This window comes from Cnephaeus nilssonii (assembly GCF_951640355.1).
Source record: "Cnephaeus nilssonii genome assembly, chromosome: 2".
NCBI classification, from domain to species: Eukaryota; Metazoa; Chordata; class Mammalia; order Chiroptera; family Vespertilionidae; genus Cnephaeus; species Cnephaeus nilssonii.
Window position 1 is genome coordinate 11,480,590 of NC_137073.1, and position 68,059 is coordinate 11,548,648.

Genomic DNA, 68,059 nt, shown 5'->3' on the forward strand with positions numbered 1-68,059 from the left:
GAATTCCTCACATATTCCTGATGGGAATGTAAAATGGTATAGCCACTCAGTATGACAGTTTCTAACAAAACTGAACATGACCTTACTGGAACACCAAGCTTTAAACTGCAAGGTCTCGGCTCAAAAGTCACCTCCTCAGCGAGGCCTTCCCTGACCACCCCATCCAAAATAGCCATCCCCAATCACCTGTTAACCATTGGATTGCATTAGAGACTTCTCACCACCTGAAATTATTTATTGGTTAACTTGTTTATTACCTGCCCCCTCTACCCTTCTGTGGCCCCAAAACTTGAATCAAAGCTCCAGGAGATCAGGAACCTTGTCTTTCTTGTCCCCGCTCTTTCCCCAGCACCTAGCACAGTGCCTGAGAAGTAAACATCCGGGGAAATCAATGAATGAACACTCTCCTTACGGATCTCTCTGGTCTCCCTCCAATTCCCCTCCGCACTGCAGCCAGGGGGTGTTTTTAGAAAGTGCAAACCTGGCCAGGTCAATGCCTGGCTTATAAATCCCCAACAGCTCACTGCCCTCAGCAGCTTCTTGTCCTCAGGACTCCGTGTGTGTGTGTGTGTGTGTGTGTGTGTGTGTGTGTGTGTGTGTGTGTGTGGCACGGTTCCTTGGGACGGGGGTGAAATGATGACTATAAATAAAGCTCCAGTCAGCTATCAGGCTGGGGGTTTATCCTGAGGCCCTTGGAGTCCCTGAAGTCCATTGAGCAGGGGAAGCACACGACTAAGACGAAGGAAGCTCTCTCCATGGCGCGTAGGTGGGAAGCAAAGAGATAGAGGACCCCTGCCTCCCCCCCACACACACACACACAAAAGAAGGCCATTGAAATGGTTCTATTGGGAAGGGAAGAGTCCAAAAAGGGGAGAGAGTTGGTTCTGGAAATAGCTAGGCTAGAAGATGACGCGTTGGTAACCGTGCATGGCGGGAAGAGAAAAGGGAGTTTTCTTTCACGCTTCCTGACTTCCTTCCTTTATACAACAACACTTACCAAACACCTTCTGGATGTCAGTGAACAAGACAGTAAAGATCCCTGACGTGGAAGAGGGGCATGCCGGGGCAGGAGGCCGTGAGAAGACGAACAAGCACACTTTGGGATGGGGGTGAATGCCGGGAAGGAAACACACAGGGTCAGGGTCAGCCTCTCAGAGAAAGCCACACTTGAACTGAGACTGAATGATGGGAAGGAGCTGTTCAGAGGGGCAGAGGGTGGAGGTGGGGTGGAAGTGGAGGTGGTGGGGGTGGAGGTGGGGGGAGTGGAGGTGGGGGGGAGTGGAGGTGGGGGAAGTGGGGGTGGGGGGAGTGAGGGTGGGGGGAGTGGAGGTGGGGTGGAAGTGAAGGTGGGGGGGAAGCAGAGGTGGGGTGGAAGTGGGGTGGAAGTGGGGGGGAGTGGAGGTGGGGGAGTGGAGGTGGGGTGGGAGTGGAGGTGGGGGAGTGGAGGTGGGGGGAGTGGAGGTGGGGGGAGTGGAGGTGGGGGGAAGCGGAGGTGGGGGAAGCGGAGGTGGGGGGAGCGGAGGTGGGGGGAGCGGAGGTGGGGGGGAGCGGAGGTGGGGGAGTGGAGGTGGGGGGAGGGAGGTGGGGGGAGTGGAGGTGGGGGGAGTGGAGGTGGGGGGAAGGGGAGGTGGGGTAGAAGTGGAGGTGGGGGGAGCGGAGGTGGGGGGAGCGGAGGTGGGGGGAGTGGAGGTGGGGGGAGCGGAGGTGGGGGGGAGCGAAGGTGGGGGGAGGAGGTGGGGGAGTGGAGGTGGGATGGGAGTGGAGGTGGGGGAGTGGAGGTGGGATGGGAGTGGAGGTTGGGGGGAGTGGAGGTGGGGGAGTGGAGGTGGGGGGGAGTGGAGGTGGGGGGAGTGGAGGTGGGGGGAGTGGAGGTGGGGGAGTGGAGGTGGGGGGGAGTGGAGGTGGGGGAGTGGAGGTGGGGGGAGTGGAGGTGGGGGGAGTGGAGGTGGGGGGAGTGGAGGTGGGGGAGTGGAGGTGGGGTGGGAGTGGAGGTGGGGGAGTGGAGGTGGGGGAGTGGAGGTGGGGGGAGTGGAGGTGGGGTGGGAGTGGAGGTGGGGGGAGTGGAGGTGGGGGGAGTGAAGGTGGGGGGGGAGTGGAGGTGGGGGGGAGTGGAGGTAGGGGGGAGTGGAGGTGGGGGGGAGTGGAGGTGGGGGGAGGAGGTGGGATGGGAGTGGAGGTGGGGGGAGTGGAGGTGGGGGCAGTGGAGGTGGGATGGGAGTGGAGGTGGGATGGGAGTGGAGGTGGGGGGAGGAGGTGGGATGGGAGTGGAGGTGGGGGGAGTGGAGGTGGGGGGAGTGGAGGTGGGGGGAGTGGAGGTGGGGGGGAGTGGAGGTGGGGGGGAGTGGAGGTGGGGGGAGTGAAGGTGGGGGGGGAGTGGAGGTGGGGGGAGTGAAGGTGGGGGGGGGAGTGGAGGTGGGGGGGAGTGGAGGTGGGGGGAGTGGAGGTAGGGGGGAGTGGAGGTGGGGGCAGTGGAGGTGGGGGGAGGAGGTGGGATGGGAGTGGAGGTGGGGGGAGTGGAGGTGGGGGCAGTGGAGGTGGGATGGGAGTGGAGGTGGGATGGGAGTGGAGGTGGGGGGAGTGGAGGTGGGGGGAGTGGAGGTGGGGGGAGGAGGTGGGGGGAGGAGGTGGGATGGGAGTGGAGGTGGGGGGAGTGGAGGTGGGGGGAGTGGAGGTGGGGGGGAGTGGAGGTGGGGGGAGTGGAGGTGGGGGGAGTGAAGGTGGGGGGGGAGTGGAGGTGGGGGGGAGTGGAGGTAGGGGGGAGTGGAGGTGGGGGCAGTGGAGGTGGGGGGAGGAGGTGGGATGGGAGTGGAGATGGGGGGAGTGGAGGTGGGGGGAGTGGAGGTGGGATGGGAGTGGAGGTGGGGGGGAGTGGAGGTGGGGGAGTGGAGGTGGGGTGGGAGTGGAGGTGGGGGGGAGTGGAGGTGGGGGGAGTGGAGGTGGGGGGAGCGGAGGTGGGGTAGAAGGGGAGGTGGGGGGGAGTGGAGGTGGGGGGAGTGGTGGTGGGGCAGCCTCGCTCAGTCCTTCGGGGGCATGATTCCAGTGTTTTTTAGGTCGAGAGAAGCCACTGCGAGGTTCTAAGCAGAGGACTGTTATGCTCTAGCAAGACTCTGCCCCTGAGGCAGCTGGGAAGCTAATGGCAGGATTAGAGAGATTCTGTTGAATGAAAGGCAAAAACACACACACAAAAAAGCCATAAAAACAACAAAAGTCCTGCCTCCTCACCCTCTTCATTCCCCAATGCCCACTCTTCCCCCTGCCAGCCACCAAAGGGAAGTGGGGGCCCGGACAGATGGGGGGTCCCCTGGGGTTTGCCCTAGGCAAACAGGAAGCCACAGCCCAGTGAGGCGGCTCTGGGAACCGGCCGCTGAGAAAGCAGGTCTCCTGGGTCCCCAGCCTCTTTCCCTGAGTGACTGCAGCCGTGCAGACACCGATAGGCATTCACACGCACACCTGGGGGGGGGGGGTAACACCTACCCTTCTGTGGGCCTCAGTGTCCTCATTTCTAAATGGGTGCCTTCCGTAACTGAAGCAGGGGCTTCGTAGGAAAGCACTGGGGGAGCATGGGGGTTGATCACTGGTCGCTGCGCAGGCCCGGTGCAGGGAGCCACGGTGGCAGCCTGGCTTGAGCTCAGCCGTTAGCTGATGCTGTCCCCCATTAGCCGGGTGCTGGGCTGAAGATGCCATGTGTCTGTTGTCCTGCTTAACCTTCATAAACCACACTTTAATAGTACTATCATTACCTCCGGTTTACAGAGAAAGAAAGAGGCTTAGACAGACGAAGAAATTTAACCAAGTAGTAGAGGCGGAGGATTCAAACTCAGGCCTGCCAGATCCCAAATATCTGTGACAGGCTGGTGGTATAGAAGTGACGGTGGCCCAAGAAGTATTGGTTGAGTGAGTAAATGAGGTGTGTGTGTGTGTGTGGGGGGGGTGGTGGGAGGGGAGGGAAATGGATTTAGAGCCTGAGGTTGAAGGAGGGAGGAGTGGAAGAAGGAGGGACCCCTAAGACTGGGTCCACTCATTCGACAAACACTCACTGGGCACCTTCAGTGTGCCAAGCCCTGCTCAGGGCACCATGCTGCCGTCTGTGCTGCAATGGGCTTCCTCTCGTCGGGGGAACAGAAAGTGAGCAAATGGACTCCAGATCACTTCACTTCACTGGTGGTAAGTGCTGGGATGGAAATAAGCCAGGGTAGCCGGGAGGAGGGGACTTTTGTGGGTCTGGAGAGGTGCACGGAGAAGGGGGCCTGAGGCGTGACCACCCCTTCCTCCCCGGAGGGGAGGGGAGGGGAGGGGAGGGGAGGGGACTGCCCACCCGCCCCCGCAAACACCTATGGTTCAGTGCCCCGCAGCCCCCCACTTGCCCCAGCATCCCCTGCGCGGGGAAGCTGGGTGCCTCGGAGAGTCTGGCCACCATGCCACCTCCTCTCCTCCTCTTCTTCCTCCTCTTCCTTACCCCGGTGGGAGTCAGGCCGCAGAAATCACAGCTGGTGGAGGCTACAGGTATGACCGAAGGGCACAGATGGAGGGGCCAGGGCTGGACACCTGGGTTCAGGCTGGATGCCCTTGGCCAAGTAACTTACCCTCTCTGAGCCTCCATTTCCTTAATTGTAAAATTCAGGCCAGGGCTGAAGGATGCTGAAGGCTCAGGGCTCCCAGTCGGTGGGGAATGGGGTCATTGGGCTTGTAACCCAGTGTGAGGCGTGAAGGGGGCTAGCTGCTCCCCGCGACCCCCCCCCCCAACCCCCGCTCTCTCTCCGCAGAGGGAGGCAGTGCTGTGCTGCCGTGCCTTTCCTCCGATAATCCCCCCGATCAGCTGGCCTGGTATCAGGCGTGCCACTCACAGCGGAACCAGAGCCGAGGGCTGCCAGGCCTGGGCATCCAGGTGGGGCCCCTGGGCATCCTGCTGCTCATCTCCAACATCTCTGACGAGATGGGGGGCTTCTACCTGTGCCAACAGGGGCCCCCTTCCGAGCAGGCCTGGCAGCCTGGCTGGGCAGTCAGCGTGAACGGCAGCGGTGAGGTCTGGGGTGGGGCAGGGAGGGCTGGATGAGAAGAGGGCAGCCCGGCGTGGAAGGAGGAGGATCTGGAGGGGTGGGGCTGGAAGGCCTAGGGTCAAGCAGGAAGCCAGTCGTAGGTGCTCCTGAAAATGCCTCCCGCTTTGGACTTCCACACTGAACTGCTCCGCGTCTCTCTGTCCCATTTCTCTCGGAGACGCTGCTTCTCTGCCTCCCTCTGGGCCTTTGTTTCTGTTTACTTGTGTCCTTCTGGGTCTCGGGTCTCGGTGCCTCTCCTGGATGTCTCTGTATCTGGTTCCGGGTCTCTTCCCAGGGGAGCTGTTCCGTTGGAAGGCTTCAAACCTGGATGACCCAGGCTGTGACCCGGGGAACAGGTCCGCACCGGACCCCGGGCCCTCTTCTGATGGCCTCACCAGCTCCCAGCTATACGTATGGGCCAAAGGTCACCCTGAGATTTGGGAGGAAGGCCCTGCATGTGCCCCACCTGACGGCAGTTCAAACCAAGGTGAGGTGCTAGGGAAAGGCCAGGAAGTGAGGGGGCCAGGGATGGAGGATGGCGATTGGGAACTGGAGGGTTGGTTTGTGGGGGAGGAGACTCTAAGGCCTCCACCGGCCTCGCCTCTCCTTGCCCCAGACCTCACAGTGAGCCCTGGCTCCACGCTCTGCCTGCCCTGTGGGGTGCCTTCTGCTTCTGTGGCCAGAGGACCCGTCTCCTGGATCCACGTGCACCCCGGAAAGCCCAACATCTCATTGCTGAGCCTGAACCTGAGCGAGGAGGCTCCCGTCAGAGAGATGTGGGTCCCGGGCACCCTCAGGGGAGGGGCTGTTCTGTGGCTGCATCAGGCCACAGCTCGAGATGCTGGCACCTATCATTGTTACCATGGCAACACGACGGTCGTCGCGATGCAGCTGAAAGTCACTGCCCGGTCAGGTAGGGTTTCTCCCAGTTGTGGGGCCTGTGTGCAGAGCTACTGGGAAGAACTGGAAGCCAGCCCACCTTGGCTCCTCTTGGCTAGGACAGCCGCGCCCGAGACCCAACCCCTACGCTGAACGCTGGCGCCACCTCTCTCCTCCTTGCTTCCAAGATACTGCTTTTCTGGGGCTCCTCCTGCCCTGGCTGCTCCTTCCCATCAGCGTTGGTAGAGCCTTCCTCCCCCACTCCTCACCTTTGGAGTCCTGAGCCCCCTTCTCATCCCTGTTTACACTCTCTCCTTCTTGTCTACACACTCTTCCTGTTGGACCCCCCTTACTCTCTGGGCTCCTCAGACCACCAGGCCTTGGTGACTGGCTTCTAGGCTCCATACGCCTACACCCAGCCGTCTCCTGGAGTTGCCATTGGATGTCCCGCGGGCACTGTTGCTCAACATGTACAAGAAAATGAAACTCAGTGTGTTCCCCAAGCAGAGTCTCCTGGGCAGCCCTGTGGAAGTGAAGAATTTACCACTTGCCCACATGCCCAAGCCAGGAATGCGGGCACCCACATTTGCCTTACCTCACCCATCAAATTTGTCACAATGTTCTGCCCATGTTCTTCCCTACTACAATCCGACCATGCTACCCTAAACCATTCTCAAACTCAATCCCAACTTCCACTCCAAATTTACCTCAGCCCCTGCTGCCTCCCACCTTCCACTTTGTGAACTCAACTCTGCCTCCACTTTGCCTGTGGCTGTTCTGACCTGCGGCAGGAAGCTGGTCATCGTCACCTTGAGCCTAACATTTCAGGGTTTGCTTCCTCGCTGCTTCTCCAGGCCCTGTGCCAGGCTCCGAGGCCCCGTCCCGGGCTTCAGAGGGAAGGAGGAGAGCCCTCCTTGTAGCTTGGGACGTCGAGGGTCGGCGTCTTGCCCTGTCCCCCAGGTTTATGGCCTTCTGGGGTCTTGAGGCCGGGAAACAAGATGCCAGCCCTGGTCCTGGTCTCACAGCTCCTTCCCCCGGCAGCGCGGCAGTGGTTGCTGGAGGCTGGAGGCTGGAGAGTCCCTGTTGCCGCTTTGGTTTACCTGATCTTCTGCATGGGCTCGGTGGCGGGCTTCCTCTATCTGCGAAGAGGTGAGCCATGCCCCCCAAAGGATCTGCCAGCCCTCACGCCACCTCCCGCAGGGGAGCCCACACTGGCCAGTCTTACACCGGCTCTCTCCTCCCCACCGTTACAGTCCTGCCCCCACTCCTTCTCTAAGTGCCCTCCAGACTTCCCCAGCCCCTTGGAATTTGAACTCCCAGCTCCTCCCTTGACCCAAATGACCTCCCCAGCACCCCCAAAACCTTCACCCAGCCAAGGAGCTCTTCCTCTGACCATTCCCATGAACTCCCACCAGCCCTGACCCTGAGGAGGAAAAGAAAGCGAATGACCGACCCCACCAGAAGGTAAGAATGCGGGTACCCCCGCCCCCCAGAATCCCACTCCTGCGCTTCCATTGAATGCTTCGCTTGCTGTTTGCTCTGCGGAGGGCGCCGTTATCTCTGCTGCCCCACCTCCCAAGCCCAGCTCCAACGCTACCCCTCCTGGGAAGACCGCCTTGGAGCGACCCCAGAGCCCTCCCTGCAGGCTGTGCTGGGACCACCTTCTAATCTCTGAGGGCCTGGCCTGCACCCTGAGTGTCTCCCGGGCCCCTCCAGGCCAGGCCCAGCGCACCCCCCCCCTTCCTCCTCCAGGTTCTTCAAAGTGACGCCTCCCGCGGGCAACGGGGCCCACAGCCAGTACGGGAACGTGCTCTCCCTTTCCTCGCCCGCGGCGGGCACGGGTAGGAGGCCGGGCAGGGTCACCCGGCTAGGGCCCCCTTCCCCACCCCGCAGTCCCTGGAGCTCCCACCCGCCCCAGCTCCGAGCCCCGCCGGCAGGACAGAGCCCGCCCCGGGGGCGGCGTCCCGGCCAGAGGTGAGCCCCGCCCTGAGGACCAAGGCCCGCCCCCAGGACTCGGACCGAAGTTCGGTTCCGAGAACAGACGCGCACCGGGAACGGGAGGCCACGCCCCTGGTTCGGAGCCGGTGCAGCCTTGGAGCCCTCCCGCCAATCCTGAGCATCCTCTCCCGCCGCCCCGCCCGCAGACCTTAGCCCTGACGCCCACGTCTCTCCACCCCCCCCCCCGCCCCGCACCCCACACCGCCCCTCTCGCAGGACGCTCCCACCGGTGGGCTGCAGGCCTGGCCGCCGCCGTCCAGTCCTACGGAGGAAACCCGTACAACGAGGTCCAGGAGGCCGGAGCCGCGGGGGCCCGGAGCCCGACGCGGGCAGCTGGTGATGGTGCAGGGTCTTTACTCATATGTGGGGGTGTCGGAGTCCTCTGTGGCAGGAATAGTTAACTGGGGCCCGGGAGAAAGGGGGCCGTGACTCGCTCCCACCCCTACCCCCAAATCCCAGGCCCAGACGAAGAAGAAGGGGAGGCCTATGAGGAGCCGGACAGTGAGGGGGGCTCCCAGTTCTACGAGAATGACTCCAACCTGGAGCAGGACCAGCTCTCCCAGGGTAAGACTGCCCGCCCCCCTCTGCCTCCCCCACCTCCTCAGCGGGGGCTGTGGACCCTCGCTGGACCCTTCTCCCTCTCCACCAGATGGCAGTGGCTACGAGAACCCTGAGGACGGGGCCCTGGGTCCTGAGGAAGAAGACTCCTTCTCCAATGGTAATTTGAGGTCCTCCTGGAGCCTCCCAAACCTCCATGGAGCTCCTACAGGCCAGGAGTGGTCCCTGAAATTCTCTTTTTTCCTGCAGCATCTGAGTTGTATGAGAACGAGGAGGAAGAGCTGGCCCAGCCAGTGGCCAGGACAAAAGGTGTGTGTGTGAGGATGGTCACATTCCTGAGAGCGTGAGTGGTGGTGGTGGTGATGGTGTGTGTGGCTTGGAGGCCAGAAGCAATAGTGACTCCCGTCTCCCTTCTTCAGACTTCCTGAGCCCCCCTGGGACTGCCTGGGACCCCAGCCGGGAGGCAACATCCCTTGGTGAGAAATGCTTAGGACCTGCCCAGATTGGGTTGGCCTGGTCTCAGCTCTAATTCCAGGCAGAACCTTGACTTTGCTTTGACCCCAAACCCAAGCCCAATCCTGACCTTAGATTTGACTCTTACCTATAACCTCAACACCTCCCCCAGCCCTAATCTCCACTCCAGTATTTGCCCCATCCCTAACCATGAACATCAACCCTGATCCCAAGCCAAGCCCAGCCTGGACTTTGACCTCCACCTCACCTCAGCCCCAATGCAGACCTTCGCTTTGACCCCAGTTCTCTCTATAACCTCCTCATAACTCTAACTTGGACTCTTTCCAATTCTGTTCTTTTTTTTTTAAAATATGTATAATTTTTTTTTCATAACGACTTAAAAGTGGGTTCTTTTGTTTTTGTTTTTATTTCAGAGAGGAAGGGAGAGGGAGAGAGAGAGAGAAACATCAATGATGAGAGAGAATCATTGATCAGCTGCCTCCTGTACGCCCCACAATGGGGATTGAGCCCGCAACCTGGGCATGTGCCCTTGGCCGGAATTGAACCTGGGACCCTTCAGTCCTCAGACCAACGCTCTATCCACTGAGCCAAACCAGCTAGGGCTCTAATTCTGTTCTTAACTATTTCTCTGACCATGACCATAATCTAACCCATACCTGACTGAACCCTAAAATTAGCAAGGACCCCGAACCTGATGCTGCCCCTAATCACTCCTTCCTAGTACAACATGGGTCAAGCCTTCCACCTCTCCCTGCCCCGCAAGCCCCCTCATTATCTTGGGCTGCACTTCCCTTCCCCAAACCCCCAGCATGGCTCCCAGACCTCCAGCTCCCCGTCTCCTGCCCACACAGGGTCCCAGTCCTATGAGGATATGAGAGGGATCGTGTATGCAGCCCCCCAGCTCCGCTCCCTTCGGGCCCAGCCTGGTCCCAATCATGAGGAAGGTGGGTACTTCTCCTGCTGTCCCCTGGTGTCCTCTGAGGCCGACTCTCTCCCAGCCTCCTCCCAGCTCTGTGCTTCCCTCCTTCCTGGTCCTGACCAGATGCAGATTCTTATGAGAACATGGACAATCCCGATGGGCCAGAACCAGCATGCGGAGGAGGGAGCCACAGGGGCGCCTGGAGCACCCGTTGATTCCCTTCAGGTAAGCTGGGAACTGCCCTCTATGGGAGGAGGGAGATGATGACAGGGATGGAAGTGGGGGTCTGGCACTCAGGGAGGGAGAGGAGAAAGGGTTCCCAAGGCCTGGGGGGAAAGGGGAGGGCTCCTGGCCTCTTCCCCATCACAGTTTCTTCTGCATATCCTGGGCCTCCTCAGGTTCCTGAGACCCACACCTGACGGAAATCTGGGGACCCAAAGCAGATGATGTCAACCTCGAGCGACGCTGCTCAGGATATGTGTACCTGTGTGTGTGTGTGTGTGTGTGTGTGTGTGTGTGTGTGTACACAAGTGAAACGTCAGTCCCGTTTGCACTGCCCCAATAAACTCCACGAGCTGTTCCAATCCTGTGATGTAGTGCCCTTGTGTGGGAGGGGAAGGGCAGGTGAGGACAGTGTATTCCCATCCTCTCTCAAATCCAGTAGCAGAGGGAGAGCTGCATCTTGGGCACAACAGGGCCTTTTCCTTCCTGTGTCTTGGCCTACACCATCTCCCCTACTTGCCTGCCATTCCCACCATCAGTTGTTCAATCATTGTTCATTCAGCAGTTGTATGCTGGGTGTGCAGTGAAAAGGAAGCAATCCAGGAATTGGCAGCCATCACTGGCGTTTATTGAACATCTACTATGTTCTCACATCAATTATTTAATCTTTACAGTAACCTCCCCAAGTTATTGAGCACTTATGTGCCAGGATTGTATTAAAGTATTTCACGTATTTTACGTATGTATTAGGTATACGTGTGTTTATGTATATTAGCTAATTTTATCTTCACAAACATCCCTATTTCCTAGATGAGGAAACTGAGGCAGAGAAGCTAAATAACATGCTCAAGGCTTGCCTAGTTAGTAAGTGCCAGGGCCTGGACCTGAACTCTGGCAGTCTGATTCCAGAGCCTAGACTTAGTCTTTTTAAAAATATATTTTTACTGATTCCAGAGAGGAAGGGAGATGGGGAGAGAGATAGAAACATCAATGATGACAGAGAATCATTGATCGGCTGCCTCTTGCACGCCCCACACTGGGGCTTGAACCCACAACCCAGGCATGTGCCCTGAGTGGGAATCAAACCGTGACCTCCTGGTTCATAGGTCGACGCTCAACCACTGAGCTATGCCAGCTGGGTGAGCCCATACTCAATCTTGACATTCTCCCCTCCTAGGTGCAATTCTGCAGATGGGAAACTGAGTGCCAAGGGTCAACTAACATGTCTAAGGTCACACAACTAGCACTCCACAGAGCTGGGTCCGAGTCCAGAAATCTAGCCGCCATTCTAGCCACTGTGCCCACCACCTGATCAACTGCCTACTTCTGATACAAACCACGAGCAAAAAGACTTCCAGAACTAAAAGTCTCCGGGCCCTGACACCATTATGTAGCAAGCTCCGCCACACCCCAATTCTCTTCTCAGGCGAGGGTGGAATCAGCCGTCTCCTGCCTGTCTCCCCAGCTCCAGTGCTCTTCCGAAGCCCAGGCCCTCGTCCGCTTAGGAAGTGTCGATGTCTTCGCAAGACTGACTAGACTTTTCAGTATCTACAGTTTTAATTCCAGAACTACTTTTCCTAATGTACCAGTTCTTTCTTCCTAATATCCTATTTTTGTTTAAGAGACTCTATTCCTTCTTTGCCTCTGACCCTTTAAAACTTACTTTAACATTATTATTATGCGCCGGGCATTATTCTAAGAAGTGCTTTATGGGAGCATCTCGTTTCATCTCTATAACCTCTTAGGTCCACAGCGGTTCTCAACCTTTCTAATGCCGCGACCCTTTCATGCAGTTCCTCATGTTGTGGTGACCCCCAACCATCAAATTATTTTCGTTGCTACTTCATAACTGTAATTTTGCTACTGTTATGAATCGTAATGCAAATATCTGTGTTTCCCGATGGTCTTAGGCGACCCTGCTAGCGGTTCTCAGCCTGTGAGGAAGGCACGCTAAAATTATTGTCAATATACAGCTAAGAAGATTGAGGTACAGAGAAAGTAATCAGTTGCTAACTGACCTTAGGCAATATACCTCAACGCAATGGCCCTCAGTTTCCCCAATTATGAACAGTGGTAGGGAAGGGGCGTGGCCTGGCTATCCGCACACGGGGTGAACGCTCCCAGGGCAGTGTCACGGTGGAAGGCTTCTTTGACTTCTGTGCTTCCTGTCGGCAGGAGCCCCGTGAGTTCCCTGCGCCCCACTGCCACCCTGGGGCCAGCTTGCGTTGGCTTCTGCCACAGTCTTACAGGCTACACAGGTTTGACCATTTTATTCATGAGCTTCTCAGAGCCGGTTTTTGCACCCGAGGTTTGGTCTGAATCCAGGTTCATACTCTGATTTTCTGCCGTGACTGTTCCCATCCACGGGGCTTGCTCCCATGTTGCACCCCGAGGCAGGTGCACGGACTTTTTTCTCTGTCTTCTGTGCCTGGAAGAGACAGCCTCTTCTCAGTTCTCAGCCTGTGCAGTGCACTCACCCTCAGCCCTCTGCTGTCCCAGGCCTCCACCTTGACCTCTGTTCCCATGTGAGTGGAAAACTCCATCCTAGGGATCCCAGCTTCCCCAGGGCTGCTGGACTTCATCCCCCCTCACCATTGTGGCTTTGCTTTCCTTCTTTATTTTTAGCATCAGGAAGATTCTGTCTTGCTTTTGAGCTCAACTATCTTTTATATATATATATATATATATATATATATATATATATATATATATATATATATATGTATATATAAATAAGTGGAACAGTTTGGCTCAGTGGATAGAGCGTCAACCTTCGGACTGAAGAGTTCCCAGGTTCAATTCTGGTCAAGGGCACATTCTCAGGTTGCAGGCTCCATTCCCACTGGGGGGCGTGCAGGAGGCAGCAGATCAATGATTCTCTCTCATCATTGATGTTTCTATCTCTCTCCCTTTCCCTTCCTCTGCAAAATCAACAAAAATATATTTTTACTTATTTTTTTTAATTTTTTCATTCTTTTTATTTTTTATTTTTTTTAAATATATTTTATTGATTTTTTACAGAGAGGAAGAGAGAGGGATAGAGAGTTAGAAACATCGATCAGCTGCCTCTTGCACACCCCCTACTGGGGATGTGCCCGCAACCAAGGTACATGCCCTTGACCGGAATCGAACCTGGGACCCCTGAGTCCACAGGCTGACGCTCTATCCACTGAGCCAAACCGGTTTCGGCTCTTTTTATTTTTTTAAATATATTTTTATTGATTTCAGAGAGGAAGGGAGAGGGAGAGAAAGAGAAACATCAATGATGAGAGAGAATCATTGATCAGCTGCCTCCTGCATGCCCCCCACTGGGGATGGAGCCCACCACCCAGACATGTGCCCTGATGGGGAATTGAACCTCAACTTCCAGGTTCATAGGTCCACTCAGCCACACCGTCCGGGCAGAGCTCAACTATCTTTAAAAACAAAGCACGACTCCTCCTTATGTTTTGTGTAGTGTATGTTTGGAGTGTGGGTGGTGGCACATGAACCTCTTGAACACAGTCCCCATGGCAAAAAGTAAAAAATAAAAAAATCCAAATCTTAGATCTAGCTTAGCAGTCACACCCTTACCTTCCCCTTCAGCTAAAATAAGCTCTGCCACATTGCCATAATCCTTGCCATTCCCTATTACCTATCATCCGGGCTGCTTCGTTCCTTAAGTTTCCTGCCTGTGCCTGATACATTTGAGCACGTGACTCCTGGTGAAAACATCCTGCCTTCTTTTTTTAAAAAATATATTTTTAGCCGAAACCGGTTTGGCTCAGTGGATAGAGCGTCGGCCTTCGGACTCAAGGGTCCCAGGTTCGATTCCGGTCAAGGGCATGTACCTTGGTTGTGGGCACATCCCCAGTAGGGGGTGTGCAAGAGGCAGCTGATCGATGTTTCTAACTCTCTATTCCTCTCTCTTCCTCTCTGTAAAAAGTCAATAAAATATATTTTAAAAAAATATATATTTTTATTGATTTCAGAGAGAAAGGGAGAGGGAGAGAGAGATAGAAACATCAATAATGAGAGAGAATCATTGATGAGCTGTCTCCTGCACTCCCCCTACTGGGGATCGAGCCTGCAACCCGGGCATGTGCCCTTGACTGGAATCGAACCTGGGACCCTTCAGTCCACAGTCCGACGCTCTATCCACTGAGCCAAACCATCCGGGGCCATCCTGCCTTCTTGAGAGTGAATCCGTGTCTTCTCTGTGTCCCGGCTACCCAGCCAGGGGATGGCAAAGATCAGAAGCTCAGGAAATGAGGGAGGGAGGAGTGGGTGAAGGTCTGTGGAAAGTCCTGAGATTCGGGGTGCGGAGGATGGAGACACTCGGAGGGCTCCACCACCCAGGGAAGTCTCGGGGCAGCTGAGGAACAGAGACGTGCCCACTCCAGCCTGGGTGCTGGAATCAGACTTTGAGTTCAAAGCCCCTTTCTAGCTGTGTGACCCAAGCTCTTCGTGCTGCAGTTTCCTGGTCTGTAAAATAGGGGTGATCATTACAGCTACCTTAGTGAGCCTCTGCTGTAAAGCACACGGCAGCGGCACAGTAAGTGCTCAGACAGTAACCATTATTTACTTACTTATTTATAGGAAGGGAGAGAGATTGAGAGAGAGAAACATCAACTTACTGTTCCACTTATTTATGCATTCATTGGTTGGTTCTTTCTGTGCCCTGACCAGGAACTGTACCCACAGCCGTGGCATATTGGGACGATGCGCTAACCCGGCCCAGGGCTTAACCATCATTATTATTATTTGGCATTTATTAAGGGCCTACTGTGTGCCAGGAGCCAGAGGGCACGTACACCATTCAGACTGGGGCTTCCTTCCAGGCAGGTCTCTACCCAGGAGGAAGCCATACCCAGAGCTCCTCAACTTCCCGTGCGAAGTAAGACCTGGTTTTACAACAGGGGCTGGGCCACTTCCAGCAAGGTTTAGGGAGGTGACCTGGGGAAGCTGCAGGCACTTAGGGTGATGCCCAGCTTCCCTCGTTTGCAGTGGCTCCCAGAAGGGCCCAAGGCTGGCAGAAGGGCTTAGGTGCCATCCCTATTTTCTGGCCTGGCTGCAAAGAGTGGCTGACGGTTTCCTGGGAGTGGGAGGTCCTTGGTGTCCCCTCTGCCAGAGCCTGGAACCTTCATTTCCTGGGAAACAGTCCTACCTGCTGGGATGTGTGCCTTTAGCCTGGGCCTGGGCGAATCTGCATAGAGGATTTGAGGTGTAGGCTGACCAAGTTGGGGTATCTGAGTGGGAGATATCAGTGTGGCGAATCAGGTGGATGGGATAGGATGTGAGTGGTGGTTGCGTCCTGGATGGGTGTGCGGAGTACATGTTCTGTGAAGAGTATGTGTGGGAGAGGCAGGTAGTATTGAGTGTATGCTGTGTGGGTATCATTTATGAAGTGTAGTGTGGGATGTGTGGTGTGAGGTATCAGGGGTCATGCAATCGGAGGTGATATTGGAGATGTGACGTGTTGAAGGCGTGTGTGTGCTGTGTTTGGGATGCATGTGGTGCAGGAATTGTGAGTAAGGTAGATACGTGGAGGACATATAGCCTCTAGGGTGTCAATGTTGTTGGTGGGTTCTGGGGAAATACAATGAGAAAACAAAATCTTCTCCCAACCCAGAAACCCTCTCTGCAGATGTAGTAGAGACAGAAAACATTAAAAAATAAATAAATAAGCATTAAATCAGAATGGATGCACATCACAGGCAACCCACTAAGAAAGAGATTGCAAAGGCAGAAAGACATTCACCTTTTGCATAGCCAAACAGGTACAACCCATCATCCTGTTTTTGTTGTTTTTTTCCAACATGAGGCTTTTATTGCATCTTTAAAATCTTGCAAATGAGTGTGACAAGTCATTCGGCACCTGGGTGTTCCTGTAGCTGGACAGCTTAGAACTCATTCATAGCCTGCTGAACTGTTCCTTTTTCAGAAACATAGATGCCAGCCAAAATTCTTCTGATATCCTTGTTTTTAACTTTGTGGCTGGCTGAATCAAAGCAGCTGAATTTGATACAAGTTCAATGTCATTTCCTTCGAGAATCAACTCATCTTTCTGGGCCTGAGATACTGAACGAGCAACACCTGACCTCATCCGAACCTTGTATTTTTCACCCAAGAAATTTCTGATTTCAACAAAAGAATCATTCTCCTGAATAACGGCATTGATGGGGAAGTGAGAGTACACGGAGCTCATTCTGTAACGGAAGCTCAGGGTAACACCTTGATCATGTTCTGTACGTGACTGCAGGTAGTGTGAACGGTAGCCAGTTCCCTTCCATTTCCCCACCATTTGTCAACATGGAGCCGCTTCTTTTTCTTTCCGGGGAGACTGAGCTCTATACCGATGTGACTGAAGTCCTCCGCAGGGTGCCTGTGAGGCCCTGCACAGTCACTGTGCGTCCCTGCAGGGTGACATCCACATTTTCTGGGGTGTCGACAGTCTGATTGCTGAGAATGGTCTTCATCCTCGCAGTAGATGCGGCGAAGAGCCATCATCCTGTTTTTAAAATTTTTATTTATTAATTTTAGAGAGTGAGAGGCTCCACTTATTTATGCATCCATTGGTTGATTCTTGTATGTGCCCTGACCAGGGATTGAACCCGCAACCTTGGTGTATCCAGACGTAACCAATTGAGCTACCGTCAGGGCCAAGATAAAATTTCAAAATCTATATCTTGTTTTCCAAATAAGCAATGAATATGCCTCAAGTAAGCGGACTTGACAACACCTTTAGTTGCACACAGTTCATCCTCACTTTATAACGGTAGTTGGAAGGGAGAAACAAACTTCTCGTGTGGGGAGGCAGTTGTGTACACTGCAAGGCCCTGAGCAGTTATTCTCCCCCAGGAACTGAGGGATAGAGAGGGATCTTCCTTGATGTTGTACTTCAAAAGGATGGCTCCCAATCCTTGAGGTCCTGTTTGAGGCTGGCAAGAGACTCATTTAGCAGTTATAAAGATTTACATGCACTTGAAAAGTTCTGAAAGAAAAGGGGGGGGCAGGTGGAGAAGAAACCCAGGTTCCCCAAGATATGTGATCAGTGCTGGGGCCCTGCCAGCAGGTGAGGGAATCCCAAGGCAGGTGCTGGGCGTGGAGGCCACGGGGACATAGGGTGCCAAGGAGACAGAACTGAACCTCACGCCACCCTGCTTGGCCCCGGAGGATGGCTGGTTAGCCAGAGACGGGTAAGATTCCTCAGGGAAGGAACAACCTAAGACAGGCACAGTCGCAGAGGGGCCATCAGGAGAGAACTTGGGGGTCAACAGAGGTGGGGCACAGACCCTCACCCCCCTAACTTTGCAAGGGCCTGAACCCTCACCCCTACTGAAGGAAGTCTCCTGCCCCCATGGCTGCTTAACGTTCCATGCCCAGCTCAAATCGGGACCCGGGTAACAGACAGAGACTTGGCCGACAGCAGCTGCCCTCTCACTGCAACAAGAATTGTTTGAGTTGTCTTGAACCCATGGTGTGGGGAAGTGGGTTTTTGATATCTAAATCCAGCCTACCACCAGGAATGCTCAGGGCCTACTCAAGAAGGCAAATAATCCTTTCCACTAATATTTACAGGGTAAAATAAGATTGTTGTTAGAGTAATAAATTTGACAGTAAAATAGTAGTCAAGTTTTCAGGCTAATTTAAATTGGCTAATTGAAACAAGCGAATATTCTAGAAAAATTAATAGTATTGGACAAAAAGCAGTTCCTAAAGTGTTAACTAAAATTTTTAGTGGTAGTTCATTTCATGATAAAATTGCATAACATGTAATGAACCTAAAGTAGTCATATTATAGTGCAAAAAATTAAAATTTAAAAGCTATCAAGACTACATTAAAAAATTTTCAAAAGGCTCCTAATATTTAAATCAAAAAAGGGGGGTATAGTAGAAGAATATCATGTAAGGAAAAATATCCTGTAAGTAAATTACATCTAGAAAATTTGTACTTTAGAAAATTAATTGTAATGCTAAAAGCAAGACACCCATGAAAAACACACATGGTGTCAAGACAAGCCAGAGGAAAATCATTTGGGCAAAAAATAAAATAGGATCCAAGTCAAATTTATAGGAAATATTCCTTTATTAACTTTTGTTTGAGAATATGTTTGTATATTTTCAGAAAACAACTCCGAGACCATGTAGATTCCGGCAACAAAGAGGAGTCGACAGGACTACTCCAGCCATGAAGACAGAAGAGAAGCAGTCCAGAGATGGAAGACGCTGACGTCGCCTTGCCATACTAGCAGTCAGCAACTGTGCGTCGCTGCAGATTGCTCAGGACCAAAGCAGAGAGGGTCGGACCTGCATTACCACCATTTGTCCACCATCCAGAACTGTAATGTCAGTGCTGACATGTACACATAAGGAACTGTTGGACATTGAAATTGGGTCTCAAAAGAACTGTTGGCCCAGAAAGAAACTCACTACACACTGATTCATTTGCCTGTCACCATAACCATTATTGCTTGTCTCATTTTCGGTTCTTATAAGTGTATTTCTAATAGCACATGATCTCACTCATCTAGGGAAAATAATGAACAACATAGACTGATGAACAAGAACAGACCCAGAAACAAGGAGGCATGGATCAGACTGTCAGGCCTCAGAGGGAGGGGAGGGGAGGATGGGGATATAGGGGAGAGATCAACCAAAGGACTTGTATGCATGCATATGAGCCTAACCAGTGGTTAAAGACAACAGGGGGGTGGGGGCATGTGTAGGGAGGGGTGTGGGATGGGAATGGGGGGATGAGGACAAATATGTGATACCTTAATCAATAAAGAAATTAATAAAATAAAATAAAATAAAATAAAAAAGCTAAAAAAAAAGAAAAAAGAAAAGGGAGCAGGGAGGAGTCATATTCCTTATTTTCAAGAAGGAGAATTAGCCATAGCTGGTTTGGTTCAGTGGATAGAGCATTGGCCTGCGGACCGTAGGGTCCCGGGTTCGATTCTGGTCAAGAGCATGCACCTCGGTTGTAGGCTCCTCTCCTGCCTGGGACCTGGTAGGAGCTAGTGCAGGAGGCAACCAATCAATGTGTTTCTCTCACATCAATATTTCTCTCTGTCTTTCCCTCTCTATTCCACGGTCTCTAAAAAAATCAACCGAAAAATATCCTTGGGTGAAGATTTAAAAAAAAAAAAAAAGGAGAATTGAGGCTCTTATTTTTCATTTGTATTGTTCTGGGAGGGTACTGCGTGGGTGTGTTATGGATAGAAGTGGAGTTCTTGGGGTGCTGCCAGGAAGAGTTTCCTGAGACCCCATGGGAGGGTGAGGTTTCGTGGAAGGTTTTATTGATAATGTAAAATTAAGGGGGTTCCCCTCCAAGGTCCCATCTCTGTCCACCTCACCATGGAAGAAGCCCATTCTTGTCTTTAGCAGGGCCAGAATTAAGGCCACTGCCCAGAATTTCTGTTCCATATTAAAGTACAGTGCAGCCCCACCCCGTTTTGCTCAGTGGTTAGAGCATAGTTTGGGCCGTGTGCAGGAGGTAACCAATTGAGGTGTCTCTCTCATGTCAATGTTTCTTTCTGTCTCTAACCCTCCCTTCCACTAAACAAATATCCTTGGGTGAGGATTAACACACACACACACACACACACACACACACACACACACACTCACAATACAGCCCAGTCCAGCGTTTGGCTAGCTTAGCTTGTGTTCCCAGCTGCAGTCCATTGCATGTGGAGTCTGTTCGGCCACGGCCTTGCGGCTGCTTAATGCCACATGGCTATGGAGGGAGAACACGTGAGCCCATGGGCAAGTGTGGGGCGCAGAGCAAGAGAGAGAAAGCACAAGAAAGAGAGAGGGGACTCTTTTTGTCTGGAGATTTTACTTTATTTTAAAAATATGTTTTTATTGATTTTTTCAGAGAGCGAGGAAGGGAGAGGGAGAGAGAGAGAAACATCAATGTGAGAAAGAAACATCTATCGGCTGCCGGATGGGGGGCAAAACCTGGGCATGTGCCATGACCAGGAATTGAACCTACGACCTTTCGGTGCACAGGGCCATGCTCAACCAAATGAGCCACACCGGCCAGGGATTTTAACCCTCCAAGATTTTGCATGCTTCTGAGGGAGTGCACCCCCCTAGCCAATCCATTGTTCCCCAGGCTAGACGGACAGGTAGCACCTTCCCTAAGTCACCTTGACTTCACTTTGCATGTGCCCATCTTCCCCTTTGTTTGTTTCCTTCCCCCAGTAATACGTAGGGAATGGACTGGTGGTTCCCTGGGGAGCCTGAAGCTGTAGCTTCCTAGTGACGCTGCCCAGATGACCATTCTTACAATGTTTGGCCTCCCTTTTGCTTTCTTTCTTTCTTTTATTATTATTATTTAAACATTTTTTAAAATTGATTTTTTTAGAGAGAGGAAGGAGATCGGAGAGAAAAAGTGTGTGTGTCTGGGGATTGAACCCATAACCTGAAAATGTGTCCTGATCAGAAATCAAACCGGCCACCTTTTGGTATACTGGACGATGCACCAACCAACTGAGCCACACTGGTGAGGGTTCTTTCTTTATTAATATTAACCAGCTAATTACAAGAATAACAGGTATATGCAGTTGACATGGTGTGTGGAATGTATCTGTCAGGATGTCTGGTGTGAGGGAGGGTTTGTATGACTTTGGAGGCAATTCGGAGAACTGAGTGGTATTAAAGTGTTAGTCCGGGTGTTTACTGTGTAGATTCTGCATGTGAGGAGGGGATGTGTGAGAGAGTGGGTGACACATGGAATTAGTTCAGAACATGATTGGGAGAAACACTAATGGGGACATCCTGAAGTCTGGGGCCTAACTCTGTGATTTCATTTTCCCCCAAAACCAGTAGAGAATTTTTATGAGTTTATTTGAGCCAAACTGACCACATATACTGGGGGAGCAAGATCTCAAATATTCCTCTAGGCTCTGGCTTGATAGCTCAGTTGGTTAGAGCTTTGTCCTGATAAGCCAAGATTGCAGGTTTCATTTCCCGTCAGGGCACATGTGGGGCTTGCAGGCTCAATCCCCAGTAGGGGGCGTGCAGGAGGCAGCCAATAGATGTTTCTCTCTCCTGGATGGTTCTATTTCTCCCTCTCCCTTCCTCTTTATGAAATCAAGAAAAACATTAAAAAAAAATCCACATAAAAATTTTAAAAAAGAGTTAACCAATGAATGCATAAATAAGTGGAACAACAAATTGATGTTTCTTTCTTTCACTCTCTAAAATCAATAAATAAAAATTAAAATTAAAAATATTTAAGATCCTTCCCTTTCCTAATTACACTGAACCTTTTTTCTGACAAAGGCCATTTGGATATTTATAACATCACTAGAGGCCCGGTGCATGAAATTCGTGCATGGGTGTGTGTGTGTGTGTGTGTGTGTGTGTGTGTCCCACAGCCCAGCCTGCACCCTCTCCAATCTGGGACCCCTTGAGGGATGTCTGACTGCCCGGGATCGGGCCTAAATGGGAAGTCGGACATCCCTCTCACAATCCAGGACTGCTGGCTCCCAACCGCTCGCCTGCCTGCCTGCCTGCCTGATTGCCCCTAACTGCTTCTGCCTGCCAGCCTGATCGACGCCTAACTGCTCCCTGCTGGCCCGATTGCCCCTAACTGTCCTCCCCTGCAGGCCTGGTTGCCCCCAACTGCCCTCCCCTGCTGGCCTGGTAACCCCTAACTGCCCTCCCTTGCCAGCCTGGTCGCCCCCAACTGCTCTTCCCTGCAGGCCTGGTCCACCCCAACTGCCCTCCCCTGAAGGCCTGATTGCCCACAACTGCCCTCCCCTGCAGGCCATCTTGTGGTGGCCATCTTGTGTCCACATGGGGGCAGCCATCTTTGACCACATGGGGGCAGCCACCTTGTGTGTTGTAATGATGGTCAATTTGCATATTACTCTTTTATTAGATAGGAGGATTCCAGGGCCATACAAAATTAACAATCTAAAAAGTAGCTTGATATATGTGATCATTTAATTAACTCACCCCTAATGCCTCGGCAGGGCCCGACCAAATGATTTCCCCAGTCTTCTACGGGGAGGGGTGGTGTGTGTGTGTGTGTGTGTGTGTGTGTGTGTGTGTGTGTGTGTGTGTGTGTGTGTGTGTATACATTCCCCACGCCTAGTAGTGCTTGAAGACTACAGTTCCCAGGATGCCTGGTTCCACCAAACAGGAAAACGGAAGTCTTTAATGGGCGGGACTGGGAGAGGTTTGAAAGAGAGGCAGCCCAGCCAATGGGTGATCCCGGTAGAATTGAAGCCTACACTAATTACCTCAAGGCTCATTGGAATCTTTGGCGCCTTGGTTTCAGTGGTGGCTGTGTGATGGACGGGTGAAGGGACCACTGAAAGGGCAGGAAGGCGGATCTAGAGAGTGTGGGCGGGAGGAGTGATGACTAGCAGGCGGTTCCGCCAATGAACGGCGGACGTCGCGGGAGGGGGCCGGGCGAATAACCTAGGGGTGGGCGACTTTAGCGGTGGGGTCAGTGCCATGGCGGAGCCGGTGAGGAAACGGGGCCGGCGCTCCAGAGGCGGCGGTGTCGGCCGAGGAACTCGGGGGGCCCGGGGCCGGCGACCTGGCGCCCAGCGGTGTCCAGCCCGGCGCTCCGTGGAGACGGTGCTTGTGGACTTGGTCAGCGACAGTGATGAGGAAATCTTGGAGGTTTCCACGGCGCGTGGCTCCGCGGACCCGGTCGAAGTCCCGCTCCCGGAGTCCCCCGTGCCGGTCGCGCCCCCCGACAACCGGGACGACAGCGACAGTGACAGCGAAGGGGCGGACGCACGGCCGGCTGGAGCCCCTCCGACCCTGGTCCGGCGGCGGCGGCGGCTGCTGCTGGATCCGGGGGAGGCACCGGCGGTTCCGGTGTACTCCGAGAAGGTGTAGCGGTTCCCGGGGGGCTGGCGCAGGAGGGCTGGGTTGGAGTACTGAGGGTAGGTTTGGGGGGTGTTCTCGGAGGCAGCGAGATGCAGGGTTCCTGGGGTTTCTGCAGCCCGGGGAGGTGAAGGGGTTGGAAGTGTGCAGGGAGCTTGGGATTCCCGTCGGGGGCGTAGAGAGGCTATGGGGCTGGCATCCCCGAGGAGGGTCTGGGGCTGGAATTTGGGGCATGTTCGATTTTGAGGCTGGAGCCCATTGCTAAGGATCTAGGAAGCTGGGGTGTTGGGGGCTGGAAGTTATAGAAGTTCGGAGAGAACTAGGGGCTCCAGGAGCCTGGGGTCCCCGGGTGGTCGCTGAGCTAGGGGGCTGGGATTCCTAGGATTCTAAGATAGCGGATGGCTGGCAACCTAGGACAAAGGTAGAACTAAACCTGCACCCTCAGAGGGCCCCGGGAAAGGACGTGTGGGGGTCAGGGCATAGCAATTGTGGATCCTGGGAAAGCCCCGAGGCCCGCAAGAAGGCTGTGGTGTCTGTATCCTTAGGGAGGACTTGGGAGCTGAAGGAGGCCTGGGGGTGAGGGAAGAATTACCCCTTTTTCCCTTTCAGCGGAGGGAGGGCTTGGGGCTGATCCACGTTTGTCTTCGCAGGTGAAGAGCAGCCTCCAGCTCATCCCAGATCACCTGCCCCTCCTGAAACTCTGTCCCCCAGGGGCTGAGGAAGGTAAGGAAGGGCTTCCGGGGAGAGGCCAGGGGAGTTGCCTGAGGCTCAGGGGACGGAGTAGGAGAGATGGCTCCTGCATCCCAGCCAGAAAAACGCTCCAGTCTGGGAAGGAGCTGGCTTGTTCATCAGAAGGCACAGGAAGTGCTGTCTAACCGCCCTTCTTCCAACTCCAATAGGTATGGAGTGTGCCGACACACAGATTTCCAGGCATCCTCCCTGGAGATACTGGTGCTGCCGTCTTGGGGACAAGGGAGGGGGAGGGGATGAGAATCGGTAACCTTGTTACATCTGCACAAAGTTCCTTGGGAACACTCTGGAGCGAGCAGGATGTTCCTTGAGTCTTATCGGGGCCGCCCAGCCTTCGTCCTCCCCCAGTGATGCGATTTTTGCAACCCATCCAAGGGCAATGACTGGGAATCACGTTTAATAAGGGAGCGATCCAGTGGGCAATTTCAGATCTAGGGCCAAGACTTCTATACTGTGAAGGGAGTATGGTAGGGTGAAGAGCTGATTTAGGAACTAGCTGGTCTGGGCTTGTAATTTTTTTTTTTTTTTTTTTGGGATGGGGGTCTGGTTTTGAATCCCAGCTCTACTCATTAGCTGAGTGGCCTTGGGCAAGTCCATCTCTCAACGCTTTAATTTCCTCCTCAGGAAAATGGAGATAATAGTGGGCCTATGTCAAAGGATGTTAGGGGGAATTAACTAAAGAGAACATCTCGGAAGCCCTCTCTTGGGCTTTATGTACAGTTCAGGACAGTATCTGGTGTGTAGAAATGCTATGTAAATGTACCTTCTTCCTTGCTCCTCAAAATGTGGGCCCAGCTCGAGCCCCAGTGCATGGGAAGCACACCAGCCCCATACTCAAAATGTGGGCCCGAGGATGTTGGCCACCTCCTGAGAGCTTGTCGGAAATGCAGACTCTCAGGCCGCTGGCAGCTGCCACATTTAGCTCGGACAAGGTTTCTTAGCAGCAGCACTACTGACACGGGCTGGGTGATTCTCGGTTGTGGGGCTGCTCTGTGCATTGCGGGGTATTTAGCAGCACCCTGATCTCCTACCCAGGAGATACCAGTGTCGCAGCCCAAACCCTCCCCCTTGCATTGTGGCAACCAAAATCTTCTCTAGATAATTGCCACATATCCTCTGGGAGGCAAAATTGCCTCTGATTGAGAACCACTGATCTCGGATCTATCATCATTGGTTTGTTTTCAGAGTATTAGTCTTTACAGTTAATGATGGCCTTTTATTGGTGGCAAGCAGGTAGAAAAGAGCTCTATTCTAGAATAATACCTGGTTTCTGATCATTTCACAATGCATACAAATACTGAATTATGTTCTACATCCGAAACTAATGTTATCTGTCAATTATACCTAAATAACAAAGGGAAAAATACCTAGTTCACTTTTACAAGGAATTAAGTGATTGAAAGACAGTTACTAAAATAACAATGCAAAGAGATATGGCAAAATGTGATGACACTCATGGATAACATTTGAGAAACATGGGCTTAGAGGGTCTGTACTCCTTTTTTCTTTACCTCATTCCCTGCTTGCCCCAATGCCCTACTCACATAGTCTCTCTGCCCACCAAATTGAGAGCAGGAAGAAAATGGAAACATTTTAAAATATCATACTGTGACAACATCTATTTTAATGTACGTGTTACAATATACATAGTAGTATGTGTACTAATAGTATACTCATAGCATTAAGTAGTATAATAGCAGTACTAAATGTATACTTTCTGGGTTGTGTGCTTGGTGTTCCTTACATGTGGGGTACGTGTGATCACAAGGGGAGAACACTGCTGCAGCGGCAGTGGGCCACGCCTGCCACGGTGTCTCACGCCTCATGTCGCACGCACGAGGCTCGGACACGCTCCTGCTCTGATCTTTCAGACTCCAGCTCCTGCTTTTCTGAGTTAAGCGTTTCCTTTTTGACCCACGCCCCCTGAGCACTTCCACAGGATTGTGATGGAGTCCTGGAGTCCTGTGGTGCTCCCTCAGTCTGCTCCTTCCTGAGGACTTCCTGAAGCCCCTGACCTGTGTCTCCTCTCCTTGGCCTCTTGCTGCCCTCTCTGGGCTAACCCTTTATACTCTCTCCTCTGTCCCCAGAGGGGGAGATGGCGGACTCTAGCAGTCCCCATGCTGAGGATCTCCCAGGCCCAGACTCTCCCTGGAAGAAGAAGCTGAGGAGCAAGGCTGAGGAAGAAGAAGAGAGGACGGTGTCTCTGTGAGTGAGGCTGGGCGCTGAGCCTTAGGAGCGGGAAGGGATGGGAGGGGTAGGCTGAGCCAAGCAGGGCCCTTGGGTGGCTCCAGAAGGGTAAGGAGAAGGGATGGAAGGAGTCTGAGGCTCGGGAGGAGTGAAGCTCTTGGGGGAAGAGGTGGGCCCACGAGAGATGGCAGTGAACCTTCAGGGCCGCATATGGGAGTGGAGTGCTTTTTCTTTGTGTCTGCGACCGTGGTAACGCAGGGGTGAAGGGTGCGGCCCTGTGGCTCACACCCAGCCAGCTGCCTCTTAACTGTCCTCCCACTGCTTGCTGCCCTTTCCTCTGCTGTAAAGTGGGGAGAACAGTGGTGCCTGTCAGGGTTTTTCCGTAGAGTAATACTTGGCGCCCTGGCTGGTTGGCTTAGTTAGTTGGGCATCGTCCCATGCACCAAGAAGTCACAGGTTGATTCCTGGTCAAGGCACGTGTCTGGGTTGTAGGCTTGATCCCCACTAGGGGGCGTGCAAAAAGCAGCTGATCAGTGGCTCCCTCTCATTGACGTTTCTCTCTCTCCTCTCCATCTCTCTCTAAAATCAATAAAAACATATTTTTTAAAATAAATCTTTATTGTTCAGGTTATTACAATTGTTTCTCCTTTTGCCCCCCCCCATATCTCCCCACCACCCGGTTCCTACCCGCCCTCTGTCCTTACCTCCCCCCCCCCGTTGTCCTTATCCATAGGTGTATGATTTTTGTCCAGTCTCTTCCCGTACCCCCCACACAGACACCCCTTTCCCCCTGAGAATTATCAATCCACTCCCATTTTATGCCTCTGATTCTATTATGTTCACCAGTTTATTCTGTTCCTTAGATTTTTAATTCACTTGATTTTTAGAATCACTTGTTGATAGATATGTATTTGTTGTTCATAATTTTTATCTTTACTTTTTTCTTCTTTTTCCTCTTTTTAAAGAATACCTTTCAGCATTTCATATAATACTGGTTTGGTGGTGATGAACTCCTTTGGCTTTTTCTTATCTGTGAAGCTCTTTATCTGCCCTTCAATTCTGAATGATAACTTTGCTGGGTAGAGTACCCTTGGTTGTAGGTTCTTGCTATTCATCACTTTGACTATTTCTTGCCATTCCCATCTGGCCTGCGTAGTTTCTGTTGAGAAATTAGCTGACAGTCATATGGGTGCTTTCTTGTAGGTAACTAACTGTTTTTCTCTTGCTGCTTTCAAGATTCTCTCTTTGTCTTTTGCCCTTGGCATTTTAATTATGATGTGTCTTGGTGTGGTCCTCTTTGGATTCCTCTTGTTTGGGGTTCTGTGCGCTTCCTGAACTTGTAAGTCTATTTCTTTCACCAGGTGGGGGAAGTTTTCTGTCATTATTTCTTCAAATAGGTTTTCGGTATCTTGCTCTCTCTCTTCTTCTGGCACCCCCATAATTCGGATATTGGTATGCTTAAAGCCGTCCCAGAGGCTCCTTACGCTATCCTCACACTTTTGGATTCTTCTTTTTTTCCGCCTCTCTGGTTGGGTGTTTTTCTCTTCCTCATATTCCAGATCTTTGGTTTGACTCTTCGGATACGGTGGTCTACAGTTGAGTGTCTGTATATTCTTTATTTCAGACAGTGTATGCATAATTTCTGACTGGTCCTTTTCCATTTTTTTGGTATTCTCATTAAGGTCCTTGAAGGTCTCTTCAAGTTTCTCAGCGGTTTTTAGAAGATTCTTGAGTAACCTTATAAATGTGGTTCTGAACACTGTGTCGTCCATTAGTTTGCTTTCCTCTATCTCTCCTACTCGTGACATACTTCGGTGTCTCCGCATTTTGGCTGCCTCCCTGTGTTGATGGAGTGGCTTTGTGTGGTCAGTGACCTATAGGGGCCGGTAGCTCAGCTTCCCCAATCACCCTAGGTGGTCGCTCTTGGTACACCCCTTTGTGGGCTGAGTGGAAAGTCTTGGTTGCTGTTGGTACACTGGGAGGAATTGACCTCCAGGCCAATTGGCTGTGAGGACCTGCTGTGTCTATAACAGAAGAATTGCTGTGCTGGAGACACAGTAGGGCTTTGGTGCTCACTGAGTCTGCCTCTTGAATGTGTCCCTTATGAGAGTGGTTGAAATCTGGTGTCGTCTCACACCAACCACTAGATACCCTAGTGTCTGGATCTCCAATGGGGTGCAGGTCTGAGGCCTCCCAGGGGAGCTACAGCAAGAGCTACAGTTTTCTCCTCTTTGCTTGGGTGGTTTTGGAGCAGTCTGACTGGAGCTGCAGTTAATTTGGTTGAGCTGCCACAGAACAGGCCATTTATATGTAAAGGCCGCTGTGTGGAGCCTGGGTGGGTTTGTAGAATGTGCGGGGCGGGGTCTCAGGGCGGGGCGGGTATCAGGGCGTCACTAGGCTAGGGTGTGGCCAACGGCCATGGCTGCCTTCAGCCATGGCCTTCAGCCGTCTCTGCCTTTCCGCGTTTCCAAGTCCCCGTGTCCCGCGCTCCAGCGCAGCAAACCCTGATTGCTGGACGCACCTCTGCAAAAAGTCACTCTCACTCTCCGACCGATGGCCGAGAGTCCAGCTTCTCCCCGTAGGTGTCTGGGTCCCCCGCGTGTCCCCAGAAACTGGAGTTCAGAGTGATCGGGAGTTTGTCTCCCTGTGGGGTGAAGAAAAGCCGCGCACCCAGTCGCCCGCCGCCAGCCCACTTCGCACGTGCCTCCGTACCTCAGCTCTCCAGCGTTTGCGCTCCCTTCTCTTCTTAGTTGTAAATCTACCACTCAGCCAGCTTTCCCGTGGTTCTGGGTGGTAGACGTTTTGTTTTTTAGTTGTAGTTTTGTGAGAGGCGGCAGTTTAGTTGTTTACCTTTGCCGCCATCTTGGTTAATAAAAACATATTAATAAAAAGAAAAGTTAACACTGGCGTATAGTAAGTGCTCGGAAGTGATTACCGTAAGAGTTAGGAATTGTCGCCCTGGCCGGTGTGGCCTGTTTGGAGCGTATTCACCAAAAGATCGCCGTTCCATTCCAGTCAGGGTACAGGCCCAGGGTGCAGGTTTTGTCCCCAGTCAGGGTGCTCAGTGCCCCTCCCCCCAACCCCACCCACCACCTTCCTCTAAAATCAATAAACATATCCTCGGGTGAGGATTAGGGGAAAAAAGAGGCATTTTCTTCTGTATAAAAATGTTACTCAGGTCTTCCTGTCCTTTCCCCTCTTTGTCTTCAGTAAGGTGGGTGCTATGGAAGGTGTTCCCTCTTGCTTCTCTGACTCCCCCTCTGTAGCCCATGAGGAGGGGGCCCATGAGGAGGGTGTGAGACTGGGGTCTCTCCCCTTCCTCCATCTTGCCTTTCTCGTCTCTCTGCAGGTCTCAGGACACCTCTCCTTTGCCCTCACCTCTGCCAAGGACCAAGAGCAGAAAACATTCTCGAGCTCTCCAGAAGTTAAGGTGCCAGGGGCAGGAGGCCGGCTGGGGAGGAGAGGGTCAGTGTGGCGGCCCCACCCCAGCTGACCCAAAGCCCTTTCCCACCTCAGGGAGGTGAACAAGCGCCTCCAGGATCTTCGCTCCTGCCTGAGTCCCAAGCAGCGTCAGGGCCAGGACCCCCTGAGCCAAGACGATGAGGTGGTCCTTTTGGAGGGGCCCGTTCTCCCAAGGAGCCCTCGACGCTTCCAGCTCAAAGTGCGGTGCCGTGCTGACCTGATCAGATTGCCCGTCACCATGGTAAGCGCGCGCAGGGCCTGGGGGAGGAAGGTCCCAGGAGAGGCCGCGGTCAGGCAGAGGGGACTGTCTTTCTTTGCCCATCTCGCTCTTTTTTTTTTATATATATATATATATTTTATTGATTTTCACAGAGAGGAAGGGAGAGGGATAGAGAGTTAGAAAGATCAATGAGAGAGAAACATCGATCAGCTGCCTCCTGCACACCCCCCAATGGGGATGTGCCCGCAACCAAGGTACATGCCCTTGACCGGAATTGAACCTGGGACCCTTCAGTCCGCAGGCCGACGCTCTATCCACTGAGCCAAACCGGTTTGGCTCCCATCCCGCTCTTTGGGGCTCCATGCCTTTGTGCTCACTATTCCCTCTGTCCGGATTGTCTTTTATTATCTCTTCCCCTTTCTGGCAAAATTTCCACCCAGGAAAAGGGATGGAAGGAGTCCTGAGGCTAAGCATCCTAAGGAGCTTTACGTGGCAGCCCCCTTCCCAGGATATGTCTCCTTCCCTCCTTCCTTCCCTCAGACCCTGCGCTTTTCTCTGACTTCGTGCTCTCACTACGGTAGACACGCAGACTATCAGGCGTGCTCAGCTCCCCCACCTTCCCAGAGATGGCTACTCTTTTTGTAAGGACGACTCCACCCAAAAATAAGGATGATAACAGCAAGGAGCCGTAGCCATGCATTGGCAAGCAGCTAAGCCAGAGCTTGCAAACTGCAGCCGTGGCCTTGTCAACAGGGCATCTTCCTTTTTTACCTGCAGAGTGCCTTTAAAGCTTAGGAGTTTACAGCAACAACAACAGAAAAGCCCTACCCAGTTTGGCTCAGTGGATAGAGCGTTGGTCCTTGGACTTAAGGATTGCTGGTTCGATTCCGATCAAGGGCACGCATCTGGGTTGGAGGCTCGATTCCCAGCCCGGTCAGGGCTTGTGCAGGAGGCAGCCAATCCATGTGTCTCTCTGACATCGATGTTTCTCTCTCTGTCTCTCCCTCTCCCTTCCACTCTAAAAACCAATGGAAAAATATTCTTGGGTGAGGATTAACAAAAAGCAAATACACAAACAAAAAAACAGGATTGGTTGCCAGCCTTTGCAGTAGGTGATTTCATGCAAAGGTCTGGATGTCTGGCTTCTCTCTCTTTTTTAAAAAATATATATATTTTATTAATTTTTTTACAGAGAGGAATAGAGAGCCAGAAACATCGATGAGAGAGAAACATCAATGAGAGAGAAACATCGATCTGCTGCCTCCTGTACTCCACCTGCCGGGGTTGAGCCTGAAACCCAGACATGTGTCCTGACGGGGAAATCAAACCAGCAGCCTTTGGTGCATGGGACAACACCCAGCCAACTGAGCCACCCTGGCCAGGCCTCGGCTGGCCTGCTTAGATGGGGCATGTGAGCTCCGCTTTGCTGCAATCCGCACCCTCCCCTTTTTCCTCCTAACCCGTGGTTGCTTCATTTCTTTGTGTTACTTGCCCGAACCTTTATTGACATGATTTTATTCTGTATTTTCCCAGGTAAATATGACGCAACTCCCAGCTGAGGAGCTCGAGTAGCAAAGGCCACAAACTTGTGTTGGGCGGCGGTGAGATGGGGACTTCAAGGCAGGAAGGCCTCCTTGCTTCTTATCTCCTTCCCCAGTCGGAGCCCCTACAGAGTGTGGTGGACCACATGGCCACCCATCTCGGGGTGTCCCCAAGCAGGATCCTCTTGCTCTTTGGAGAGACAGAGCTGTCCCCTACCGCCACCCCCAGGACCCTAAAGCTTGGAGTGGCTGACATCATTGGTGAGAGGAGGGCAGGGAGGTGGAGCCTGGAGGAGGCTTTTGCTACAGGGAGGGGATCAAAGGGAAGGCCGGGGTGGGGGGCTTGCGTCCAGCCCCAGCGCCCTGATCCTGCCTCCACAGACTGTGTGGTGCTGGCGAGCTCCCCCGAGGCAGCAGAGACCGCCCACCTGCTCCAGCTGCGCGTGCAGGGGAAGGAGAAGCACCAGACGCTGCAGGTCTCGCTGTCCCGAGTGAGTGGGAGACATGGCTCTCCGCGCCCCTCACCCTTCCTCTGCCTCCTCTCTTGGCAGTTAACTGCGGATGGATTCCTTCTAGTCCTGATTTGCTGGAGACTCTGCCCTCCCTGGCCTTGGGTTCCCGCCCATCCTAGAGAGTGGGAAAGGCCCATCATTCACCTTCCCTCCCCCTTCTGCTGGGAACCTCTGCTCTGGTCTCCTGTTTCCTTCCAGTTAAAATAGAAAGGACTTTGGACAGTAACCACTAAAATCCATCAAAATAACAAATTAAGGCCACACTTGTAAGTGACATTGAGGGCACTGAATTTCACAACAATCTTATGGGAAAGTAGTTACCCTTATTTAACAAACAAGGGAACTGAGGTCTAGGGAGGTGGGTGACTTGCTGTATTAGTGTCCTAGGGTTGCTGTAACAAACTACCACAAACTGAGAGGCTTAGAACAGCAGAATGCATTCTGTCACAGTTCTGGGGGGTAGAAATCGGGAGGTAGAAGGCGCCAGCAGGGTCACGCCCCCTGAGACTACGTAGGATCCTCCTTGCTTCTTCCAGTTGACCCTTGGTGTTCCCAGACTTGCCCTGCCTCACTGCAGTCTGCCTCTGTTGTCACATGGCTTCTCCCTGGATGTCTGTTTTCTCTTCTTACAAGGACACCGGTCATGTTGCATTAGTGCCCACCCTAATCCAGTGTGATCTCATCTTAACTTGGTTACATCTGCGAAGGCCCTACTTCCAAGTAAGGTCACATTCACACCTCCCAGGGGGTAGGCCCACAAGGTACCTTTTTGGAGGGGACACAGTTCAAACTGTAACACTTGCCTAAGGACACACATCCAGTCTAGGGGGAGAGCCTGCCTCCAGCGCCATCATTCTCACTCTGGAGTCATCGCGATGTTTGCCTCCAGGGGTAGGTGGGGAGACGGACTTGGAGAACCCGCCTGACGCCGCGCCGCCGTCCTACGCTGCGGGCTCTGTGGCCTGGTTCCCTGGAGAGGAACCAACTCTCCTGGCTTCTTTGTTCGCTCGCACTCCCCTCCAAAGGCAGGACTTTACTTGTCCCCTTGTCCTCCCTGTCCCAGTCCTCTGTCCCTACGAGTTCTTCCATTTACATCAGCTTTTCCTGTCTATCCAGGACTCTCCTCTCAAGACCCTCATGTCCCACTACGAGGAGGCCATGGGACTCTCCGGCCACAAGCTCTCCTTCTTCTTTGATGGGACAAAGCTTTCGGGCAAGGAGCTGCCGGCTGATCTGGGCATGGAATCCGGGGACCTCATTGAGGTCTGGGGCTGAAACCCCACTCCCTGTTGGGAGGCCCTCATGGGACCCCCACTACTGGACCTGGACAACAGCTCTTCCTGTGGCCCTGAAGGGCTAGCGGAAGCTGAGGTAGAACTTACCTTTAAGCGGAAGCAAAACCGAGGCTCGGTATTTGACCCCCTCTCCTGTTGACTTTAGTTTCACACTGTTAGTGCCCTGCTTAGTTGTGTTTGTCATTGCTGCCGGGGTGGACTGTGGCTCCATGCACATGGTGTGCTGAGCTTTGTGACCCCCCAACCCGGGTAATCCCCCCCCCCCCCCCCCCCCCCCGCTTTTCACTTCCACCATCACCCTTTCCTTCATTGGACTGCTCATGTTTGAAGAGGGAGTGGAAATAAATGAGGGTTGAGAATGGGATTCCAGCCCTGGGATTGACGCCACACCTAGGACAGCAGGGGCCATAGTGTCATTTGGGGATAGGTGGTGAGGTTTGCTTGAGGCACACGCAGGAAAAGAAATGATCCAGCTCACACAGGCAGGAGCTTACGCGCAGGCAGACGGGGCTACTCAGTGAAGGATCTCGAAGGTTCTCGGCCTTGGAGTCCAGCGCACCCAGGACCTTTAGAGCCCCTTCCTGAGGCACACACATTGTTGAGGCCATAACTGAGCACAGGAAGCTTTTGTTTTGGACCTCAGGTCCTCGTCCATGCAAGGATCTCATGAGGGCCCTGGTTTCATGGCTTTTCTCCCTTCACGCCATCCTCTCCCATAAGCACCCCCTCTAGGATGTCGATTACCTGTCTCTGAATATGAATGTGTCCTTGTAAACTCAGTGCCGCACATGTGAAAATCCTTCTTATGTACGTGGTGTGCTGTGATTTGTGCGGCTCCTTTTCTCACCCAACACGTGTTGCTTGCTTTACATCGACCTCGTTGCTTTGAACTGCTCTGCGACATTCCACAGTGGGCGTCGCCCGTGTGTCACGTACGTGTTCACTGGTGGCCCCCTAGGTGACTCCATCCCTCGGTACCTACAACCCCTTGGCACATAGACAAAGCCACGACGAATACCCTGTTGTGTCCCCTTCCACGCGGATGTGGCAAGTTCTCTGGCATAGACACCAGGATGGGGTTATGGGCCAGGTTAATTTCTCTGTTCTACCAGAGTTTTCTTTAGATGGTCACTGACCCTCCACTGGACGCTCCCCATTTCTCCCTCCCACACTGGCACTTTGATTGCCCAGTTTCTCTTTTTGCCAGTCTGCTGGGTATAAAGTGGCACTGTGTTTTAATGGACATTCATTTCATTCCCAGGAATTTAGGAAATTTCTTCATGTACCTGTCAGCCTTTCTGGTTTCCCTTTCTGTAAGCTGTTCATTTCTTTGTTTATTCTCAAGAGTTGCTCGTATATTCCTGGGCAGTTGCAAATAACTCAGAATGGCACTTGGGTTTATATATCTAGGAGTGCCCTTTACTGAACAGACAATTTTAATTTAGGTGAGTGAACTGTTTTGTTAGTAATTTGTTGCTCTTTGATTTATTTAAAAGTAGGTAAGATATTTTGCATTTTCTTTTGTTAGCTTACTGGCTCTTCCTTTCTTCTTTTTAAAAAAAAATATATTTTATTGTTTTTTTACAGAGAGGAAGGGAGAGGAAAAGAGAGTTAGAAACATCAATGAGAGAGAAACATCAATCAGCTGCCTCCTGCACACCCCCTACTGGGGATGTGCCCGAAACCAAGGTACATGATCTTTACCGGAATCGAACCTGGGACCCTTCAGTCCGCAGGCTGACGCTCTATCCACTGAGCCAATCCGGTCAGGGCCTGGCTCTTCCTTTCACGTGTAGGCCACGGAGTGGGGCTGAAGTCCAGCTGGTGCGCACTGGCACTGGCCGTGGCTGGTGTCTGCCTGCATGGCTACACATTTCTTCTCGTTGGTTGATTCCAGGCTGTACTGGCTGCTAGATAGTGAGGATGACTTTTAAACTATTTAAAATTCACATTTGTGTATGAGATCCAAGTCTTATTTTCATTATATAACGAGCCCGTTTCCTCAGTGTCTACTAATAAAGCCATTAATTTTCCACTAGATGTGGTATAATTTTGACAATAGTGTATCACATTCTTAAAATGTTTTTTGTTAGAATGTGGCATTCTTTTGACCTTGTATTGTAGGAAAGAAACCTTTATAACATTTAAATAATATATAATACAGTATAGCTCTCATTTTTTTCAGATCTTTTATATCTGCTAATAACTGAACACATTAAAATTATATATTCAGTCTGAGCAGAATAAATGGGAATACATTCCACTTGTGTGTACTTGAGGATTTCTGTCTTTGTGGCCCTCATGGGACCCCCACACAGTCTGTGACTAAGACATTCGTTATCCCCTCACAGCCATTGTTCCTCCTTCCAGGGTAACAGAGACTTCAGAATGAAGCCAGCACTTCCCAGTCTCCATGCCGCTGGGCGTGGTGGAGTGCTGGTTCAGGCTCCTGGGGTGCCAGGGGTGGAGGGCCGCCAGGTCCAGGATGCCATAGTGGGCAGTGCCTGCCCCTCCCCTTCGCTTTCTTCCTGGAAGGGGAGCAACCCAACTGACGGGAGGTGACCTTGGGTGGAAGCCGCACAAGGAAGGTCAAGGAGAGGCTCAGCCTTCAAGCAGGGTTTTGCCAGCCCTGTCCTCTGGGCTGCAAGGGGAAGGGGAACTCCTGTCTTGTGTAGATCGCTGCTGCTGGAGGATTTCTGTCCCTTGTAACCAAACCCAACGCTAGCCCCGGGGTGTTGCTATTGCAGGCAATGTTGTAGTTGTTAGGTCCCGGAAGGAGGAGGAACACAGGAGGCCAGAATGGTGAGGGATTACACGTTTATTCAATCATCCGCACACCAAGTGGCTGAGCCTGGATGGCTCCAGCACCCAGCCCCGGGAGTCAGCGGCTGGCTTTTTCTGGGTGGAGACTTCTTTATGCATACCTGGAGGGGGTGTCAGGCATCCCCGGGGGGTCTGGGAACGTATCCCCTGTGGAGAAGGAGAGACTTCTGTATTCCGATTTTACAGAAGAGAAACAGAAGCGGGAAAAGATTAATTAACCTGCCCAGAGCACACAGCCACTGAACGCCGAGCCAGAATGGAATGTGGTCACTGCAAGTGAAAAGTGGTCTCAGCAAAGGGAATGTCCATAGTGAAATGCCCTGAGAAGCCAGTTCCCGGGGGAGGGGTATCAATCCAATTGTTCGATCAAACCTAGCAGTGAGCCTCTCTGGGAACCAGGTGAGAGCCCAGGCTTGTATCCAGGAGTAGAATCACTGGCCCCTGAATGTGCACCTCCCAGTTTCTCCTGAGTGCTGCCCGGGTTCTGACCAAAGTGGCGGGACCTCTGTAAGTTCATAAGCAAGTGGTAGAAGGTCCAGTTTCCTCTTACCGTCCCCAGCACTTAATCTGGTGAGGATGTGGGAAAGAACTAAAAAAACTTGCATTTCTTCTATGAGGAGAGAGATTATTCATCCTTTTGATCAAAGAGATTGGTCACTTGTCAGATGATCTTTCTAAAACTCCTGTTGCCCTGGCCCCTGTGGCTCGGTTGGTTGGGTGGCCTCCCGTGCACCGTCTGATTCCCAGTCAGGAAACGCCCGGGTTTCAGGCTCGATACCTGCTAGGGGGCATGCAGGAGGCAGCCAATCAATGTTTCACTCTCACATTGATGTTTCTCTCCACCTCCCTTCTCTCCCTAAAAAAAATCAATTCAAAAAATTAAAAATAGGCCGAAACCGGTTTGGCTCAGTGGATAGAGCGTCGGCCTGCGGACTCAAGGGTCCCAGGTTCGATTCCTGTCAAGGGCATGTACCTTGGTTGCGGGCACATCCCCAGTAGGGGGTGTGCAAGAGGCAGCTGATCGATGTTTCTCTTTCATCGATGTTTCTAACTCTCTATCCCTCTCTCTTCCTCTCTGTAAAAAATCAATAAAATATATTTTTAAAAAAAATAAAAATAAAACTCTCCTGCTTAGAAACCTTCAAAACCATAGTGAGCTCTTACTCGGTGCCACACACCAAGCCTGGCACTTTTAATCTCATTCATCCTCAGAGCAATCCCAGCAGGTTTTGTTATCACACATGTCCCCCTTATCTGCAGTTTTGCTTTTTGAGGTTTCAGTTACCTGTGGTAAACCTCTGTCTGAATATACTTAATGAAAAATTTCATGCCCTGGCCAGGGTAGCTCAGTTAGTTCGTTGTTGTCCCATGCACCAAAAGGTCGCCAGTTCGATTCCTGGTCAGGGCATATGCTTGTGTTGCGGGTTCAATCCCTAGACAGGGTGCATGCAGGAGGCAAACTGATCTATGTTTCTCACATCAGTGTTTCTCTCCCTCTCCCTTCCTCTCTCTCTAAAAATCATTTAGATGATTCTAAAGTCTCTGTTCCCCTGGAAGACATTTTTAAAAAAATAAAAATTTCAGAAATAGTAAGTTTTAAATTGCATGCCGTCCCGAGTACCTCACTTTAACATCACATAGGCATTGTATGATCTCACTTCATCACAAGAAGGGTGCGTACAGCACAGTGAGATATTTTGAGAGAGACCACAGTCACTAACATATTACCGTATAGTCAGGTGCCCCTTAGCGACAGGATAATGTTCTAAGAAACGCGTCAAGTCATTTCCTTGTGTGAGCATCACAGAGTGCACGTAACCACACGTGTGGCATAACCTGTACACCTCGGCTGAACGGGACAGCCTATTGCTCCCAGGACGTGACCCTGTATGGCACGCCACGTGTAAAGCAACATGAGATTAAATCAGGCGCAAGAGAAAACGTTGCTATCAAGTTAGTTGTTAATCTCTTACTATTCCTAATTTTCAAATTAAACTTTCATAGGTCTGTATGTACAGGAAAATATATCTGTAGGGTTCAGTACTAGCCCGGTGTCAGGCATCCCCTGGGGGTCTGGGAACATATCCCCTGTGGAGAAGGAGAGACTTCTGGATTCCGATTTTACAGAAGAGAAACAGAAGCGGGAAAAGATGAATTAACCTGCCCAGAGCACACAGCCACTGAACGCCGAGCCAGATGGAAAAGCAGGTGGGCCTGACGCGGCTCAGGGTTCTTGATGAGGCCAGCACCTCTCACACTCCCATGTGCACACACGTCAGCTGGGGAGCTTGCGAACATGCACATGTGGGCTCAGCGGTCTGGGGTGGGCCTGAGAGACGGCGTTTCTAACAAGCTCCCATGTGCTGCAGCACTGCGGACCATACTTGGAGTAGCAAGGTGTTATTTTGCCTTTTTTCTAAAGCCTCACCTTCAATGCCTCCCACCTCCCCACCCGGCCCTTCCTTCTATCAAGCCCCCCATGTTCTTGTTCATGTCCCACCTCAGCCCAGAAGGGGTCTAGCTCAGCATACTCGGACACCCACTGGTCTGTGTCTTTCTCCCCTCCTAGACTGTGAGGTCCTTGAAGACAAGTACAGTCATGCGCTGTTTCATGACACTAAAGGATGGGCCACATATACAGCGGTGCTCCACAGGATTATAATGGAGCCGGAAAATTCCTATTGTCTAGGGACATGGTGCAGCCGCAATAAAGCCAAAGTCATAGTGCTTTCTTAAAGGAGTGGCACCTCCCACAGAGAGCCTCGGGTGTGGCAGAGGCCATAGTTATAGGAGGTGACGGCGCCATGCCCGTGTCGCCCCTGGAGACCTTCCAGCGGACAGATGTGGCGTGGGAGACAGCGGTACTGAGGATCCTAACTCTGTGGGCTTAGGCCAATGTGTGTGTTTGCCTTCGTTTTTAACAAGAAAAGTTTAAAAAATAGAAAAAGCTAAAATAAATAAAATAAAAATAGAAAAAGCTTATAAAATAAGGATATCAAAATAATTTTGTACACTAGTACAATGTATTGTAAGCTATTACCAAAAGTCAAAAAATTAAAAAATTAGAAGTTTATAAAATAAAGTTACAGTAAACTAAGGTTAATATATTATTGAAGAAAATTTTAAAATAAATTTGGTGTTGCCTGAGTGTGCAGTGTTTATAAAGACCACAGTACACCGGGCCGGTGTGGCTCAATGGTTGAGCATTGACCTATGAACCAGGAGGTCGCAGTTCGATTCCCAGTGAGGGCACATGCCTGGGTTGCGGGTTCCATCCCCAGTGTGGGGCATGTAGGAGGCAGCTGATCAATGATTCTTTCTCATTGTTGATGTTTCTATCTCTCGCTCCCTTCCTCTCTGAAATCAATAAAAGCATATTAAAAAAATAAAGACCACAGTAGTGGACAGTAATCCAGGCCAGTGGTTGGCAAACTGAGGCTCGCGAGCCGCGGTTTGCCTCTCTGTTGACTAATGAGTTTGCCGACCACTGCGAAAGGCATTACCCTTACCCAGAAGTTTTGACTGCAGCTTAAAGACATTAGTACATTATTAAAATGTTTTTTAAGTGTTTTTCCCTAAAGCAGTGGTCGGCAAACTCATTAGTCAACAGAGCAGCAAACCGCATGTGGCTCGCTAGCCGCAGTTTGCCAACCACTGATGTAGGCCTTCACATCCACTCACCCAAAATAAACTCCAGTCCTAAAGGCTCCATTCATGATAAGTGCCCTACGTAAGTACACCGTCTTAATCTTTTATACGTAGGTTTACTGTATCTTTTCTGTGTTTAGGTCTGTGTAGATTAAGGTGACCAGATTTTAACATTGGTAAAGTGGGACACCATTGACGGGGGGGGGGGGGGGGTGTCTTTTTTTTTTAATATCTTTTATTGATTTTTTACAGAGAGGAAGAGAGAGGGATAGAGAGTTAGAAACATCGATGAGAGAGAAACATCGATCAGCTGCCTCCTGCACACCCCCTACTGGGGATGTGCCCGCAACCAAGGTACATGCCCTTGACAGGAATCGAACCTGGGACCCTTGAGTCCGCAGGCCAACGCTCTATCCACTGAGCCAAACCCGTTTCGGCCCAGGAAGGGGTGGGGGGTTCTTGATTAAAAATTTGGTCTATATTGTAATCGCTTTTGGTTTTTTTAATAAAAGGAAATTCACTTCTTAGATCATCGTTGAATTTGCATCCTCTTTTCTTACTCATTATGTTAAAAATCTAAAAAAAATAATTTAAAATTATAAATTATTATATACATATTGCTTAAAAACACAGTAAGTAGGTACATAATTACATGAACATATTTTATTGTTAGTTTATAAATTAAATTAATTTGATTGTTATAAAGTAACTATATTTTAAAAATTATTTTAATCCTATATTTCTTTCTAAATAATAACAATACTAACTTGTATTATTTTTCCTCTGAATTTGCCGTAACGTAAGTCTTAAGTGTCACTTTCAAGGCTGGTGCTAGACTTTTTGCCGGAAATTATCATCATCATACCTAATAAAATGGTAATATGCAAATTACCATCACTCCGCTACGCCCACGATTGGGCCAGCGGGAGACACAGGGGGCGGGACTCAGGGTGGCTGGGGTGGTGATTGGGCCGGCAGGACGCTGAGCTCGCGTTGCCAGCGGCGACGTGAGCTCAGCGTCTGCGCCATGGCTGTGCTGCGGCACAGACGGGCCTCTGGGGCAGCGAGCCAGCGTTTTGGAGGTTTGGAGGCGGCGCGGGTGGGCGGGCGGCGCGGCTCCCAGGGGAGGAGTCTGGCGGCAGTTGGGCCACAGGAGCGCGTGGTGGCGTCCCGGTGTCGCAGAGGACGCGGGTTTCCATGAAGGCAGAGGAGGCGGCGGAGGCCCCAGCATTCCTGGGTGGGAGGCGAAGGCAAGACCCCGGCCTGGGCTCCGGCCACAGGAGGACCATGCCCCTGCCCCGCCTCGCCCTAGGGGCCCAGGGACTTAGGAGCTGCCAGCCACACCGGGTCCCGACCAGCGGATAGACAGCCTACATGTGCATGATTAAAATATAAATAATACGAGTACTGTCTGCTAAATTCAAGAAAATTTAGGTATTTATGAAATAAATAAATAAATTACTTACCTAAATTATCTGAATAGCTGATTTGTAATGACATCACTTGTTTAACTAGCTTACTAGCACGCAGTACGATGTGTATCATCTGAGAGACAGTTACAAAATGTTTTCGTCGTTGCCAATCCCAAAAAATGCCATTGTTCATTAAGTCCAAACAATGGTGGTCGAATTCTAACAACTGATCCACAATGCGAACTTTGATAAGCAGTTCTCGATAATCAGCTCTCAACAATTATTTGTTATTATTAAAGTTTAACATTATAAAATTAACAAAAATAATATAAAACTCATATCCTGGCTAAATAGCCACATGGCCGCCGAAAACCGTATATTCCCTTCCCGTTCTCCCGCCGTTCCCTAGCTTTCGTGCATTCTTTCCAAAAATCGGGACTTTTTTAAAACGCTGCGGGACGCGGGACAAATTGTTAAAAATCGGGACTGTCCCGCCAAAAGCGGGACGTCTGGTCACCTTAGGGTGGATACACAAACACTTACCTTTGCGCTATAGCTGCCTACAGTATTCAGTACAGTAACATGCCGTGCAGGTTTGTAGCCTAGGGGCCTTCGGCTACACCGCACGGCCTGGGTGTAGCCGGCTGTGCCATCTGCGTCTGTGTAGGCGCACTCACTCTGCATGTCTCCACGATGAAATCACCTGATGACCCGTTTCTCAGAATATATCCCCTTCATTAGGCGATGCATGACTGTACTATATCTTGTTCTCAAAAATCCACGCTCGGTGCCTGGCACAGGAGTTATCTAGCAAATGTTTGTAGAGTAAAAAAATAAGCTCCTTGTCTCAAAGAATCCCACTACCACCCTTCTCCCTGCGTAAGCCACGAGCCTGTTTCACTCTAGACACTTCTTTCACTCCATTACCGAGTCAACTGAACTCCCCCGATGACTCTCAAAGCAGTTTCCTCCCCTCCCTCCATCCCGTCCTAGTGTCACAGCCTCCTCACGGTTGCTCTGTGCCTCGCTGGCCCTCCGGTCCATCGACACGGCAGCCAGAGTGATCTCAAATGCCAATTCCATTTTAAAATAAAGAATATCCTTCACACGGCCTCGGCCCCACCCAGCCTGACCCGGGTGGCTCCCCTCTGGCCTCTCACTGCTCCTCACACTGCCCGCTCTGACCCTGGTGTCCGTCATGCTTCCTTCTGTGGCAGGCCTCTGCACACCTGGACTGCTCTCTCTCCTCTCCCTGGGAGTCAACAATGATCCCTCCCCCACCTCTGAGCCCAAGGACCATTTCCTAAGAGGCCCTCAACCTCCCTGACCTGGTTAAATGTCCCTGTTATCAGGTCCTTATAATACCCATATGACAGATTTCACTTTTGTGGCACTTGTCATAAGTGAACTTTTTCCCAAGACGTTAACATATGCTTATATCTCAAAAACCACCATTTCCAAAGCAAATAGAGCAAAAGTTGGGCCCAAATTTAAGCCAACAGAACTGTACAGACATTTTTCTTCTCTTTAAAATATATTTTTATTGATTTCAGAGAGGAAGGGAGAGGGGAAGAGAGATAGAAACATCAGTGATGACAGAATCATTGATCAGCTGCCTCCTGCACGCCCCCTACTGGGGATCGAGCCTGCAACCCAGGCATGTGCCCTTGACTGAAATCAAACCTGGCACCCTTCAGTCCGCAGGCTGACGCTCTATCCACTGAGCCAAACCAGCTAGGGCCAGACATATTTCTTTATCTGACTTTAAATAAATTTAAATCAAGAGATCCATCAAATTTTAAAAAGCACCTGTATTCAGAGAAGAGCTGAATATTTTCCCCATTTCGCAAAACCAATTAGCATAAAAATATTTGCCTTTACAACCTGAAAGTCTTGTTTTCATTGAGGTCCAGTGGAGACCTGGCTTAAAGTTCTGAAACGTGAAGCACCTCCTGGAACAATGCCAATGAGGGGTTTTCATGACAAAACTGTTTCTGATAAGGTTCCTTGGGGGCCTCATGCTCTCCCCATGAGACTCCAGAATTTCAGCCCAAGTCTGGTTGCCAGAGGGGTCTTGAAGCAACATTTGCATAGAACTATACTAATTTTATTTAGGGTGTATGTTTATTAGCTGTATCTTGAGATTGGGGCAGGCCTCTGTGGGGCCCCCAAGTCCCCTGCCGCTGGGAGTCTCTGCCCCAACTGAGACCACCAGAGGGCGCAAGAGCTTGGGTCCAAATCCGTGGTGAGGAAAACCCGCTTGCGCCGCGGGAGGCTGGAGTTCTAGAGAGGCTTCCTTTAATGTCTCCGGGGATAGCTCAAGGGTTTAACAGGCAGCTGGGTTGGGGGATCCGAACGAGAGGAAAGGGACCCAGCGAGAGGCCAGGGTTGGGGACCGCTGCTCAACATTCATTCATTCGACACAAGCCCAAATCAGACACCCAGGAAGAGAGAATAATCACTTCGAGGGAGAGCAGTTCATTGGCATTTCTAGGGATACTTAGTATTTTCAGAACCTCTAAGTTTACTTATTTACCGACTTGAGAGAGAGATTTCTTTGCTGTTCCATTGTTTATGCATTCCTTGGTTGATTCTTGGTATGTGCCCTGACCGGGGATGAGCCCACAGGGGCATATCTGGAGGAGCTGCCCAGCCAGGGCCAGAACCTTTCAGCATTCCTTTTTCTTCTTTTGATTTTTTACAGAGAGGAAGGGAGCGGGATAGAGAGTTAGAAACATCGATCAGCTGCCTCCTGCACACCCCCCACTGGGGATGTGCCCACAACCAAGGTACATGCCCTTGACCGGAATCGAACCCGGGACCCTTCAGTCCGCAGGCCGGCGCTCTATCCACTGAGCCTTAGGGCCCTTTCAATATTCCTTTATCTCGTTTGGGAAGAAGTCAGCCAAGAGGGTATTGCAGATAAGGAAGCTGAGATTCAGAGGGTTGGCAACTTCACCAATTCCCCTGACTGCCTTTGGTGTGTTTTATTTTAAAACTGAGATAAAACCTTTTATTTATTTATGCTTCTCCATTTTTTTATAGCAAAGGTGGAGATTTATTGAAGAACAAGCACACTTCCACAGGCGGAGGGGGAAGAGTCCCACAGAATGGACTCCCAAGTAGGGAGGGGGAGAAGGGTCCCCTATGCTTCTCCATTTTGTTTAAAACAACCACCACCACCACCTTAATATTAACTGACAGCCCTTCCCCCTCACCCCTCCTTGGGCTGGGGGGTAGATAATGGGGAAATGGCCCCCAGGGGCGAGGCTGACCATAGAGCCCCTTGGAGAGGTAAAGGAGCCCAAATTCCCTCCCCAGGGGACCGGGCACCTGTAGTGTATGAACTGGGGAGTTAACGGGACTCTTGAACGAACCTCTTCTTGTACCAGCATATATGCCCTTGGCCATCAAGGGTAAGGAAGCATATGGGGAGGGGATTCCTACCGCTCCTCTAGGTGCCTGCTCAGCCCCCGTCTCAGGAACTGAGGGCTGAGGAGCAAGAGAGTGGAGAAAGGGTGGGGGTAGGGTGTCACCCAAAGGAGTACTGGTTATTAATGGCTCTGGGGTGGCCCCCTTCTTCTCCATCGCCCCCTAGTGGTCACTGCTGGAGCTCTGACTGCCTTTGGAACGGCGGTCTCGGCGCGACGCCGCCGCAGGTGGCTTTGGCGGCTCAGCGGCAGAGGCGCTCCCGCGCGCCGGGGTCCTGCGGAGTCTGAGACGCGCTCCCCGGTTACCCAGGCAACAGGGCGGCCGTCACGTGGGGCAGGAGCCCGAGGAGAAGTCTTGGGAGCATGCGCGGCCCTCGGCCTCAGTTTCAGCAGCCGGGAGGCGGGTCATGTGTCAAAGGCTTGCACGCGGTGGCGTCCGCAGCCCAGGCTCAGTCGTCACATGACCGGCTTTTAGACATCATGGCGGCGGCCGTGGTGCAGCGCTGGGGTTGAGCTACAGCCAGTGTAGTGGGCTCCTGCCCGGGGTGAGGGTGGCTCCCCCCGGGGGGCGGGGAGGGTCAGGCCCTGCTCGGCCCTCCTCGGCCCTCTCCCGACATCACCCGAATTCCACGCGTCCCCTCCGCGCGGTGTCTGCCGGGACGGGGAGCAAAGCCGGGCCCGGGTTCCATCCCAGCCGTGCTCTGGGCGGGCTCCTGCCCGGCTCTGCGCGCACCGCCCGCGCCCGGGCTCCCTCCAGCCTCCTTTCTCCAGCCTCCTCTCCTCGCAGGTAGGATCGTCGGTGGGACCAGAGCGCGGGCGGGCGCGGCCCCGGGACCATGGCGGGGTCCGAGAACGAGCCCTTCCTCAGCCAGGCGGATGACACTGACGACGGGCCGGTGCCCGGCACCCCGGGCTTCCCGGGCTCCACGGGGAATCCGAAGCCCGAGGACCCGGAGGTCCCGGACCGGGAGAAACTGCAGCGCATCACGGGCGTGTCTGCGGCCCATTCGGCTCTCATCGTGGCCGTGCTGTGCTACATCAACCTCCTCAACTACATGGACCGCTTCACCGTGGCTGGTACTGACTTCTGGGAGGACCAGGGGGCGGGAGCGGGGTCCCCCAGGTGGCGCTGCCTCGCGGACCCCATCCTGAGTCTTCTTCCAGGCGTCCTTCCGGACATCGAGCAGTTCTTCGACATCGGAGACAGTAGCTCCGGCCTCATCCAGACCGGTGAGTGCAGGCCCTCCTGGTGCACAGCAGCTATTTTCCCTTTTCTTGCCCTACTGTGTAGGGGCCGCATGGGCGGAGGAGTCGGGGCCACAGCTAGGGGAAGGGATGGCCCGGATGCTGCTCTGGAGCTGTGTTGGTTGGTTAGCACACCTCATTGGAAGAGCAGCCAGCTTAGTGTAATGGTGAAGACAAACCTGGGTTTAAATTTCAGCATGCGGCTCACAGTGTGATGGTAGGCAAGGCCCCCAACCTCGCTCTTTCCTTGTGGGTGCGATGGAACTGGTAATAACCCAGACCGCCTCATAGGGAGGACTAAATGAGACGATGCCTGTGAAGTGTGCAGGCCACTGCTGAGAACATGGCAGGCACCCCATAAGTAATGGCAAAGAGCGTGTCTGAAAGGGAGAGTTGAGTTTTATTTGTTCAGAACTTGGGGATTTGTGAGAGAGGGAGAGACAGGGCCAACTCCTCTTTTCCTTCCCTCCTTCACTGATTTCCTGAGCACCTGCTATGGAGGAAGTGGTGATGACACCCACACACCTTGTCCAAGACCTTTTATGCCCATTGTCTTCAAAGCCTTCCATCAGCCAAGGAATAGACGTTATTCTTATTTGATAGAAGAAGTGGCTAGTATCATCTACATTTCTGTAAAGAAACTGAGGCTTGGAGAAGAGTTAAGACTTGACCCGGGACACACCACAGTGAGAGGCAGAAGAGGAGTTTGAATCCAGGTCTCGCAATGTTCTTTGATCCAGTCCAGGCCGATAAGGAGCTGGAAGTGTTTAAGGCGAGGACTAGAGAAATGAGAATGGGGTCATAGGTCACGGTCTGCACACCTCTGAAGAGTTGTTGAGTTGGCGAAGAAGGCTGCCCCGTTCACTTTTTCACCCAACACATGTTCACGGAGCGCCTGTGTTAAATGATGGGAACAGCCGTGGCCAACGAGGCAGCGACTGTGCTCATGGGGCTGACATTCTGCCGTGCCTGAGGGGGCAACAGTCCATAAAAGCCTAAACTGATACTGAGATAATTTTCTATAGGAATAAGCGTTACGTGAAAGAACACAGTAGATGCGGTAAAGACTGCGTGTGTGGTGGTTGGAAAAGTGTCTGAGCCGGAGCCTAACCTTGCTAAGCTCTGTGAAGCTCAGGGTAGAGGAGAGAATGTTCTAGAGAGAAATGACAGCAATTGCCAAAAACCTAAGATGGTATTGAGGTTGGCCATCGGCCCGTGGGGTGTAGAGAAAGGACAGGATGCGCATGGGGTGGGAGAGGTGGGGGCGGTTAGGTCAGACAGGGCAGTGTGGGCCATGGGATGGGGTGTGGGTTTTGTTCTTGGCTGGACGGGAGGAGGTGATGAGTCAGCTGGTCCATCCATGCCACAGGGGAAGGTTTGGAAGACACTGAACATGGGGTTGGACTGGCCCTGGCAGGAAGCTCGGACAGTTTCAGGGTTGGGAGTTACTCCCGCCCCTCCTCACCCTCCCTGAGCTGGGTTGGGGGAGGGGCACGGGGGCTGGGCCGTGACTCTCTGCTTCCCCTCAGTGTTCATCTCCAGTTACATGGTGTTGGCACCTGTGTTTGGCTACCTGGGTGACAGGTACAATCGGAAGTATCTCATGTGCGGGGGCATTGCCTTCTGGTCCCTGGTGACACTGGGGTCGTCCTTCATCCCCAGAGAGGTGAGGTCCCACGATGGCTCCTGCTTCCGGCCCCCCCACTCCCCCATCAGTCTTTGCTTCTGCTCTTTGGAGTCATGGCAGACTGGGCCGGGGGAACTTCTGCGTCTTCCTTGGTCCTTGCCATCTTACCCCCTGCCTGCCTGAGTTCATCTGCCCGCCCCGTCCTTCCCCCTTTTCTTTCCGAGCCTTCTCTCCGTCACCCCCCTGGCCATGACTCCTTCCACGCAACACCTAAACACCAGCATTTCTTTCCCTCCCGGGGAAAAGGCTCACCTCGGCCGCCCTCTGACCCCCTTCCCCTTCCTGGTCAGACTTCCCGAAAGGCCCCTTGACCGAGCTCCAGTCTGGGTGAAGGAGCAGCCAGGGAGAGGCTCTCATTTGCCGGCACTTCCTCTCCCCCTCGCCCGTGAGCACTGCCCGCTGAGCTGCCCCCACTCCATTGCCAAAGTCAACAGGGACCTCTCGGTTGCTAAATGTAGCTCCTACTTCCTAGTCCTCTTCTCACTAGATCTCCTGGGAGCCCCTGGCTCTGTTGACCCACTTCTTCCTTCCGGCAGCTCTTCTAACCTCTGTGACGCCATCCTTCGGGTGTTCCTCCTGCCTCCCCGGCTGCTGCTGCTTTGCTCTTTTAAACTCTCCTCTGTCTGTTCTCCTCTCCGCCCCAGAACGCTGTCCGCAGCTCTAGGCACTCACGACACGCTCCTTGGGTGATGGTACCCTGTCCCTAGCTGTGGGGGTCTTTGCTAGACAAGTGAAATCCCACCCAAGATGATGATACACTATTGGGTGGGGTAGGCAAGAGAGAAATGAAGATTTATTTTGCACTTACTGGGCACAAGGCAATGAATAGATCTTTTATTAGTCAGTCCTCACAATAGCTATGTGAAGAAGTTGTTGTTACCCCCCTTTTTCAGATTAGGAAACTGAGGCTCAGAGAGGTTACGTTGCTCTCTCAAAGTCACAGCCAGTCAGTAGGGGAGCCAGGATGCAAGCTCAGGCCTTTCTGATTCTAAAACCCTGGCCCCTCCCACCGTCCCTGCCACCTCCAGACCTGGCTGGTGAGGTGGGCTGGGAGGCTGGCTGCAGGGTGGGGTGCCACCCCCCACCCCCGTCTCGTTCCCCAGCAATTCTGGCTGCTCCTCCTGACTCGGGGCCTGGTGGGGGTCGGGGAAGCCAGTTACTCCACCATCGCGCCCACCCTCATCGCTGACCTCTTCGTGGCAGACCAGCGGAGCCGGATGCTCAGTGTGTTCTACTTTGCCATCCCAGTGGGCAGGTGAGTGGGCCTTGGGCCTGCCTGGTGGGGAGGCAGAAGGGCCCGCCATTGGGCGTGACCAGCTGTCCCTTCTCTCCCGCCCTTGCCCCCAGTGGTCTGGGCTACATCGCAGGCTCCAAAGTGAAGGACGTGGCTGGGGACTGGCACTGGGCTCTGAGGGTGAGTCTGGTCACAGCCTGGGGGGAGGTCAGCAACATGTTCACCGATTCCCCCCTTTTTACCTTCAGACACCCCGTTTTCAGGCAGCGTTTACTCTGCCAAGCCTGCAGGAGGCCTGGCTGCCCTCCGCACAAAGCCATGTGCTCGTCAGAACTCTTGGTTGTAGGTGGCAGAGCCCATTGTAAGTGCAAGCACCCAAATGGGATGGCATCGGCTCTCAGAAAGGAAAGCCGGGGGGAGCCGCAGGTACAGGGGCTCCCGGCGCCCACAGGCAGGCACGTGACCGCCCTCCCAGCTCTGCTGTCCTCTGTGCTACCTCTGTTCGCAAGCAAGTGGACACTCCATTTAGAAACGCTGGCCCCTGAGTCCTTGAGCAATAGTCCTGGCTGGTGTCTGGTTAGGTGAACATGGGTCACATGCCTGCCCTCGACGGAATCCATCCCCAGGGCTGGGCAGTTGGCCAAGTCTGGGTTACAGGCCCTGCTCCCTACTTGAACCACGTGGATTTAGAGAAGTCGGGGGCGTGGTTTCCCCGAAGAAAGTTAGGGTCTGTTACCGAGGGAGGAGCAGTCAGGCTTGCAGAAACGGGAGTGGCCCCTAGTGGCGCTCGCCCTCCCCCGGTGGCAGGCTCAGCCCCGTGAGCAGGCACTCACCCCCCTGTTTGAGGTCTTGGGGGCTGAGTCGCCCTTACACACCTTCCCTTTCTCCCAGCCCCGGGGTTGAGTGTGTCTCTGCCTGGGCCTGTCCTGAAGCCACTCTCTCCCCAGGTGACACCAGGCCTCGGAGTGGTGGCCGTGCTGCTGCTGTTCCTGGTGGTACGGGAGCCGCCCAGGGGAGCTGTGGAGCGCCACTCGGACTCACCACCCCTGAACCCCACCTCGTGGCGGGCAGATCTGAGGGCTCTGGCTAGAAAGTGAGTTCCGTTCCATCCTCACCCCACATCTGAGATCCCCAGGGAGGCCCTGGCCCTGACAACTGGGTTGAAATTTACGTGGGGGTCGTCATTTCTTTAGAGAGAGGAGAGAAACATGGATTTGTTGTTGCACTTATTTACGCGCTCATCGGTTGCTTTTTGTATGGGGCCTGACTGGAGATCGGACCCCGTGACTTAGGCGAATGGGGAAGATGTGCCAACCAACTGAGCTACCCGGCTGGTCTTCATTTTCTTTCCAATCGGGCCCAATGTCAGGGCCAGTAACTCAGTCACTACCGCCCCCTGTGGCAGCTGCTTGAATCACAGGCCCAGATCCTGGGAGCCAGGACAGCCTCCACACCCGTGCCTTGACCTTAGAAAAATCAGCCAGGAGGGGAGAACAGAGTCCCCTACCTGCACCCTCAGTGGCGTCTGACTTCCTCCCTTCCGACCGTCGTTGCAGCCCCAGCTTCATCCTGTCCTCCCTTGGCTTCACTGCTGTGGCCTTCGTCACGGGCTCCCTGGCGCTCTGGGCTCCTGCGTTCCTGCTGCGCTCCCGCGTGGTCTTGGGGGAGACCCCGCCCTGTCTTCCTGGAGACTCTTGCTCTTCTTCTGACAGGTACCCGGATGGGGGCTGCGATGGATGGATGGCCTCAGGTGGCAGGGGGTGGCGTGGAAAGAGGATGACCCAGGCTCAGACAAGGAGAGTTTGAGTCTCAATCCCACAAGCTCCTTTCCTCTCCCAGAGTTTGTTTCCTGGTCTGGGAAGTTGGTGATAGGAACTTAGTGAACGGTGGGCTGTTGTGCGGATAGACCTGGGTTGTGAGGGTGCTGGGATGGACCGTCTGCCTCTCCAGGCCATAGGAGTGAGGCCAGGGGGCTTTGCAGGGGGACAGACTCGTCCCCACGTCCCTCCTTCTGCCCCCAGCCTCATTTTTGGGCTCATCACCTGCGTGACTGGTGTCCTGGGTGTGGGCCTGGGCGTGGAGATCAGCCGCCGCCTCCGCCACTCCAACCCCCGGGCTGACCCCCTGGTCTGTGCTGCTGGCCTCCTGGGCTCTGCGCCCTTCCTCTTCCTGTCCGTGGCTTGTGCCCGTGGCAGCATCGTGGCCACTTACGTGAGTAGCCAGCAGGGTCCTGGGGAAGGAAGGGGCCCTGGGGCAGGACTGGGGCAACAGCATAGTGGTGCACGGCCGGCTCTGGAGCGGGAATGCCTGGTTCTGAATCTCAGGTCTTGCCCTTCCTAACTGTGTGACGTTGGGCAAGTGACTTAACCTCTCTGTGCCGTTTCACCATTTGTAAAAGGGGAATGATAGTGGCTCCTGTTTCATAGTGGTGTGTGAGGACTCAATGAGTTAATGGATGGGCCTCCATGTGTTTGCTCTTGTGATGAGCTCAACCCTGCTTCCCCCACGCCCTGGTCCCCCAGGTTTTCATCTTTATTGGGGAGACACTGTTGTCCATGAACTGGGCCATTGTGGCAGATATTCTGCTGGTGAGTAGGTGGGCCGATCCAGGTTGGTTCAGAGGCTGCTGGGAGCAGGGAGCGGGTGTGGGAGGCCTCACTTGCCTTGAATTGTGGCCTTTACCCCGTCTGGCCCCAGAGTGACTTCGCCGTCCAGCCCCAGATGGGCCTATAGTCTGGCCTGCCATACCCTTTACCCCAGCACACCTCTGAGCTGGGGTTCACCTCTGACCTCCGCCTGGGTTGAAGCCTTAGCCTCATCTTTGCCCTGTCTCCCCCCCCCCAGTATGTGGTGATCCCTACGAGGCGCTCCACCGCCGAGGCCTTCCAGATTGTGCTGGCCCACCTGCTGGGTGACGCCGGGAGCCCCTACCTCATCGGCCTGGTGAGCACTGCCCGCTGGCTGGGCTGGGGTGGGGTCGGGCACCCTGGGTTCCTGGCACTGGCTGGCGGGCGGTGGCCAGGGGCCGGAGCCTGGGCGGCATCGGAAGGTCAGGCCCCAGCCAGACCTCCTCTGGGCCACGCACCCCTCACCTCGGGTCCTCAGCTGGACGGAGGGTTTGTCTTCGTGAGTTTCCATGAGGCCTGGACCTCTCTGGGGGTCCAGACACCCTCCCTTCCCGGCTCCGTCTCTGTTCTTCTGGAGTTTAGGGCACCCTTTCCAAGACGCTTTCTCCTGCTTTTCCTTCCTGTCTCCCCACAGATGTCCGACCGCCTCCGCCGGAACTGGCCCCCCTCCTTCTTGTCCGAGTTCCGGGCCCTGCAGTTCTCGCTCATGCTCTGCGCCTTCGTCGGCGCCCTGGGCGGGGCGGCCTTCCTGGGCACCGCCATCTTCATTGAGGGAGACCGCCGGCGGGCCCAGCTGCACGTGCAGGGTCAGTGGGCCTTCCTGCCCACCTCGGGGTGCTGCCTGCTTGTTCGCTCGCCCGTGTGTCTGTCCTGTGAACTGGCCCCCCTCAGTCCGCAGGCCTCCCTCATCCGCTTCGGGTCTGCCTGGCTACAAGCTGGTGTCCTGCTGTGTCCACAGCTCTGGGGCCCCCTCCATTTCCCACCGCCCGTGTGCCCTCCCAGGCTTTGTGTCTGTCTGCCCATCCAACCCTGGCTCTGACCCCGCCCCCAACAGGTCTGTTGCATGAGGCCGGCCCCGAAGATGACCGCATTGTGGTGCCCCAGCGAGGCCGCTCCACCCGGGTCCCCGTGTCCAGTGTGCTCATCTGAAGGGCCGTCGCTCGCCTACCTGCACACCGGCCGCAGCTGGCCTCAGCCGCCCCAGCAGGCACCCGGCCCGAACCTCGGCCTGGCCCAGCTTCTGAGAGGAGCCTGGGGCATGTTCCAGGTCCCACACTACACGGGCAGCCACGGGCGGGCGATGGGGTGCGGGAGGGGTCCCCTCCACTGGAGCAGCCCCAGGGGCTCGGTGCTATTTGTACTGAATAAAATTTGTAGCCAGAACCTAACTGCCTGCTTGAGTCTTTCTGGGTGCTAGTGCACCCCCCCTGGAATGTGGGTGCCCCCTCCAGCCCCAAGGCTCCCGGTGGCTGGTGGTCACTCCTGCGGGGCTCCTGGGCGGGTGAGCGAGGCTGCAGTGAGCTGGCTCCCTGTGACTGTGAGTCACGCCCCTGTTTCCCCCAGAGCCCGCCCCTGTTGGAAGGCCAGCTGGGGTGAGGGGTGGGCCCTGTGCCGGGTGTTAGCCTCCCTCTGCTGCCTCCTTGAGCCCCGCTGTGGAGGCTGCTGCTGGCTGCCTGCCGCTGCTTGTCCTTGCCCCACTGGCGTGAGTGCCCCTTGTCCTGGAGACCAGCAGACCTTCTTGAGGACCTGGGTGGCTCCTCGGGCCTCCTCCGCTCTCCCCACTGCTGGGTGGGGGTGGGAAGGGGGTAGGTGCAGCCGGCTGAGGAGCCTGATGATTTCCTGCCCTCACCCGGCGCTCACCACAGCTTCCTGCCGCAGGCGGGAGGGCAGGCGCTGAGGAAAGGCGGGCGCCGAGCCCAGGGGCAGGTAGGCCTGGGTGCAGGGTCCACGCAGGGTGGCTGGTGCCCCAGACTCCAGCCCAGGCCCCGGCCTGACTGCCCTGGGGTCAAGGGTCTTCCAGCCAGCACTGAGGCGCACTGAGCCCAAGGCAGGGCGGGGATCCAGGAGCCCCCAAGGAGGGCACGGCTGCCCCCGCCAGGCTCCAGCCCGGTGCCGCTGGGCCCCTCCGCCCCGGCTGCCCCGCGCCTGCTCTGCTGCAGCTCTGTGCTGGGGCGTACAGCGAGCAGCAGGTCTGGTCCGAGCTCTGCCCTGCAGATGGAGGCGGCCATCCTGCTCCCCCTGGCGCTGGGCCTCCTGCTGCTGCCCCTCTTGGCGGTGCTGCTGATGGCACTCTGCGTGCGCTGCCGAGAGCTGCCAGGTGAGTGGGAGCTGGTGGGGTGATCAGATGCCCGGACACACGGACAGGGATGCCTCACTTCATCTAACTGTCCTTAACTCCTGCGTGCCCCTGACTCTGTTACCCTCTCCCTCCTCGCTCCCTTCCCTGCCTCACGGGCCGTCTCTTCCGCAGACGCCTATGACAGTGCTGTGCCCGACAGGTGAGTCTGCCCCCCTGGCCCCGGCAGCTCCCTTCATTCCCTTGCGGGCTGGGCCGGGGCGTCTCCTGGTCCCTTACCCGCTGTCTCTCCTGCCAGCCTGCCAAGTAGCATCGTGATCAAAAGGCCTCGTGAGTACACGGAGGGTCCTCTCCCATGGGGTAGGGCGGAGAGTCCCGGCATGTGAGCAAGTGTGTGCCTTTGTTCAGGCTGCCCCGGGGGCGCCCACATGGCCATGACCTGAGCTGGGGCGGGGAAGGCTGTGGGTGCCCTCAGGCCTGTCCAGGGCCCAGGGGTTTCAGGGGGTTAGGCCACTGTTGAGGCCTTGAGGGTAGGGGCATTGTGTCTGGAGTCATTCCTTCAGCCTGGTCCTGTGTCCTCAGCCACACTAGCCCCCTGGCCACAGGCTGCTGTGACCTCCTGTCCACCCTTGAGCCAGCCAGACCTGCTCCCCATCCCGTAAGTAACCCTTCCCCTCCAAGGCCCCCTCTCTGCCCCTCACCTCCTGGGATCGGGGGCTTCTTTCCCCGTCGCAACCCCTCTGGCCCCAGAGCCCCGTCCCAGGCATGACCTCTGACTTTGACTCTCAGGAGATCCCCACAGCCCCCAGGGGGCTCCCACCGAATGCCATCCGCTCGGCAGGACTCCGACGGCAGTAAGCTGGAGCGGGGCGCCCGGGCCTGGGGCTGGGCTGGCGGAGGATGTGCCCCCTCTCGCCTGGCTCAGTCTCCCTCTCGCCCTCTCTCTGTAGCCAACAGTGTGGCCAGCTATGAGAATGAGGGTGCGTCTGGGCCCCGGGGCCCTGGGCGGGGAGGCTGGGCCTGGCCCGGGCTGGGCTGACCCCGTGTCCTTCCCCAGAGCCGGCCTGTGAGGACGAGGACGACGACGAGGAGGAGGACTATCACAACGAGGGCTACCTGTGAGTGGCCCGCTGGGAGGACGGGGCCGGGGCCGTGGCCCGCGCTCACCCATCCCTGACTTTCCCTCAGAGAGGTGCTTCCTGACACTGTCCCGGCCACGGCCACGGCCACGTGCACCGCGCCCAGCAACCCCGGCCTCCGAGACAGCGCCTTCTCCAGTGAGTCGCCTTCCGCCGCGGCCCCTCCGCTCTGCTCTCCGGGCGTTTCTGCGATGCTGCCACCCCTCGGTCTTCTCTCTTCTCTTTTCCTAGAACTCTGTCCTTCAGATAGTGGACTTCCTGCTCGGGCCTCCCGAATGCCTCACTTGGCCTCTCCTCTGTCTCCTCCTTTTAGCGTCTGCAAGATTCCCTTGACTTTATTCCTCGTTGGCCCTGCTCCTGGACTGTCCTTTTATTTCATTTATTTCTCCTGTCGGAAAGCTCTTTCCTGATTCCCGAATGTTCCTTTTTCATAGCTTCCTGTTCTTGTTCATGGGGGCAACGTCACCTTGTAAATCCTGAAGGATATTGATGTTAGCTTCTCTTCTCGTGTCTTCGTGCTTTTGGAATTTTTCTTCTGCTTCCTGCATGGTCTCGGTTTCCCCTGAGCTGCTTTTCCCTCTTTGTTTGGTCACATCCTGCCTGTTAGGCGTTCTCCTCCGTGTCTGTAATCTTCTGTGTCCCCTGACTCTCCTCTCTGACAGGCCCTGGGCCTCCCTGCTACACACTGGCTTCATCTGCCATCAGAGTCCCAACGGTCACCTCTCTCCTGAGCACCACACCATCTGCCCAGGAGCCTCTTCCTTCATTCCCTTACTCATCTGTGCTACTTACTGGGTGCCTCTGATATCACAGCTAACGGGGGAGAGTCATGATGAAAAAGCTAACCTTACTGAGGACCAACTATGTCCGACTAAGAGCTTCACGTGTATGAGCTGGTTAAGCCTCCCCGTTCCCAGGTGCTGCGGGGCCTGCTCCTCCCTCGTGGACCTCAGCCACGCCGTCTGCTCGATGGCAGCGTTGGTTTATTTAACAGGCGCTTGGCGGCACTTACTGCTTAACACTCACACGCAGTGTTCACGGCGTTAGTCCTCGCAGCACCTCCGTGAGATGGGGAGTTACTCATCCGATTTTACAGATGAGAAAACTGAGGCCCAGAGAGGTCGGAGAGCTGGTCTGAGGTTACATGGTCCGTTAGTGGTGACACTGGCTCTGAACCTGGGCCGTCTGGCTCCAAAGCCCGTCTTGTCCACATCCTCACGGAGAAACAAGTCCACACACAAAAGAACAAGATCACGTCAGGGACACGATGTGCTCCGAAGGGACTAGGACCAAAGTGGGAGGAAGGGCCAGCCGGGCGATGGCCCCGCTGACCGGGCCCAGCCTGGGGGCGTCTCCCTCCACACACGCCAGCCCGCCCGCCACTCTGAGCTGCCCCAGCCGGCTGCTGGTGTCTGCGGCCTCTCCTCTCTCAGCCGCATTCCCTTTCGTCAGTTCTGGTCAAATCGCCCTGTTCTCGCCATTGCCACGGCCTTTGTTTGCCCTCCTTCAGGCCACTGGCTGCGCTGGTGAGCACCCTCCCTGCCTCCCTCTGGGCGTCTGTGCAGGAGTCTTGGCTGGTTTTGTTGAGAGTCTGGGGCTGGGGCGGGAACTCCGGGGTGTCTGCCCAGGGGCCCTGGGTAAGGCCGCCCCGCTGCTTTTGTAGTGGAGTCGGGGGAGGACTATGTGAACGTTCCCGAGAGTGAGGAGAGTGCCGACGCGTCTCTGGGTGAGTGGCCGGTGCGCCCAGTGCCCGCCCTTCACCCCACCCCCACTGCCCACACCCTTCTGTGGCTCTGTCCCCCTCGTCTGGTGTCCTCTGCCCTCTCGCCTCAGCGTGGCTGTCCCTCCTTCTGACCTGTCCCCACAGATGGGAGCCGGGAGTATGTGAACGTGTCCCAGGACCTGCAGCCCCCTGTGAGGACTGAGCCCGGTGTGTGCTGGGGGAGAGCGGGAACGGGGGGCTCCCTGGGTGGGGGGACAGTTGGTGAGGTGAAGACCAACCTCCCCTCCCCCTACAGCCACCTTGAGTTCCCAGGAGGCAGAGGAAGAGGAGGAAGAGGGTGCCCCAGATTATGAAAATCTGCAGGAGCTTCATTGAGACCTGTGAGAGCCGGGCCCTGCCCTGCCCTGCCCTGCCCCGCCCTGCCCCGCCCTGCCTTGGGTCTGAGGGCTCCTGACCCTCCCTCAAGTCCCTGCCCCACCTCCTCAGCCTCTTCTCCCTGATTCTGGGGACCCCTCGAATACCCCTTCCCTGCCACCTCCTGACCCATGGCCCCTCTGTCTCCCTGCCCTGTGTTTCAGCATGAGGCGTGCTGTCCTAGAGCTGCCTTCCTGGGAGGGCTGAGCTGGGCAGCTGGAAGTGGCTCCGGGAGGCCCACGTGGCACCCCACTCTGGCTCCAGCCTGACAACAGCCTGAGAATTTCCCCCCTAACTTATTGTCACTTTGGGGTCCAGTCTGGGTGCCCCCACCGCTGCACCTTCTGACACAGCCTGAGAATCAAGGGCCTGGGCCCCTGGCCCTGCTCTCTACAGAGGAAAGGCTGGCGTGGTCTGTGGCTCTTGGCTCTGGGGACCCAGTGGCGGGGTCAGGGTGGGGGGGGCAGAGGTCTGCGTGTGTGTGGGTCCCCATCCCCCACAGGGCTCCAGCTCCTCCGGGTCCTGGCCAGCTGCTGTGTGAGCAACCGAGAGGCCAGGACGGGTCGCCTTCTGAGCGAGGCCAGGGTGACCCAGCCTGGCACGTCCCTGAGACAGTGCACAGACGGAGGCTGTGCAGGCGGGGGCGCGGCCTGGAGGCCCACTGGGCGGGCCCTAGAGCCACCCTCCCTGCCCGCCCGCTTCCCCATCTTTGAAAGAGGACTTGATGACTTTGAAAGGCTTTGTTAGTTTTTACCTTTTGTGGTTCTCAATAAAACAGAACTTAAAAATGGTCTAAGCTCGCCCTAGCTGGTTTGGCTCAGTGGATAGAGCGTCGGCCTGCGGACTGAAGGGTCCCGGGTTTGATTCCGGTCAAGGGCACATGCCCAGTTGCGGGCTTGGTCCCCAGTGGGAGGCATGCAGAAGGCAGCCGATCAATGAGTCTCTCTCATCATTGATGTTTTTTTCTCTCTCTCCCTGTCCCTTCCTCTCTGAAATCAATAAAAATATATTTTAAAAAGCTGTCTAAGCAGCTGAAAACATTCATGTGCAGCACTTTCCAGACTCGGGTGTGCAGACGGCTCACCTGGAGGTTTTTCCAAAAAGCGGACTCGGACCCGGTAGGTCAGGCAGGGGCCTGAGGCTCCACTTCCAAGGAGCCCCCAAGGGTTCCGATGCTGCTGTTCCAAAAACCACGCTTTGAGTAGCAGGGTGGGTACCTGCCATGGCTCCTGCGTGGGCACGTGACCCAGCCCGGCCCCACGAGGACCGGCCTGGGACTTGGGCAGGAAGTGCTGGGAAGGAGCAGCTCTTTCTGTTCCTGGCGGTGAAGCTGGAGGGATGTCGCCCTGGAGCCCCCACCTGGAGACCTGCTGAGAACGAAGCCGACACGGAGGGGAGTGGCCCCGAGCGGGACGGGCCAGCTCCTGCTCAACCCTGGAGCCGTCACACCTGGAGGGAGACAGCCCTCAGACTTCCCAGTGACATGGCCAGTAAGTGGCCAGTTTTCTCCCGCTGGCTTGACGGGGGTTTCTGTTGCCTACAGCGAAGCCGTTGTGAGTGATGAAGTTGTTGGCGTCCTCTGTGGGCTCCGAAGATAATAGCAACCACGTCTCCTTATGGAGCTCCTGCTCGTTTTCCTGCTGATCTCCCTTAATCCTCGTCGCTCGCCTGTTGCTGGTTACTGTAGGGTCTCCGTGTCACCGGGGAGGAAACAGGCTCAGAGAGAAGTGATATGCAGTGTCGGTAGGAGTGAGGGAGGGGGGTCTGAGGAGGGGTTGGACTGGCTGGACATCAACAGGTGGCGCGAATCATTTACTTGGGGGGTTGGAAATGGGCAGAGACATCTTTGGGCTGGGCTGAGGGACAGAATCGGCTTGCCACCCAGGTAGCTGGCACTACCACCTTGGAGAACAGTGCAGCAGCATCAGCGAGGCTGCAGATGGCGTGTCCCTTTCCCAGCACGTTCCCGGGTAGAAACCTGACTGGCGCGTGGGCTAAAGGGGGCGGGCACGAGGCTCCGGGCAGCACGTTAATGGCTGGTCACCAGCAGAATGGACACGCACCAGGGGGACTCACCAGCGGATAAAAATGAACAAGACCAGCACCTGTCACCTCGAATAACTATCACCAACAATGTGGGGTGAGAAAAGGAGAACAAGTTATTTTATTTATATAAAGCTAAAAAAAAAAAATGAAAAAGCTATACATTGTTTAGGGATACACATTATGGCAGGATATCAGGATAGGCAAAGATTCCTCCCTCAGGAATCCCAAATTCAGGAGAGGTGACCCTGGGGCAAGCATGGGGGGGGGGGGGGGTGCGTGTTGGGAAGGAGTTCAGGAAGGCTTTAATGATACATGTAATGTCTTTTTCAAGTTTTTATATATTGATTCTTGAGAGAGAGAGAGAGAGAGAGAGAGAGAGAGAGAGAGAGAGACATCGATTTGTTGTTCCACTTAGTCATGCATTCATTGGTTGACTTATTTAATTTACTAGAGGCCCAGTGCACAAAATTCGTGCACTGGGGAGGGTGTCCCTCAGCCCAGCCTGCACCCTCTCCAATATGGGACCCCTTGGGGGATATCCAACTGCAGGTTTAGGCCCGATCCCTGTGGAATCGGGCCTAAACCTGCAGTTGGACATCCCTCTCACAATCTGGGACCGCTGGCTCCTAACCACTTACCTACCTGCCTGATTGCCCCCTAACTGCTCCCTTGCTGGCCTGATTGACACCTTACTGCTCCTCTGCAGGCCTGATTGCCCCCAAGGCTTTTATTAGTATAGATTTTTTTGGCTGATTCTTGTATGTGCCCTGACGGGGATCAAACTCACAACCTTGGCGTAGGGGGGACGATGTTCTAACCAACAGCTGCCTGGTCAGGGCCATGTGCCTTATTCTTAAGCAGTGCTGGGTACACCGTGTTTGGTATATGATTCTCTTAAGTGTTTCCATAACGGGATGATTTCATAAGAAGGGAGACCAGGGCCGGAGTAGGGAATGGTTGGGGGCGGGAGGGTGGGGCTGCTCTAGGAGACTCAGTCACCGGTCTTTCAGGGCCAAGCGGTGTTGCAAATGGCACTCGGGGACTTAGGAGCAGCCTGTGCAAAGGCGCTGAGGGGACAGTGAGGAAGGTGTGGCCTGGCCAGTGGAGAGAGGTGGTAGGTGAGGTGTTGGGAGGTGAGGACAGGTTGCTTTGGTGGGCCAGGGGTGGGGGGGGGGGGGCGTTCTGTGAGGCACTGAGCAGCTTCCATTGTGGCTCTGGGACCAGCAAGAGGAGGTGGCTTTGCTTCCACCAGCCAGTGAGCCAAGGCAGGGGGTGTGCAGGGCTGGGCTGGGATTTCTCAGCACGCTGGGGTGCTCTGGAGAGTTCCTGCAGATGGAAGCCGGGGGGCAGAAATGGCTTTCTTCTTGAGGTCTGTGGTGGGGGAAGTAGATTCAGTGATAAGAGAGAGTTTTCCCGAATTGTTGGGGGAGACATCTGGGCGCTTCTAGAGACCACGGGGAGGGAACAGCAGACCTGAGGCAGGTCCTAGAGCAAGTAGCTTACCTGAGAGCTTGGGGGGCAGGGGGTGCGCGAGCACTCCTGCCAGGGAGGGGCTGTGTTTACTGCGCCCTGCCCGGAGCCGCGGAGGAGGCTGCTTCCAGGGCTATTGTTCAGAGCGGCCTCCGCGGGCACAGCGGCTCCCGTGGCCAGAGCCAGCCTGAGCGGAGGAAGCAGGTGCTGGGCCGCGTGGGCCGCGCACACCGCGAGTGAGCAGGGCCCACGCCAAGGAGCCGCGGCGCCTGCTGCCAGCGCGGCTGCCTGGGTGGCCCGTGTGTCCCGGGAGAAGCTTCTCTGGAAAGAACTGTGCAGTCAGGATGCCGGGAAAGCCCCGTTCCCCAATTCCCCTCTGGAGGGTCCAAGTTCGCATGATCGGCTGATGGCTGAGAGGTCCTGTGATAATGTCTCTGCTTCTCTTTGCCGAACCTCGTATTTCCCAAACTCCTTTGACTTCAGAACCTTTAAAAATGTTAACAACAAAACAACACCAAATAAGAGAGAGAAAACCGCCATAAAGATGCCATTGGCATCGCTGGGAGACAGCTTCCCCGTGCCAGCATGTGCTCCTCCTCTTCCCACGAGGCCTCTGGGGGCAAACCCTGTCTGACTCACCTTGTGCTTCCCCGCTCCCCCACCTGCCCGCCCGCCCCGCTCCCCCACCTGCCTGCCCGCTCCCCCACCTGCCCGCTCCCCCACCTGCCTGCCCGCTCCCCCACCTGCCCGCTCCCCCACCTGCCCGCCCGCTCCCCCACCTGCCCGCCCGCCCCCCCACCTGCCCGCCCGCTCCCCCACCTGCCCGCCCGCCCGCTCCTCCACCTGCCCGCCCGCCCGCCCCTCCACCTGCCCGCCCGCCCGCCCCTCCACCTGCCCCCCCGCCCGCCCCTCCACCTGCCCGCCCGCCCCCCCACCTGCCCGCCCGCTCCCCCACCTGCCCGCCCGCTCCCCCACCTGCCCGCCCGCTCCCCCACCTGCCCGCAGAGGCCGAGCGAGCTCCTATGGCGGCGACCCAGTTCCCCACGAGGGTCTGCCCACACAGCTCCCCGATGCCCTTCCAGCTCCGCCCGGGCCCGGGCCCGCAGGGAAACCTCTCGGCTCTCCTCGCTCTCGGTTTATCGTGTCAGTGGGCTCGGGGCTGGCGAGTAGTCCCAGGCAGGGGCTGCTTTCGGTGGCCCGTGCACTGAATACAGTCCCAGCTCCGCCACGAGCTTTCTGGACGGTGGGGACCTTTGAGGACGTTGGGCTTAAATGTTAAGACCTTCTTCTGGGACCCCTCGCCCCAAAAGGTGTCCCTGACAATAAAAGAACAGGACCGCTTGCTGGGGGGAAGGCCGGAAACACGCAGGTATGGCTGATGCCCGAGGCCTAAACAGTATCACGACGTCTAGTCTTCCTCGCTCTCCTTTCTCTGTTGACTCCATCTTTCGTTCCCCCCCCCCCCCCCCCCCGTGCTCATGCGAAGGTTCTAGCAGCTCCATGCCCGTCCAGGCTGCCATCCTTGGGCCAAAATCTCCGCGTCTCCAGCCAAGTCCCAAACTTACTCTAATGGCCCTGGGTAGGGACACAGGACTCGGACCCGGTCACTGGCCAGGAGAATGCCATGTGCTGACTTAGGCCTGTGTCAGATGCCTCACCTCCAACTCTAAGGGACGGACACGGGGAAGGCACCCCCCAAATCCGGGCTCTTGCTGGCAGAAGGGAAGAGGGCTGGTGATGTGCATCCATTCCACAGTTACTGTGTGCCACACTCACTATTTCACTGAGTCTCACAACCTTCCTGCCTGTGAGGGAGGAGGAACCCCTTTTGTAGAAAAGGAAACAGGCTCAGAGAGGTTAAGCGATTTGCTTAAGGTCACAGAGCAAACTCCAAAGTTCCTTATGGCAGTGCAGCCCGCCTTGGGGCGGAGGGAGGCAGGCTGTGTGCCGGTTGAAGTCGGTGCTGTGGGGGAGGGGGAACGTTTCTCTGCCCGCTGGTCTCATCATCAAACAGACGAACAAGAAAAAATTCAATGCATGCACACGTATGGGAACGCCACATACACCAGAGAGTGAGAGACCCCGCATGCGTGAGAGGTTCAGAGACAGAAAGGAACATGGGCGCATGTGACATTCTGAGTGAGGGATGAGGTGAGGTGCCTTGGGGCCTCAAAGGGTCCTTGCGGGATAAGAAGAGCAGGTGTTCAGTAGCTGGTGGTTTTCTCTGCCCTGTAGATAAGTCAAGAGGTTATCTCTGATAGTCTCTCATTATGGGCAAGGCCCCGGTTCAGGTTCAAGTTCTTCTAGGTAGTTGGGGAGGGGCAGAAGGTTCTCGTAAACCAGAAGCTAAATTGCCTTTTGCTCAAAATACAAATGCCACAGGGGCACACCTTGGGGTGGCTCTTTCCGACCCCCACAGTGGAGAAGGAGACAGCAAAGAGCAAGGAGGCAAACCGAAGGAGAGATTCCACAGAGACAGGGCTTCTGCCAGAGCCCTTGGGCCTCTCTGAGAGCCCTCTCGGGGGGCAGGGCGTGGACGAGCCGGGCCTCGCGTGGAGGGTGGAGGGCGGAGGGCGCCGGGGAGGAGAAGCAGCGGGAGAGGAGCAAGGCCGGGGACGCGGCTCCTGAGCTGGAGGGTGAGGCCCTGGACCATCTGGTGGGGAACCTGGGCCCACCCGCGGTGGTTCAGCTGCCGGAGTTAACTAACACCCTTCCTCCAGCCCCGCGTCGTCATTTGCAAATGAAAGGGCCCTGACTCATCTAGACAGGATGCTGGGGCGCGACCTTCCCGGGCCCACTCGCAGCTCCCACCCGTGCCACGCGGGCACCACACTCTTCACACACATTCGGTTCTTACTGGAACACTGAGTCAGTTCTCGCTACCACGCTTTTACAAGTGAGGAAACTGAGGCTCAGGGACACAGGTGGCCAGACCAGACGGGGTGCTGGCGCTCTCTCCCTGAGCGCAGAGGCAACCTGCTCCCAGCGCCTCCCTCCCTTCCAGCCCCCAGGCTCTCTCCCACCCGGAGCGGCTGAAGCCACTCCCCCACCTGACCTCTGACCCTTGCTGCTGGCCCGGGGCCTGGGCTCTGGCCTGGGGCGCGGGCTGCTGGCTGGGCCCCAGCTGATCCCTCTCTGGAGGACAGCGGGCTGTGTGACTCTGAAGGGTGGACGCTTGGAGCACCGTGGCCCCATGGGGCTGGGAGGGCCCCTGGCGCTCCAGGAAAGAGGGGGACGTGGGGTCTCTGGCTTCCTCCTGCCCCTCCTGCCTGCACGCTCAGGTCCCTGTCCCGCTGCCTCTGTGTGCACCTGGGTGGGCCTCTCAGCGTTCTCCCCTCTCCCACATGGCTCTCAGGCTCACCAGTTTTCTTTCTCTTTCCGGGACCTCCCCTGACACCCCACACCGAGCCCCACTCTGGCCCCCTTTCTCCCTGTCCCACTTGCTGCTTTTGTTTTGGCCTCAGTCTCAGTCTCTCGTCTCTCCCTCCTGTCCCCCCTTTTCTCTGTGTGTCTCGGGGTCACCCAGTCCCCTTCCTGACTCTTGCTCTATCTGTCCTCTGTCTCTCTGCCCTGTCTCTCTTTGTCTCTGTCTTGGATTCTCTCTCTCTCTCTCCCCCCACACCCTCCCTCCCTCTCTCATTTCTCTCTCTCTGTGATCTCTCTCCTGTCTCCCTGCCCCTCCCTCCCCACATCCTGAGTTGTCTTTGGGGAACCGGAAATTTGGGGGATCAGAGAGATACCAGGAGGCTCAGCTGCTGCTGCCTAGAGATAATGTGTGTGTGTGGGGGGGGACTGGGGCTGGATTGGGGGAGCCCAGAATCCACCGCGTCTTCCTCCGAGCCCTGGCGCACAGAGAGGGACAGGAATCCTGTCACTTCTCGGGGCCTCAGTCCCATCCTCCGTGGACGGGGCCTGATGGCCCACCTCCCCAGCAGGTGGGGGCAAGAATCAAACCAAACCAGGCAGCCTGGCCAGAGCGAGGCTCAGTAAGACCCGGAGAACGAGGGGCCGGAGGGAGGCACGGCCAGGGCATCTGAGGGTGAGGCTGGCTGGGGCTGGTGAGGGGCTGAGGAGGGAGACCCCCAGGTGCGCCTGGCCAGTCCCCTCGCCTCGAACCTCAGTGGTCCCATCTGCACCACGGTTGGCAGCACGCGTTGTGTGACGGGTCCTGCCTACTATTCCCTGTTTTAATTCTCACAACATTCCTATGGGGTGGGCACTGTTACCAACCCTACTTTACAGAAGGGGAAACTGAGGCACAGAGCAGCGCGCTCCCCCCCCCCGCCCCCATCGCCTGCCCAAGGCCACATGGTCAGTCAGCAGCCACGGCAGGGGATGCCGGGGGGATTGAGGCGGCTCCGGGCCTGGCAGACCCTGCGGTCCTTCAGAGCTCCTGGTAGCGAGCAACAGAGAGCACCTGGCTGCTGACTCAGAGGGCCCTGGAGCAGAGGCCGGGCCAAGAGGGTCACGGACCGGGCTGAGAGCCCGCAGGCAGTGAGGGGACAGCCCTGCGGAGCAGGTGGCTCTAACCCCCCCCCCCCCCCCCCCCCCGCCCCGGCACTGCCAGCAGGACACTGGCTTGACTTTCCAACTGCCCCTCAGTCTCTGGTCAAAGCCCTTGGCCCAGCCCAGGCCCCCATCACTCCCAGCTGCCTGGGGACCTGGGAGGGGTTCTTCCCACGAGAGAAGAGGGGCCCGGGCCCTCCAGTGTCACAACTGTAGTTCCTCCCTCACAGGGAGGGCCGTGGCTGTGGGGCCCTCCTTCTCCCAGGCCCCCCCACCCCTCCCTGACTGGGGGCCAGGCGCCCCTCCCCACAGGCCTCGCTCCGGCTCTGCCCCGCCCTGGGCCCGGGGCACCCGCCTGCTGAGGGGGTGATGGGCCAGCAGGTCCGTGGATAAAAGCAGTCCAAGGAGCTCACGCGGGTTCAGCAGACACCGTACCACGTGGCACCGCCGTTTCGAGGCTCTCTGTTCCCTCAGCCGCTCTCCAGAGCACAATAGTTCGTTGGCAATATTTATTTATTTATTTATAAAGATATTTTATTGATTTCAGAGAGGAAAGGAGAGGGGGAGAGAGAGAGAAACATCAATGATGAGAGAGAATCACTGATTGGCTGCCTCCTGCAAGCCCCCTACTGGGGATTGAGCCCCCAACCCGGGCATGTGCCCTGACTGGGAATCGAACCTGGGGCCCTTCAGTCCGCAGGCTGACGCTCTATCCACTGGGCCAAACCAGCCAGGGCTAATTTATTTTTTATCATAAAAGATAATGATACATTTGAACTCACAAAGCAAGTCTGTGCTCATAGAAGACTGCTTTTTATCTGCTCCAGGCACACGGGCCACTGGCAGTACCTCAGCCGTCCACGTCACGCTGGCCGCCTGCGTCCGTCCGTCCGTCACTCTGGCCTTTCTCGCCTGTCCGCCCGCAGGCCGGCTCCTTTCTGCCGCCGCGGCTCCCTCTGCTGGAGCTGCCCCAGGCCCCCTCCTGCCTCTCCCCTGGCTGCTCCCTGTAATCCTGTCCCCCTTCCAGTCACCGGCACCCTGTCGCCCCAGTGAATTGTGTCATAAGGCCGATCTTTTCGTACGTTTGTCACGCTCATCCTGTCACGCTCTGGATGGCGAGCTCCCTGCTCGTCCCTGTCCGGGGCCGAGAGCGTGGCGTGGAGCCGGTGCTCGGTAAATATTGTCAAATGAATGAATGAAAAGAGATGTTAAGGGAAGCCTGTGAGCCCCCAAGTTACAAGTTCCCCACAGTCCTTGCAGCCCGTGGTACATGCCCGGCCGCGGGGACGCTCTCCCCAAAGGAGAGATGGCAAACTGGTGGCCCCCATACTGTTTAAGTTGTTTTTAATTGTGGCGAGAAAAACAGAAAACTCCCCATTTTAACTAATTTTAAGTGTACAATTCAGTAATCTTTTTAAAAAATGTATCTTCTATTGTTGATAGTATTACAGATATCTCCCATTTCTCCACCTTGCCCCCTCCTCCCAGCCCCTACCCCCAATTCAGTAGTCTGAGGTGTATTCACATTGTTGTGTAACAGTCCCCAGAGCATTTCTATCCCGCAAAACTAAAACTATACCCACAGCCAAACAACAGCTCACCACCATTCTACTTTCTGTTTCTATCATTCAGCTACTGTGGATACCGCACGTAAGTGGAGCCAAACAGTATTTGTTTTTAAATATATTTTTATTGATTTCAGAGAGGAAGGGAGAGGTACAGAGAGATAGCAACATCAATGATGAGAGAGAATCATCGATCCGCTGCCTCCTGCATGCCCACCACCTGGGGATCGAGCCTGCAATCTGGGCATGTGCCCTGATTGGGAATCGGACCCTGACCTCCTGGTTTATAGGCCGACGATCAACCACTGAGCCATACCGGCTGGGCAGTATTGTTTATGATTGACTTATTTCACTTAGCAGGGTGTCCTCAAGGTAGCCTTGACATGTATCCATTATATGTATGTATACACCACGTTTTGTTTTTCCATTCATCTGGTGATGGACACTTGAGTTGCCTCTGCCTCTTAGTTATTGTGAATAATGCTGTTATGAATGTGGCTGTGCAAATATCTCTTTGAGATCCTGCTTTTAATTCTTTTGGGTATATACCCAAAGTGGAATTGCTGAATCATATGGTAATTCTATTTTTAACTTTTTGAAGAACTTCCATGTTATTTTCCATAGTGACTGCACCATTTTACATTCCCATCAACAGTGCACAAGGGTTCCAATTTCACCAAAGCCTCACCAACACTTTTCTTTTGATTGCAGCTCTCTTAATTGGTATGATATCTTGCTGTGGTTTTTGTTTGTTTGTTTGTTAACAATCACCCGAGGATATTTTTCCATTGATTTTTAGGGAGAGTGGGAGAGAGAGGGAAAGAGACACAGCGATGGGAGAGAAACACATTGATTGGTTGCCCCCAACCAGGGCCCGGGCCGGGGAGGACCCTGTAACCAAGGTAGGTGCCCTTGACGGGAATTGAACCCAGACCCTTTGGTCCACAGGCCACTGAACCACACCTGCTAGGGCTCTTATTGTGGTTTTCGTTTGCATTTTCCTAATGGTTGGTAATGTTGAGCATCTTTTCATATGCATGTTGACCACTTGTATATTCTTTGGGAAAATGTCTATTCAATTATTTGCCCATTTTTAAACCCAGTTATTTGTTTTCTGTTGCTGCGTTGTAGGAGTTCTTTATATTGCCAGGGTATTAACCCCTTATCAGATATATGATTTGCAAACATGTTTTCCTGCCCTGAGGGTTGCCTTTCGCTCTGTTGATTGTGTCCTTTGATGCACAGACAGAGCTTGTGAGTGTGATGCAGGCTTTGCTTGGGTTGCTGTGCCTTCCTGTCGCATCAAAGAACTCACGGCCAAACCCGATGCCTCGAGGCTTTCCCTGTTTTAGTTCTCGGACTTTCATAGTTTTAGGTCTTACGTTTGCTCTCGAATGCATTTTGAGTTAATTTTTCTATATGGTGTTAGGTAAGGGTTCGACTTCATTCTTTGGGATGTGGGTGTCCAGTTTCCCCAGCACAATTTGTTGAAAATACTTTCCTTGAGAGCATTTGAGATATTGCTCCCTGACAAATGGCATCAGTTTGGCTCAAATACACTTTTTTTTAAAAGTTTGGTGTGTGTGTGTGTGTGTGTTCTCCTTTAATCCTCACCCAAGGACCACTTAGAGAGAGAAACATCGATTGGCTGCATTCTGTGTCCCTACCGGCCTGGCCGGGGACCAAACCCAAAATCCAGGCATGTGCCCTGATGGGAATCGAATTGGCAACCATTTGGTGCACAGGATGATGCTCAACCACTGAGTCATTCTGGCCAGACATGGCTCAAATACATTTTTATAAAAATTCTCTAAAAAAAAAAAAAAATACTGTCCTTTCTCATTTGAGTGGTCTTGGCACCCTTGTCAAAGGTTATTTGACCATGTCCACAGGATTTATTTCT

At 54.4% G+C, this 68,059-nt stretch overlaps 4 protein-coding genes and 1 pseudogene across 6 annotated transcripts; 4 read left to right on the forward strand and 1 right to left on the reverse strand.

The window, feature by feature from the left end:
- Positions 1–4,415: 4,415 nt before the first annotated feature.
- Positions 4,416–10,389, forward strand: CD19 (CD19 molecule; the record flags this gene model as incomplete). The annotated part of the gene is made up of 15 exons (XM_079782566.1): positions 4,416–4,503; positions 4,764–5,018; positions 5,332–5,523; positions 5,653–5,949; positions 6,957–7,064; positions 7,331–7,379; positions 7,668–7,756; positions 8,130–8,249; positions 8,373–8,477; positions 8,563–8,631; positions 8,721–8,780; positions 8,891–8,947; positions 9,797–9,889; positions 9,988–10,089; positions 10,263–10,389. 14 exons carry the CDS (start codon positions 4,416–4,418, stop codon positions 10,077–10,079), a joined length of 1,674 nt encoding a protein of 557 aa, XP_079638692.1. The 3' UTR covers positions 10,080–10,089; positions 10,263–10,389.
- A 5,590-nt stretch (positions 10,390–15,979) lies between these two features.
- On the reverse strand, positions 15,980–16,544 carry LOC307110200 (large ribosomal subunit protein uL6-like; annotated as a pseudogene). The gene has a single exon. The product of its transcript is annotated as a large ribosomal subunit protein uL6-like (transcript).
- A 5,990-nt stretch (positions 16,545–22,534) lies between these two features.
- Positions 22,535–35,153, forward strand: NFATC2IP (nuclear factor of activated T cells 2 interacting protein). 2 transcript variants are annotated; one of them, XM_079783236.1, is made up of 8 exons: positions 22,535–22,929; positions 23,574–23,646; positions 25,761–25,878; positions 29,210–29,290; positions 29,377–29,563; positions 31,200–31,344; positions 31,465–31,574; positions 32,712–35,153. In XM_079783236.1, exons 1-8 carry the CDS (start codon positions 22,543–22,545, stop codon positions 32,868–32,870), a joined length of 1,260 nt encoding a protein of 419 aa, XP_079639362.1. In that variant the 5' UTR covers positions 22,535–22,542; the 3' UTR covers positions 32,871–35,153. The 2 variants fall into 2 exon arrangements, with proteins under 2 accessions (XP_079639362.1, XP_079639363.1); XM_079783237.1 differs by lacking the exon at positions 32,712–35,153 and adding an exon at positions 32,132–32,670.
- A 9,450-nt stretch (positions 35,154–44,603) lies between these two features.
- SPNS1 (SPNS lysolipid transporter 1, lysophospholipid) lies at positions 44,604–52,380 on the forward strand. The gene is made up of 13 exons (XM_079788151.1): positions 44,604–44,749; positions 44,992–45,281; positions 45,369–45,434; positions 46,979–47,115; positions 48,240–48,391; positions 48,484–48,550; positions 49,318–49,463; positions 49,927–50,082; positions 50,392–50,581; positions 50,893–50,958; positions 51,215–51,313; positions 51,632–51,803; positions 52,052–52,380. Exons 2-13 carry the CDS (start codon positions 45,041–45,043, stop codon positions 52,144–52,146), a joined length of 1,587 nt encoding a protein of 528 aa, XP_079644277.1. The 5' UTR covers positions 44,604–44,749; positions 44,992–45,040; the 3' UTR covers positions 52,147–52,380.
- A 571-nt stretch (positions 52,381–52,951) lies between these two features.
- LAT (linker for activation of T cells) lies at positions 52,952–57,353 on the forward strand. The gene is made up of 12 exons (XM_079800494.1): positions 52,952–53,314; positions 53,468–53,495; positions 53,592–53,623; positions 53,876–53,951; positions 54,083–54,147; positions 54,244–54,273; positions 54,351–54,411; positions 54,482–54,570; positions 56,096–56,158; positions 56,300–56,362; positions 56,451–56,535; positions 56,734–57,353. The coding sequence occupies exons 1-11, from the start codon at positions 53,212–53,214 to the stop codon at positions 56,528–56,530; spliced, it is 690 nt and encodes a 229-aa protein (XP_079656620.1). The 5' UTR covers positions 52,952–53,211; the 3' UTR covers positions 56,531–56,535; positions 56,734–57,353.
- The last annotated feature ends 10,706 nt before the right edge of the window (positions 57,354–68,059 follow it).

Bases quoted from the DNA above. Each gene is read 5' to 3' on its own strand.
- NFATC2IP (XM_079783236.1), top strand. From the start codon at position 22,543: ATGGCGGAGCCGGTGAGGAAACGGGGCCGGCGCTCCAGAGGCGGCGGT. The intron at 22,930-23,573 runs GTGTAGCGGTTC...TTGTCTTCGCAG, and splicing joins TTCCGGTGTACTCCGAGAAG to GTGAAGAGCAGCCTCCAGCT. The intron at 31,345-31,464 runs GTGAGAGGAGGG...CTGCCTCCACAG, and splicing joins TGGAGTGGCTGACATCATTG to ACTGTGTGGTGCTGGCGAGC.
- SPNS1 (XM_079788151.1), top strand. From the start codon at position 45,041: ATGGCGGGGTCCGAGAACGAGCCCTTCCTCAGCCAGGCGGATGACACT. The intron at 45,282-45,368 runs GTACTGACTTCT...GTCTTCTTCCAG, and splicing joins GGACCGCTTCACCGTGGCTG to GCGTCCTTCCGGACATCGAG. The intron at 50,083-50,391 runs GTACCCGGATGG...TTCTGCCCCCAG, and splicing joins TCTTGCTCTTCTTCTGACAG to CCTCATTTTTGGGCTCATCA.
- LAT (XM_079800494.1), top strand. From the start codon at position 53,212: ATGGAGGCGGCCATCCTGCTCCCCCTGGCGCTGGGCCTCCTGCTGCTG. The intron at 54,148-54,243 runs GTAAGCTGGAGC...CTCTCTCTGTAG, and splicing joins TCGGCAGGACTCCGACGGCA to CCAACAGTGTGGCCAGCTAT. The intron at 54,571-56,095 runs GTGAGTCGCCTT...CTGCTTTTGTAG, and splicing joins CCGAGACAGCGCCTTCTCCA to TGGAGTCGGGGGAGGACTAT.